Below are 72089 nucleotides of genomic sequence, written 5' to 3'. Positions count from 1 at the left end.
CATGTTAGTACATTATATGAGATAATAACCTAAGCTAATATGGAAGAAAAAATTATATATACAAGGCAATAGGAAAGAAAAAAAATGGTTAGGAAATTTAGAAAAAAAAATAGAATAAAGGAAAGATTAGAAAGACCTAGATCAAGGGCTGAGAATTTCTCCAGCCCCTATGCTTTATAAAAGGGAGGAAGGGCTCACGACTCCCCCCCCCCCCCACCCACCTATTTTGCCCCATTTGTTTTTATAGTTCTCTCTCTCCCTATTTTCTTGCCTCTTCTTTTTTCTTCCTATTCTTTTATCTTATTTTCTACTTCCATATGACTAAGAGGAGTACCCACACACGTTGGAGGGGGGTTGAGTATCAAGCTGCAGCCACCACACGAAGTGGAGGGGCCGATTCGATTGAAAAATCTAGTTTTTTTTATTAGAAGAGGCGTTCTCTCAAAAAAGGTAAGGGGTTCTATACTCTACACGTAAATCGGAACTCGTATACACAAGTTTATTATGATTTCTAATTAGATAAACCTTGTACCAAGCCTCCCATATGAGGATTCAGTGTCGAGCTCATCAAAATTAGAGTAGATACAATTTTTTGAAGGAAAAACTCTCTCAAAAATCGATTTTGCTTAATCGATTTTCTTGGATCTTAATTAAAATTGGGTTATGACATAAATATGCATGCATACACTCTGGATCAGAGGTGTACACACACATATACGTGCGAGGAAAGCTCTAGTTTTAAGCTTCAATGAGAAAAAAAATATTTAAGTCATACATTGGGTTCGAATACGAGCAAATCAGGCATAACCGATTAGCCCAGATTCAAAGTATTAAGGGTTTTTGAATGAAAGCCCTTTGCAAACCCTAAAATATATTAATGAAGAAGGGTTTGGTTTGATTTTCCCAGAGAAAAGTCAGTTTAATCACTAGAAAAAAATTTGTTTGAAATAAAAATGTAAGATTTGATGCAAGTAGTGTGTTATGGGTTTTTCAGAAATAAAAACCATTTTTGAATTACAATAGGGTAACATATATTGATTCTTTATAAAAAATTTAGTTAGATTGCTTGATTTAATATTCTTATTCATGTTGTATGATATTAATTGAAATTTTGTCTTTTGTTGCTATGATAAAATTATAATTCTATGCATGAATCTGAGAAAAACACCAAAAACATTTCTAAGGAAATAGTTTTCGGAAAGATAGTTTGATTTCCTAGCCTAAAAACTATGGCAATAGGATTTGTCTATAGGAAAATATGTAATATCATGATTTAATATTTTTTAATTACTAATTAAAGTGTTGTTGAAAAATTTCAGAAATATCAATCCAGGTGGCCTATTTCTGCTCACCTGAATGCATATTTTCACTATTCTATACTTCTAGCGTGATACATGATCGATAAATCATTTATATCTCCCTAGTCCGAAAGAGTTTTTATGAATGATTTATTGGGTTGAAAAGCTAACAAAATTTTACACAATCTGTGAAATATTATACACTGTTCTCGAAATGAGTACAAAAGTATGACAATCAGAACAAAAAAGTATAAGTGTGCACTAAACCAATTATATCTCCCTCATACAGAGGAGTTTTTATGAACGGTTTGTGGCATCATAAAGTTGACAAAATTTTTTATAACTTTTCAAAATTTCATCTCTATTTGCAAAATGTATACATTTTTGTGGTAGTCATAATAGTCAGACAGATCAAGGGTCCGACAGATCCTGAACCAGCTAAGGGCCCTGTTAGCATTACATGCAAAATTTTATAAGGCATGCAAACATACTTTTATGCGAATTGTATAATGCTGCATATGTACTGTTAAAATAATTTTTATGCTGGGATTGAATGTCTAATATGAAGCACGAACTGAATAAATCACTTATGCACTAATTGGTGATCTTTGTTGCCATTTATTATTGAACTTGACAAAATGAGCCCGAATTGTGATTGAATATGGATGCTTAATTGTTTATGAACACTGATATTAAAATGAATAAAGTATGCATGGTAATGAGAATGTTTGGATGCATCTAATTGTTATGATCATTGTCTAATGATGAATGTGTACTTAAACAAAAAAATAAAAGAAAAGAATTATACAATAATACATAAAGTATGCATTTTTAAGAATGTGCATTCATGGGCCCAGAAGAAACCAAATCCTTAAATCAGATTCATAAGTGCGTGTTGCATAAAATTTATGAATTTAAAAAGTTTAACCATGTGATACTAAAACATGATGCTTAGGCAAACAACATTTTCGGCTTTATAGATACTGCTTTTGAGCACGGAAGGTTACTCCTTCCCAACCACGGAGAGAGGAGAACCCTCCATATTAGACTGTAGCATGGAGGATATAAACTCATGTGTGAAAAATTGATGCATCAGGATGATGGTGTTAAGAGCACCCTCTCGATACGCTCGCCCCTCACCTGTAGGACTGGCGAAAGGTATCCGGCCAAGCTAAAGCAATAATTATATGAAAACACTCTTGTGCTGCAGTCCTGGTCGAGGTTTAAGCCTGTGTTAGTACCCATAGAGCTAAGAACTAAAACTTAAATTGAGGGTGCATTTACTCAAGCATGGCATAAATTATCTTAAAAGAAAATCTAATTAAAGATAAAAAGTCACTCAATCATACAATTTGAATTCGACAATAGTAAGTGCATTTATTATTAAATGCTCATGCATGTTTAAAGGTTTACAAATATGTGTTTTTTTTTTATTGAAAGAGTTATGCAAGTGTGAATGATTAAAAATCCTGTAAAGCATTGCATCATATGTATTCTTAACGTGTTAATAATTGATATTTGTACGTGTGAGTATTGGAATATGCTTTTGCATGCTTGTTTTAATTTATGTGTATTGAATAACGCTTTTTTACTGAAGACTTATTAAGTTTGACTCTATTATTAAAATGTCTTTCAGGTAGCGAATAAAGGACCATGCGATGGCAGAAGGTTGTGGCAGGAACTGAGAAAATTCTTTTTTTTTTGCTAGTGTTTTGAATTACGAACATTCATAATTATTGAAGGACTCTGATATTATTTATTTAAAAGTTTGTAATGGACATTTATTAATTGTCGATGTTAGATTTTAAATTTTATATGTGAATGATAGGATGAATATGTAATACGCTAAAACTTTTATCCCGTTTTGAATTTCCGCTATGATTTCTAAAACCATTTAAAAAAAAGAAAAAAATTTACACAATTTTTGGGGTGGGAGGCCTTAGGTGGGGCCCACACCGAAGCCAAGGTGGGATGCCCCACCTTGCTTCTCTATAAAATTAATTAATTTGAGTAAAGTAAGTTAGCTAAGGAACCTAGCTAAATTAAAAATAATATATATATATATATATATATATATATATATATATATATCCTAACTAAGTTGGAAAGCTTTAAGGTTTTCTCTCTCCCTCTCTAACATTTTTGGAGAAGAGTTAGAGAAGGAAATTACTTCTCTCCCTCTCTCTAACATTGTTAGAGAAAGAATGAAAATAAAATGGGTTTGCCAAGGTAGAAGGCCCAAGGTATTAGGGAAGTTTTTATTTTCCCTTGGGTGTAGGTTCAACTCCGCTACATGGAGTGCCCTTATATGCCCATACCACTCCGTCTCAATTTCCAATTTCTTTTTCTCTCCTTTTTTTCTCCTCTTCTTCTCCTCTTTCTTCCTCTTACATTCTCCTTGGAAGAACCCCAACAAAAGAATTGTTGTACCTGCTGGTGCAACCACAACTTAAATGAGAACCAATCCAGTGATCCCAATTTGCAACAGAACCATTGCACTGTTCTAGATTTTGATATTTCTATGATTATTGAGGTAGGTACTCGAAGGCTTTTGTATGTACATCGTGCCTAGTGGCACATGAGTATCGTCCGTGTTCAATGCCAATATTTTACAATCACACCTTCAGGTTGTAGTTTTTGCCAAATACCAATCTTTTTCAAGGATCCAACCTTCGGGTTGAATCAGTTTTCAAACTATCCCAATATATCAAACAATTTTCTCTTACGAAGGACTATTTTTCTAGGAAGAGTTTGAGGGAGCTCGTTCCTTTCGCATGCAATCAGTTCTTCATTCGCAAGAACCCTTTTTTCAAGGAGAGTTTGAAGGGACTCGTTTCTTTGCAGACTGTTTGCAAAACAACAACAAATCTTACACAAGGAACCCTTTTTCCAAGGAGAGTTTCGCCGGAAGCACGTTTTCTTTGTGGCTCCTTTGTTAGCTTATTTTGGCCTCCCCTTTTCATAGAGGATCCATTTTTTCAGGGAAGAGTGTGATGGAGTCGCTCCTCTATGATATTTATTGACCTTACCCACCGGTCGCCTTTCCATAAGAGTAGCCTAAGATTAGAGTGTTTTGACGAAAACTTAATTTCTTTTCGAAAGTTCTATTTTGCAAACACCTCCTCTTTAGGGAAGATATGAGTATTTTCTACCCGTTCAGGTCATGGGTCAAGTCTGAGTCTCTCTTTTGGGGAAAAAATACATGTTCTAGATTAGGTATAGATCATGATTGGATGGAATCGATGAACCATTCTTGGAATCGTGTACCATACCACAAGGAGCTATCTTAGTGATATTCATTGAGGAGAATTAAAAAAAAACATGATTAGTTTTCTGAAATAAGTTTCTGATTTTGAAAACTAGCTAGTGGTCGTGGATCTAGTGTTTACGAGCATTACATGTATGTTAAGTAACCCCTTATTTTGGATCACCATTTTAATGGAAGACATAAATGTTAAGAAAACCACAAGCAAGAAACAACCAAAAGAAAACAAAACACAAGAAGAACACATATTTACGTGGAAAAACCTCTCCTCAAATCCGAGAGAGAGTAAAAAACCACGGCCGCTCAGAGAGAAATCTTATTACTCTTTTCCAACAGTTACAAGGTGGGGAAAGAAAAGCGAGAATATAAACAAGGAAAGGGCGACAACCCTAACCCTAACCAAATCGGGTCTGATCAATTGGAAACTGGGTCCCAAACATAAGTCCCCCAAAAAAAAATTCTTCTGGGGGGGGGGCGCTTCCCCCGTATAACCCCCCGCTAGGGGGAAGCCCCTGGACCCCCCTTCCTGCAAGGGCAAAAACAATGAATCAGTCTCCACAACTCATCAAGAAAGTGGGCTATCAAGATGTGTCCATTGGTAAACATGTGATCATGGGTTGTGACATTTTTATGAGCTTGGAGTCAATCATGTTAAGTCTAAGCCAAAATCAATTGAGTTTGCATTTTCTAATTCCCTCATGGATTATGTACCAAAAAAAAGAGTGTTAGAGCCCTTGAATGCTTATTTTTTATGAAAAAAACAAATTTATTCCTATTGAGACCTGAGTCTAGTACCATAGATTATTTGCATATGTTGGCTGCTTGATCTAATGCTTGTTCAATGGTGTAGTATTATTGTAAAGTTTATTTTAGATTTCATTTTCTACTGAAGATAGAGATGCATGTTGTGAAGGTGTGGGGATATACTTGTTCGAATACAACGATGAGTTGGAAAATAATAATAATAATAACAACAAATAAGATATAGAATAGGGATCTGCCTAATCCCCATTCAAATATCAAGGACATGACCCTTTGGTGCAGAGACGTTGCACACCCAACACATTAACTGGTTGGGATCTGCCAATTCACTGATTTGATGTTCATACTATACATATATACATGCTTTGGTATATACATACATACATATATATATATGAGTATACATATATTTATATATCCCTGTGAACTTATATATATATATATATATATATATATATATATATATATATATATATATATATATATATATATATATATATATATATATATATATATATATATATATATATATATATAACCAGGCTTGTTAAATCGTCGTCTCAAGGAGGGACGCTACAGGTTCAGAATTTTAACAAGGGTCGGCCTAACCCTGTCATATGTTTCAAATATGTGTATATATATATACACAAAACAATGTATATATATATATATATATATATATACATTGTTTTGTGTATATATATATATATATATATATATATATATATACTTTTGTAGCAGATTGAGGTCGGCAATCCCAGCTTGTCTTTTAAACTAGCAGATGCGCGTCACTTAGTGCTGGGACATTTCGGTTAGGAACTCATTTGTAAACAGAAAAAAAAAAAGATAATGAGCATGTCACCTCATGGAGGGACGTTGCTGGTGCATATTTGATAACATGTTGGGGTCAGCGAGTTAGGCTATGAAAAAAATTATTAATGGCAAAGTTACCTCTTTTCTTGGCTATTCAATTTGAGTTATCGGTGACCCAATTGATGGTAAAGTGTTTGAAAATTTTGAAACAATGAAGTTTGATGTGTGTTGTAACAAAATCATGTTCACCAAAGTACATATGCATACATTACGACAAATAAATAAGTAGCCTAAGTAACTAGGCAAGCATGATATTATAGTTGCATATGATATACACATAAATGTATTATGCTTGAGATTTTGATGATTAATGAAATGAATTGAGCACCCTAGTCAATGATTAGGTGCAGTGTGCTATATATCAATTGTGACACACAACCTGTATAATATGAAATTGCTTGTTGAAATATGCATGTTGTTATTACATGCATGCATGCACAGGTGTTCGGCTCATGTATGAGCCTACAATTATGAGAAACTGTGTTGCTGCCATATGTGCACTGGGTTTGATTTGTATGTGACATGATAGACAAATATGTTATAAGACATCAAAAGGTATACATGCACACAAATTGCTCTTGCCCTGGGTTTGAGCTTGGGTTTGTGATAATCCCTTGAGGTGCTATAACTAAAAGATGGTATATGTTACCACACCAAGAAATAAATAAAGTATTACATGTACACACCAAGTTTTTGGATTTTAGGTATACCTAAAAGATGGTATATGTTACTAGTTTTCTTGGGTTATGGGTATATCTGAAAGATGGTATATGTTACCGATTTTTTTGGGTTCTCGGTATACCTGAAAGACAATGTATGTTACCAGACACATGATCTACCTTGAAAATGGTATATGGTATATGGTATAAACTCTGCGGGACATTTTTTTTTTTTGTGAGAGCAAGGAGTCTCACCTGGTCTTGAGTCCTCGAAGTTAGGGGGTCAAAACTACCAATGTGTCCTAGGTGGTAGATTCATGTCTTCTGCGAAAGTTTCGAGATGCATCATATTCTAGTTTGTGCCTTTGAAGAGTACTCACTTGGTCATGGGCCATCCCCTCAAGTTATCCATATGGCTAGTCATACGGGTTACATAAAAGAGAAAAATAATCACATAATGAAACTCGTGTGGTGTTGGTTTGCTATGATGTCTCATCCTGTGCGTACCCATAGGAAAGGTTAATCAGGGAAAACTAAACAATTATTTTTGTCAAATTAGATGTGTGTTTGGTTAATATGGGTGATGTACTTTATTTTTGTAATGTATCATCTATAAATTCATAAATTTTTTGCCAAGCGAATAAATAGTTCTTATTGCTTGTCTTGTATATGAATTTGCATGTCTTGTATATGAATTGTATGTATCCATGAATGAAAATATTTATTGCATACTAGAAAGATGAACGTGTATTGTATAACCTTGACATGATGCACATACATATTGCTTGCATGTTACTTACTCAGACTGGTTATAGTCTGATCCCTTCTAAATTATCATTTTGTGGGTAGCAAATAAAAATCACGAAGCAATTGTGGGTATCACTGCGGGTGGCACCATGAGACCATATAATTCTAATGATGTCCTATGGAACTCTATTTTAAATTATTCTTCTTATTGTTTATGATTTTACCTGACATGTAATTATTCAAGACAATGTTTTGGTTATTTTGCTTTATGGTATGGAAGCTTTTATCAATCGCCTATAACTCACCCAAGATATTTAACCAAATTTTTAGTAAGAACATTCTGTTGTGATTTACAAAAATAAAAATTCTTATAAATTTTTTACTTAAATATTTTGGGGCGTTACAGTGGAATCCTCTAAAACCCATAATCTCTAAATGAAGGGAATGACTCCATCACTGCTGCATGAATAATGAGAATCAGCCTTACTGACCTCTGCCACGAACTTGCTATACTTGGGACTCGCTTTCTGAGCAAGAGCGATCTTATCCAAAATCTTTGGCCTTGTGATCAGATTCGAGCATAAAACATGGCATGAACTCCCTATGGAGGGCTGCCAATCGATGAGACTCTGCAATAAATCCCAATCTTGATTGAACAAATAAGAAATTGAAGCCTTCTTGCTCAACGTGTTTGAGACTACATTGGCCTTTCCTGAATAGTACGATATAAATAAATTATAATCCTTTAGGAACTCTAGCCACCTTCTCTATTGCAAATTCAGCTCCTTCTGCGAAAAGTTGTACTTGAGACTCTTATAGTCATAGAAGACCTCAAAAGTCTCATCGTACAGGTAATGCCTCCACATTTTTAAAGAAAAAACAATTGTAGCTAACTCTAAATCATGTGTCGGATAATTATGCTCATGAACCCTCAACTATCTCGATGCATAAGCTATTAGTGGCATCAATACACAACCTAAGCTAATATCTGCGGCATCGCTATAAACAATGAAACTTCTAGAACCATAGGGTAAGGGTAACACTAGGCCTAAAGTCAGCTTCTCTTTGTGAATCCTGAAGCTCTTATCACATTGTGGCATCCACACGTACTTCACGCTCTTACGCAACAACTTCATTATCAGGGCTACAATGCTCGCAAAGTCCTGAATGGATCGCCTATAGTAGCCTGTTAATCCCTAGAAGTTACAAACTTTAGTAACGCTTTTCGGTGGTTCCCATGCCATAACTGCTTCCACCTTTGTTGTGTCTACCTCGATACCATTATCAGAAATAACGTGACCCCAAAACATCATGTGTTCTAACCAAAACTCACACTTTGAGAACTTAAAATAAAGCCTATGTTCTCGCAGTGTCTCTACCACAATACGAAGATGAACTCGGTGTTGCTATGGATCATCAGAATACACCAATATATCATCAATAAAGATGATCACGAGCTGATCCAGATACTGATGAAACACACAGCTTATTAGATCCATGAAAATGGCGGGAGCATTCGTCAGCCCGATCAGCATCACCAAGAACTCTTAATGCTCATATCGAGTACGAAATGTTGTCTTCGACACATCTTCTTCTTTAATCCTAAGCTGGTGATAACCAGTCTTCAAATCTACTTTGGAAAACACCTTAGTTGTCATGAGTTGATCGAAAAAATTTCAATCCTTGGCAACAAATACTTGTTCTTAATCGTTACTTGATTAAGCATCCAATAATCTATGCAAAATCTCAAAAAATCATCATTCTTCTTGATGAATAAGACAAGAGCTTCCCACGATGAAACACTTAGTCGGATAAAACCTTGCTCTAGCAACTCTTCTAGTTACTTCTTTAGCTCACACTATATGATATGGTGCTTTGGGCACTAGTATTGTACCATGTACCAAATCAATCGAAAACTTTACATATTTGAGCAATGGTAAACCGGGCAAAACCTTGGAAAACAATTCATGAATTCATGGACAACCTCCATTTCGAAGATCGATACATCCTTATGGTTCAGAGCAACCACGCTAGCTAGAAAAAACTGACCTTTGCAATACACGAACCTCGAGGCCTTTAACGATAAAATCACCTTTCCATTATTGGAAGGTCTAACACCATAAAACTCGACTATTGGTTGATCAAGTCTCTCTAACAAGAACCTATTCCCATAATACTTCAAATTGGCAAAGTGTTCGATAAGCCAATCCATCTCGAGAATGATGTCAAAGCTCATCATCTTAAGAAGGATAAGGTTAGCTGGAAACACTAGCCCTTCGATCGAAATGGCAACTCTTGAAAGATGTAACACGCAATATATCTTTGATCCTAAAAGTGTGGTTATCGCCACACATCTATCCATCTCGATTGCTGAAACCTTTAACAGTTGAGCAAACTTCTTTGACACAAAAAGAATATGTCTAGTTGGAATCACACAAAACACGTGGAGAGAAATTGGCAATATCTACAGTACCTTTCATAACCTAATGGCTGGTACCTGCCTTATCAACCGTAGCTGCGTACACTGAGTCTGTTGTTATCTTCTGCTATTGTTGTACTGGCTGGGGTTGATGCAACTGTTGAATATATGACATCATCAACCTCTGCTACAATGGTTGAGGTTAAGCCAACCTCTGTGGACCGAATCTGATAAAGTGACCCTTCTGGCCATACTAAATACATGCTTCAGTCTTACAGGGACAAGGTTGACCCCATGATCTCTCTGACATCTCCTACATTAGCCAACAAACATACTCTACTATTGAGGTCGTTGTCATCTGCCCCTAGATTTATGTTGCTTCTGGTATGGGGCTAGCCTCTGATCTTGCTTCTGCTAGTTCTTCCTATGAAATGGCTTTTTGAAGGATTTTTGAGAATCCTTCTTAGATCCTGATAAAGACGGTTGATCTCTCTTGGTCTGAGCCTTCTTAGAGGACCTCCAGTCCTTATCCAAGATGCTCGCTGACTCGATTGCCTCTAGCAATGTTTGTGGCTATTCTCCTCGAACCTGTCTGCGAAGCCCATCTATGAGTCGTTTGGCAAATTTCAATGTTTGTGCCCTCTCGATCATGAAGGTATTCGGGGAATAGCTCTCTAGGTGCTGAAATCTACTCAAATACTCCATCACAACCAGACTTCCTTGTTTTAAATCAAAAAATTCTTGAGCCTTCTTATCCCTGACAAACTCAGGTAAATACTGGTCCAAGAATGTCGATATAAACTCTCATAACGGGATCACGGCGATGACTCCAAACCTGATCTGCTTGGTGACCTTCCACCATTTGGTTGCATCCTTTATCAATCTGTAAGTCCCAAACAGTCTTCTTGTTATCAGGCACTCTGATAATCTCGAACACATTCTCTATCTACTCAATCTAGCTCTCAGCTTTCTCTAAGACTGACTTTCCTATAAATGTTAGGGGATTTAGATTCATGAATCTCTTATACAATACTCCTTGCAGAGTCTACATCTGCAAGATCTGAGCCAAGGTAGCGAGGGTTTTCATAACGAAGTTCCTCTGGCTCATCCAGTTACCAGGGTACCTCAACATCTAAAAATGCAACAACAAGGTGTAATCACTAAGAGACGATAATGTTACACATCAAGCATAAGTAAGCACAATCCATAAATAAACAAGCAATCATAGTCTATAAAGCATCCCTACTCAAACTACTACCCAAGTCCATAGAGTAAAATAGTTGGCAGGATGTGGATCTCAGACTTCTAGATCTAATTTGGGACTATTCTGGGAACTCTGCTATGATACTAAAAATTGTAATGCTCTAAAAAAACTGAACCAAAAATTTTTTTCTTGTTTTTTTTATATAAATATTTGGCTATTTCAAAACACATCTGATGGAACACTATTCAAAAGGAGTTTCTTTTTTTAAACCAAAAATATGGAAAGGAAAATAAGAGAATCCTTTCCACAACATAAAATATAAAATAATTTCATTCATTGAATATTTCAAAAAGTTCAATCAAGTAAAAGGCTATATATAAAATCCATCTTTTCAAAATGCAATGTTCGCCTAAACAAAACTTAGTGAAAAAACAATACTGTTTACAAAAAGAATATACCCGACATGGGATAACAATACAAAAAGAAATAAGGGTCGCCAATACATAATCAACCCAAAGTACAAAACTGTACACAAAGCAACTATGGTCCCACAAATAGAAGTGTCCAAAATCAACTCTAGGGGTGACCGAGTCCTCAGCATCCATCATCTTCTATGCGTGTTTTCTCCCAAGTACTTAAAAAGGAGAAAAGAAGCAAGGGTGAAACTAACCACATGTTTCAACAAGAATAAGACCACCTGTCCCACAATAGCGGACACAGATAGGTCACTAGCCCAACCAAACTCCAACTAAGTCAGTGGCTTAACACGAATCCAAATTCATAATTCTCTGCATGAAAGACTCGACTTAACCTCTAACTAATAGATTGAAACCACACATGCATGCCCTAAATGTATGAACATGTTTTATTGATCTTTCATTTATCTTATTTTTTTGCTCTCTATATGATATATTAAATTAACTATTCTCTTTCTTATAATCTTCTCCTCGAGGGCACTAATAATGCATGAAATATATTATAAAATTAACATAATATGCATATCATTATCCATATTTTTAGAATTAAAACCCATATTTATGTTGATTCTAGTCATAGAAAGCTACGTTTTAAATTTCGTCCAATTCTGAGTTAAATTGGTGAAGTTATGAGCATTTTCGCGAAATGGAGCGAATTTCGGTGAGATCCAAATCCAGACCCATATGAGCATAACAATTTTTGGATCATGGATTAGGTTTGAATCACACTGAACCAACCCAAGAACCATTTACGTTTTCTAGAAGGGGAACCCAACATTTTCTAAGAAGTTTTGAGTGTTTTCAAAATTACTCTTTCATAAGAGTGTTTTTGAATTTATGAAAAATATTAGACAAAAGGGGGGGACGCCCCATTCTGATTTTTTTGTCCAGAATTTGAGAGCTCTCCATCACAGCCCAGCCACCTCCATCTCCTACCATCCATCTGCGTTTTATCACACCATGGAGTTTTTCGGGTGTTGCGCCACCGAGGAGCTTTTCAGGCATCTTCTCTTCTCTTCCTTTCCATTTCTTTTTGTACGTTTTTTTTTTTGTGTGTCAAGTTTGTTCTCAAACTCTGATTTTTGTGTGCAGCAGCAAGGCAGCCATTGATTGAGCTTAATCTTTGCACCAAGGAGCTTTTCGAGTGCTATTCGGTGGAGGAGATTTTTGGGACCTCATGCGAGCAAAGAAATTTCTGGGCTAGCGCTTTGTTCCCACCTACCGTCTTTCGACCTCCCGTCATTGTTCGGTCATCATGCTGCTGGAGGTTGCAGACACTAACAGAGGTTAGAACAAACCGTGGGAGGCCTCAGCTCGTGGACCAAGCATGGATCGACCGGTAAGATTCATTGCTTTTCTTTTTATTTTGCATTTTTTTTGTTATTTTGCACAAATCGTCTAGACAATGTCTAGCCAGTTTTGATGTTTTAATTTTTCTTTTAAGTTTTGATTTTTACAGCAACTTAAAATATCTGAAACTCACTATTTTTTATAGTCTAAGATCGAGTCTAATTAATAATTTAGTATAAATAAAATTCAGTATTTGATTTGCTTTAATATTTTAATTAAAAATCGATTTTTGGAGTCATTTGTGAAAACGTCTTTCAAAGGCTGTCATCTTCTCTAAGAGGATGACAACCATTGTTGGTTCAGCAAGGTTTGAGTATTTTTAAAAAGTCTAATTAGGTTTAGGAAGTTAATGTTAGTAGTCTAGGTTCATTGCATTTTGATTAGTAGGTTAGTCAATAGTTGGTTAATTTAGAATTTAGGTTTTTAATTATAGCCATTGATGATTTTTTTTTGACATTTCAATTCTGCCCATACCTTAGTTAATGTAGATACTCTATAGATTAGATCAAGTGTAGTTAGTTTAGTATAATTTTATAATTTTTGAATTTTGATTGAAGAGCATTTTTGGAAATTCAAGGTAATAGGCGATTTTGGCAAAAGTGAGAGGTTTCTAATTTTTGTGAGATGTTGTTTTGGAAAGTCTGACTCCTCTTGAAGGACCCGGCCTAGGATTATCCTTTTCCTATCTAATTAAGTAAGGTGATTCAAGAAATTGAATCACCTTCCTTAGAAATTTAAATTCTTAAGTAATGGAAGGGATTTCCTCTTAATTACAGGATTCTATGCAAAATCGTGTGGGATCTCTAAGGCTGGCGATTTTGACTTTGAGATGTCAATTTTGTATTAAGGCAAGAGTGCATGGGCCCCACTTTAATTCCATTCAGCCTAATGATGTGATTAATTGCCTTGCTCTTAGGTTAGTATAGTATAGTTGTTTTACATTTCATATTGCATTAATTTAAGAAAGTTGACCTAGACGGTTGTGTTACTCTTGCATATCTTTGACTAATCAATATTGCATATTAATTAGGCTATCATCCTGTCCTTATACTTTGCTTTCTTAATTTTTTTTTTTATTAATTAGTAGTAGGTCCCACATAGGGGACGATTCATCTTAAAGCTTGTGTTACTTAGGTAAGTCTTATAATCTTGTATTTTCAATTCATATGCATATTACTTTGTTGTCTTAAAGAATGTTTGAGTAGAACTTATGTGGGGACATCAACTCTGGTAGGCAATTATATCAAAAATTATTTCTATTAGTTAGGGTTATCTCTTTAAGTCTAAGTTGTTAATTACTTTTGTATGAGAGTGAAATTAATTCCTTCATGATAGTGTAGGTTTTATCTTTGAATTTAAATTTATTTGTATCATAATTAAATTATGTTTAGGGTACTTTTGTAGAGAGTAGGACTAATACGTCTGTTATTGCAAAAGCCAAAAATCAGTAATGCATGAATTGAATGATTTTTAATTGAATCTCTAATCCAGATTTTGCAGTTTGTTAAACTCATCATTTTATGTGCAAATTTTCAGAGTTTTGAAGTGAAACCAGTTCTATTCTATTCATTCATGTGTTTTTTGTCTATAAACCAAATTTCAACTCAATTGGAGTTGATTTGGTCAGACTTTTAAGCATTTTTTAAAAACTGCTTTTTTAGAAGTTTGAATTTTGGTACATGCAAATTTCCAAAATTTATGTGTTCTTGAAACGCTTATATCTGGAGCTTCCAGATAAATTTTTGATATTTGTAAAAAGGGTCTGATTTCTCCACGTGTCAGAAATACAACAAAATAATTTTTATAATTTTTGGATTCCATTTGCCCTTCAAACTGTCATTTTTCGAAAGACTATCAGAAATTCATTCATGCACTATAATGAGGGCAAAATAGATATTTCACTAGCTAATTGATTTTCTATCATTTTCATAGTTTTTTACAGAATTTGTAGTTAAATTATAGAGTTTAGCATAATTAGTGAATGCTTTGAACCTCACTGAGGACATGGCATTGGATAGAAATGATTGGAGGAGAAGGATTCATGTGGAAGACCCAGACTGATTTTCTTTGTTGGTTCATATCGCTGACCCCAATTGTTTTGGAATGAAGGCGCAGTTGTTGTTGTTGTTGTAGTTTAATTCAAATTACAAAGTAGTAGTAGTTGTTATTTTTAGAACTAGTTTTAGTTGCAATTTTAAATTAATTTTAGTAATTTTATTTGTTGACTTTTTATTTTTATTTTCTATAGGTTGACAAGCATACTGCATGTCAAAAGGCGTATTTATGCTGAGGGTGTGAATGCTATAGCTTGTGAAAAGATGAAAATGCCCTTTGGACTTGGAGGAGGCTCGAGCAGCATAGTTTAGAATTATAATTTTTCTTAGTTAATTTCTATTTACATTAGTGTGTGAATTAACTTATATTGTTATTGTAGATATTTTTGAATATTAATAAATTGAAATTTTAGAGTTAATATTGAATATTATCATGTTCCCTATGGATTCGACCCGTACTCACCACGATTGTGGAAGTTTGGTTTTTAATATTTGGTTGCCGATTTTCCAAAAGCTTTATTGAAAATATCTTTTTAAAAATACCTTTATAAAAGTACAATCAAGCACCACTGCCTGGCCGCTCTAGGCTCACCAGTTGACTTGGGGGTGTATTTTTACACAATTATATTTGTATCATATTTTATTATTATCCTCCAAGCAAAATCTAAAATCTCCAACACAAAGAGTCTAAAACACTTCGTCAAGGGGTTCTTTTTCTTGGAAAATTATAGTGCACTATTGCTAGCGTACGTAGCCGGGACCTCCAACTAAAAAGGAGTCCTTGTCCCATATGCCATTGTGGTTGAGAACCGGTCCACCCTCACTGACCAAGACGGGGCCTAACAGAAACCGCCATTGCCTCCAACACAACATCCATAGGGTTGGTGTTAACTTGCTCATTGAGCTGAGTCCATTCATAGATCACCCCTCTTTTAGAGCATGACTTTGAAATTTTGTATAACTTGTTTCATATTTAAATATGCATTATGAATTTAGTTCTCATAGTACCCCTTAGGTACATACGGCCTTGCTCCAACAAGTTACGTTAGTTCTTAACTTATGAGACAATTTATTTACTGTGCCAACTCGCAGTTGCACACTCGGGTTCACCATCGTGCCCCAAATAACATCACAATTTTCTTAGCCTTACTGTATTACAGTAGGCTCACACATGGGAACACTTCATCTCCCAAGGTTTAATCTATTTACAAGGGGTAAATTCATAAAATTAACTTTTTATGAAACCCCAAAACTAATATATAGTCTCCACAGACCTACGTATCTCTAATCATCTCATCAGGTGAACTTAATCGCACTAACTAGTGCTATAACATAATTTAGCACCAGTTCACTATTCTAGAAATATATACTACCTTGTAACTAAATGCATTCATAATGATCTAACTCAATTACATACATGTTCATGCATATATATATATATATATATATATATATTCTTTTTCATCGATCATGTTCACAATACAAGTTAATATCAGCTCATCCATACAAGAAAATATATAGCTTGCTTAAGCGAAATAAAAAAAATCACACGTTTAGGTATGAGCATCACATTTGTAGCTCAAGGTGAGTTGGGTCCCTCTTTGGACTACCGAACTCAAACTGATGCATATAACCCTTAACCTCATCACACATAGGTTTATACATATAAGAATATATGTATATTTAACTATAAAATCATGCTCGCATACACCTCAGTACATCATGCTTAAGTATACTGGAAGACTACACAGTATTCTATCTCATAAGATCACTCACATAATTCGCAAAATACATCCCAACTTAGTTCGGGTTACCGTACCCAACCTAAATGTATATATCCAATAAATATTTCAAACCCAAGCCTACCAGCCTATTTCAAGGTTGATCCAACTAGGAACTAGGCTAAACAACCTTTATCTAGATTCAAAACACTGAAAATATGCATTCTATTGCAAAAGAGTCTACTCTGTCAACTCAAGAGTCGACTCTCCCTAATTAGAGGTTGACTTTTGAATCTCAAGGGTTGACTCCTAAAATAGAAACATATTTTTTTCAGAAGAGTCAACTCACACATCTCTAGGGTCAACTCCTTCTGAAATAGAAACCCATTATATTCAGAAGAGTTGACTCCTCCAACTCGGTTGTCGATATAGGTTAGCATTGTTCAGTAGTGTCGACTCTTTAAATTAGGGGTCGACTCTTTCTTAAACAATGGCTTATTTAGTTTATTAGGGATTGACCCTCGAATCGTAAGGAGTCGACTCCTAAACTGGGGGTCAAAGCCATACACCTTAAGCGTCGACTCCTAGAAAGCAGGGATCGACCCTCGGATCCGACCACCCACTTGTGAAGAAAACAGGGGTCGACCCAGAAATACACGAGTCGACTCTTGTGCTTCACAGTGTCAGAAACAACTCAAAACAAGATTTTATAGAAATATAGTATGTTTAATAGACTTTCTTTAACATGTAGGTATTCAAATAATCTTACAAAAACATTTATCTATGTATAAATACATACATTTTCAGAATGCATACCTCTGCAAAAACCCCAGATTTCAGAAAATTGTTTTAAAGAACAAGAAACTACAACAATTTTAGATTTCTAAAAACTTTTACAAAATGTGCTTAAACCTACAATTTTTTCAGATTTCAAAGCCTTTCCATTGGAGGTTTTAGAAAATTTTTGTAGAGAATATCAAATCTTAGATTTTTGGAACCCTCATGAAGAATACAAAATAAAATTTATCAGCTCTCAATAAACTTAAACATATTTGAAGAACCCCTCAAATTTGTAACTCTTCTCAAAATACCGAAATCATTTTAACTATCGAACCTCTCAGCAACACATTAAATCAAAACAGATATTTATCTGTGACTATCATTCAATACTTTAATACAAGGGCAAAATCTTTTCATAAGTGAAACTCTAAAAAAAAAAACCAAAAAAAAAACCATTACAACCATAAGAGTCGACCTCTCGAAAACCAAGAATCTGTTCACAAAGTGCAGTGTTTGATTCATGGTCAACAACAATCGATCCGAGCACTCAAAGCTCAACCCAAGACTCAACAATAGTCGACTCAAGCAACCTGGGGTCGACCCTTGTGTGTTTGGGTCAACACACATGCCTAACAAGAGTCGACCCTTGAAAGCCCAGCAGTCGACCATCTCGGGTTTGTCCAACAACCATATTCACAGAACAACAAGGTGTCAATTCCTCAAAAGCAGGAATCAACACTCGAGCCTCAAAACAGAAACAACACAACAAGGTGTAAACTCAAAAGGCAAGAGTCGACACTCAGCCCTAAAAAATAGCAAGGTGTCGACTCTTCAAAAGCAAGAGTTGACACTTGTTGACTCAGGGACATCCAACAAAATCTGAGGGTCGACTCTCCAAAACCTAGTGTTGACCCTCAGGTTGCCTTAAACCTCCATAACATATAAGGGTCGACTCCTTCAGTGTAGCTATCAACTCTTGTGTTCTCTTAAACTCCAAACCAAAAGCTCGCCTAGCAAGGGTTGACTTCTGAGTTCTCAAAAACCCTCAACAACACCTAGAAATCATCCAACATGATACACAATTCACAATTCCACATCAAATGCACACATCAAAACCTAGTTCGTGCCTATGCATGCCACTATCATGGAAAGGGGGATCAAGCTCCTACTTTGGAACACAATCCAACAGGTAAAGGATCCTCATGACAACTAATGGCACTTGTCCCTTGCAGCCATAGGGTGATGCAATACGTCCTCCACCTTGGTGAAACCCAAAATTGGGGAAAACAAGAATGAGTAAAGGGAAAAATGGGAAGATAAAGAAGAGAAGGAAATGGAAGATGTAAAAGAGAGGGTCAGCCTACCTTGATCGGTCCCTCCTTAGAGCTTCAACGTACAACAACACTCATCCCAAATAGTGGTTTCTTCACCGCTGCATGATCTTCGCAGTTCCACGAAGAAGATGGGCTCATGGAAAGAGTTGAGAGAGAGACGTTAAGTTTCTTAAAAAGAAAAGAAATTGGGTTTGGGTCAGGTTCTAGATTGGATCCTTTGAGATCCAATTCAATTCCTAACTAGCATGCCCCCCTTGGTCCCTAGTTAGCCTTCCATTAGGCTAACTAGGCTCCAAGCCTAGTTGTCCTAACCAGGTTCTCAAGGGGCTCAACCACTGCTGGTTAGACCTCGGAGGCAAAATTGGTAAAAAGGTATCCAAACTACCCTAGGTCAACCTAATAATTAACCAACATGCCATTCGGTCAAACCGAAAGTGGTTGACTATGACCCTCAAGTAGTTGACTGGCTTAATCAATTATGGATTGGACAACTATGTCTCTCAGTTCTAAAATGCCCTCAAAACTCTTGAAATAACCAAAATACCCTCAAAACATGTTGGGCTCGTTATTAATTCAATTTAACTATGTTTTCAATGAAACAAAGACCGTTCTCTTAGAATTTTTGATATGAACGCAACCACAAACTCAAAATTCATAAATAAATCTTCAAATTTTTTATTATCTTAAAATTACAAAAATTCAAAAAAACAACAAAAAATGTTGGATATTACAAAGATTCTAGTTTTGAGATGATAAAAATGAATGGCTCACAATTCATGAAAATATAGGTTATTTAAAAATGGTATAAAACATCAAGTTTGGGTCAACTTTAACATATGAAAATAATAAATATAACATGCTAAACATGATCCAATGGTTAGATTTTGCTGTTGTCACTTAAATCTATGTAAATCAAGTATGCACCACCATAATCTATGGTGATACTATATCACCATAGAAGTTCCATATATATAGAGTTAATATCTACTCCGTTCCATTTTTGGTACAATCGACCTAGCAAAAAGGCCAGAAAGACTCTTGTTTGGTTTTTTCTCACATGTCCAACAATCCAAAAATCAATGGTTATAAATCCATTGAGTTTTTCTAGCTCACAAAAACATGTGTTTTTGTCAAAAAAATGAATCAAGAAAGAATTTCTATTAAATCAATCATGATAAACACATCTATAAGATTAGATTATGTAAAAATAACTCACATCGTGAGATTCAAACTTGATTGTAGGTACAAGCAACTATATATATATATATATATATATATATATATATATATATATATATATATATATATATATATATATATATATGGGTTAACCTAATATTAAACTACGGCTTAACATTAGATGGATTGAACCTTATGAAAATGACTAAAATACTTTAAAAAAAATAATATTTTTTTAAATGATGATATTTTTTTAGCATTATATGTCTTTTGAACTTGAAGAGAATTGAAAAGTCAAACACCTTTTTCAAAAAGTAATTTTATGAAGCTATCAAAGTTACTTTTTTTACCTCATAATGTAACTTGGAATTTTAAAAAATACCATTATTTTTAAGGGTGTTTTTTGTTAGTTTATTAAGGTTGAATCCATCAAATGTTGAATACAACTAGTTTATATATATATATATATATATATATATATATATATATATATATATATATATATATATATATATATATATATCCATGCCCATCTTTTGGGCATGGGAATCTCTTTTAAAGACATATTCATAAGACTCTGGTTAAAGTTTTACTGCTGGTTGTCACGGACACCAACCCTCATCTTTTATTGAATGGCGATCAGGCAATGTGATTGAACACTTTAAGTATGATGCCACAGGGATTACCCACCATCTGTTGTTGGCCTTACAACTGACAGGCTGCATCCCAAAAATGGTAGGTGATCAGTTGCAGCAGCACACTAAAATTTTGCAATTACATTCCATCTGATCCTCCCCGTCTTTCCTAAGCTTGTTACTGACATTTAGTAGTATGGGAATCCCCTGATGGAAGGGTTGATGTGCATCTACCTGGACATGCCAAGCTATTCATTCCGACCCATACAAGGTGTATGAATCATGAAAAAGAAGCGTAGCTTTCGGTTGTTTGCTTGTTGCTTTCGAGCAGATTACTATCTCACCCACCCTCGCATATAGTTGAGAGAAATGACACCCATGTGCCGAAGCAAGTAATTTTTGGACCCTTCTCATTGTTTCTTGAATTTCTTATTTTGGGAGCAAAGGGACGACGCTACGCGAGTGCCATTTCCCAGCTCCAAGAAGAACCAATCGTATGCGACTTGTGACTCACTCCAGTCTGGCTATGTGACATCACATATTCCACTTTTTCAACATTTAATGCTCGATTGATCACGTTTCTGCTCTTCTTTGGTAGGGACGTATAGCTTTGTTACAGCCAATATTCTTTCTTTGCTGATTAACCAATTTTTATTGTTAATGGGTCAAGAAAATTTTGTCTTGGCACCACTTTGTACTTGAGCCGAACAGTAAAACCATCTTATTATCAGAACAAATAATCGTAAAAGGTCTTGTAGTTACTATCTTTTAAAGGAACATGTGAGATTCTGAAAAAACATGGAATGACGTCGCTACGTGATTAAGAGCAGCAGTGTGTTTTATTGCACAGACTTGTTTTTCACCTCTCTACATCTCGATTGGAGCAAAACTAGATTTTCCTTTTCCTCTGTTTGTTTTTTTTTTTTATGATTCTAGCTTCTCAAGTGTGAAAAATAGTTGATTCGATGGGATATTACTTCAAAAATATGCACAATACGATTACATAACCACTGTGGTGGTTATCTATGTGGTCAGGGAAGTCCTGCATCGTGCTGAAGGCTTAGGATCGAATCTCACTGGCACATGGAGACTGCTGTTGCTTTATCACGGTTGAGGCTGCGTGGTTGTGTCCTCAACCCCGAGTTTTACCTCGCAGGGAGGTGAACCAACTAAGTGACCCAGTTCTCAGTGGGGCGTTTTCCTTCATCATCAAAAAGAATTTACATGATTGTTGAGCTCCGTGGAAGCGTCATTTACATGTTTGGTCATTTTTCTTAAAGTGGATGTCGTTTGTGAATATGGTCGAACCAAAATTCCCAGACTGCCCGAAAGGCAAGTGTAAGGAACTCACATTGTCATCTTCCAAGATTTGCGAACTTGTAATCTAAGCCACCTATATTCTCTCTTGAATTATTGCAGAGATGTGATCATTCTAAAACTCGTGATTCATATGTTTATGTCCCCCCTCACTGTTTCTTATTATTCATTTTTTTTACGATGAGGAACCCTTGCCAAAGCAAGGAAAAACACGGAGCGGGGGCCTCCACGACCACTCTACCTTGAGTGGTCACCTCTGAAAGCTACAGACATACTCATGCGCCAGCAGGGTTTGATCTAGGGTTTTCAACTCAACACCTTTACAACCATCCTGCTGGCCATGCGGGCAAGCCCTGTAGTAGTTCTTTCTTATTATTGTTGTGGCGGGCAGGTTATATGTTCCCCCAGGAACATGCACTGTAGCTAGAGTGAATGTTCCTGGGTCCCCACTGAGCGCCACGTGATAATCAGTGGGGTGTACGCGGGAGCCGTACATCCTGCAAGCTGGTGTACGGCTTCCCCGTACACCCCACTGAGCACCACGCGACGCTCAGTGGAGACTCCGGAGTGCACACGCAACACCCTCTCATTGTTGTCATGTAACAACTTATTAGGGTTACCGATATCATAAATCTCTATACAGTGTCTTTTGTTTTTTATTTCCCCCATTGCTGAGTTTTCACCACATGGTCGCCTGCATGGCCATATGGGTGGTTGTGAAGGTGTTGAGTAGAAGATCATGGATCAAACCCTGCTGGCACACAGGTGTGTCTTTAGCTTTCAGAGGTAGGCCACGTAAGGCAGGCTGGTGGTGGGGCCCAACCTAGGGTTTTCCCTCGGTTCCGCGAGGGATGTTTGCTCAAAGACATGATAGTGCATGATACTGAATACATAAGAAGTTGCTTGAAGAACCAATTTCATAACCTGAGCATCTAAACAAATGAAAATGGGTGCAAGGATCCAGGCCATTTGCTCGTGTGATTATTGCATGAGGACTATGGGATCAAATCCATCATTCATTCCTTTCTCTGACAAGCATGTCGTCAGGTCGATGGAAGATCAGGTGCAATCACATTTTACACTTTAGTGTGCTGCCACACCTGATCCTCTCTCCATCTTCTGTTAAGCCCCCACAGCTAACAGGCCATGTCCTAGAAATGGAGGATGGTCAGGTGAAGCAGCACATTCAAAGTGTTCAATGAGATTGCACCTGATCTGCCCTACGTCAGGTCGGCACAAGTCGATTGCAAAACAAGCATCGATGCAATAAGATGACACCAAAAACGATATAATAGACTGCAATATCTCTGCTCCTGCTAAGCTTGCATGAGAAACAAGACGTGCGTCCAAATCTCACATGTTTGGTTGTGGGAATCCGTGGTACCAGCAATCATGTGGGCCAATCAACAAAAGCGAGTTCCTTTTATTCTCGCTTGTGGTTCCCAAAATTATTGTCAAGGGAGGGTATAATCACTGTTTATTAGTGACTAAAGTTTAGTTCATCTAGGCTTGTGATGAAAGGAAGCAATTTTTTTCATTCAAAAAACAAAAAAAGAAAAGAAAGGTAGAAAAAATTTAGTATTCTTTCCACCATGGTCTGTAACAATTGGTAAGATTTGATCTTTATAGTTTTTATCGGTCTACTTGTACAAGACATTGTCCATTTACGGCAACGCACTTAAAGTGTTCACTGCCGGGCATTTCATCTACCAAACTGGTTACCAGTAAATAAAAAATAGCAAGCGCGATTTCCACTTCAAGTGGTGGGACATGAGGAAGATTCTCTTACGTTGCATGGGCATTTTTCCTTATGTCCAAAAATACCTGGCCCTCCCAAGACCGTTCTCTCTCTCTGGTACCTCTGTCAATTGCTTTTATCACTGCTTATATAATTTCCTCAGTTTAGGGATAAACGTACATACCCTTTAGACTGAAATGATCGCCCCTCCCAAATGGAAATTTTGTTCTAGCATGAAGGAGAAATCTTAAAGTTCAAGCAAAATATGGTTGGGCACTGCACAACGTACATTGGGTACAAAGTAGGTCCAAAATAGAGCTACACTCGTTTCACAAAATGTTAGAGCTCTGCCACCCACAACTTGATCACAAAGTCACAAAGCCCAACTAGGGCGTACTTGCAATACCAATTTGTTCCTAAATCCACGTTTAACTGACATGGACCCCTATTTCAAGGGACAAATTTTCACTTATCTGTCTTGAACAAGCCATAAATCTGAGCTGGTTCCACCCAAGATTGACACTCATCAACTCGCCTTCAGTTGGGTTCGGGTCTATAGATGCACGTGTTCGCGTAGGTCCATCGAGTTGGTGTACATCAATATGGTTCGGCATCAAGTGGATGAGGTTAACAGTTGTGGTCTTTTCAAAATTACGACTTATGCAAATACTTTTTCTACTTTTCTTAACAAGAAAGTGTGGGGATCAGGTGCCTACCAAAGTTATGAACCTACAGCAAGCAAACGGGGGTTTTCAAGTGTTTTTTGCAAATATGAACCCATAGATGCATTCGGCAGGGGGCAGGTTATATGCCCCCTCCCACCCTGAAAATGCATTGTAGCTACAATGCGTGTTTTGGGGTCCCGACTGAGCGCCGCGTAGCGCTCAATTGGTGTACGGGTGTGCCGTACACTGTTGTACATCCTGCAAGCGAGTGTACGGCGGTGTACGGCGCACCCGTACACCCAACTTAGCACAACGTGGCGCTCAGTCGGGACCCCAAAACATGCACTGTAGCTACAATGCATTTTTCGGGGAGAACACGCAACACCCTCTCCATTCAGCATGGTTAATTTGCTAGAAAATGACACTTGAATCATGTTTTTCATGAAACATATAATTTTTTTAGCTTTAATATTAATAAAAATTGTAAACGGTTGATTTTCAAACCTTATAAAAACCTACCCATGTGTCAAAGCCCGATTATCCCAAAGTCAATTTCTATAAAATCAAACATGTAAAACACATTTATATGGTCAAATTTAAGAAAAACATGAAAAAAGCCCTTCTTAAGCTTGGTAGGCTAGTGGTAGGTATATATCAGAGTAGGCAGCTACCCGACAATTATGAGAAAATATTTGCTACTAATAAAGGTAAGGAACTAATGACCTAGAAATCATAGGGGCAAGTTGTATCGACTCAATCTAACCACATAGATGTATTCGCCATGGTTTGTTTGCTAAGGCTCAAGCCTTGGATTGTTATTTTCTATTGTAAAAATGTGATCTTTTGAGTTATGAAATTTTAGCAGATTATGTTGATTTTTAGACCACTTTAAAAACCTAATTACTTGTCATAATCACATGATTCAAAACAAGTTTCCTACTAAAACAAACAATGTAGATTACATATGTAACATTTGATCTACAAAAAACAAAAAAAATTGAAGAAAAAAGTGATTTTTACTCATTAGCTCCTTACCTTCATTAGTAGCTAATGTTTAACCGTGAATTATACCTACAATCTAGTTGTAATCTTATGATGCAAGTTGTTTTAACTCAATCCAACCTCATAGATGTGTTCAACACGATTGACTTAATGAGAATGTTGTTTGGACCCAAAAACATGCTTTTTGAGTTGGGAAAAATTGAGGGATTCATTGTTGTCAATTTTTTTATTTCTTGAAAAACTTGTACATACATCTAATTCTGACAAAACAAAATCTAATATGCACTAATAAAAACATGTAGATCACATCTATGGTGTTAAATGTGAGAAGGAACAAAAAAAAAGATTTCTTAAACTTCTTAATCGACTTCAAAGTGAGTTTTGAGCATGTTAATCTGAACCCATAAATGTATTTTTTATGGCTTATTGGAAAGTACGTATCATTTCATCCATCTTTCTCGAGACTACCTATGCTTCATTCTCCGAAATACAAATGAATATATGACTCATTCTCCTTTAGACTTTAAATTTTGTGGGTGGTTAGCTAGCAGTTAATTATGTCTCTCCTAAACGATGGTCATCTACTTCTCGTTTTGTTCTAGGATACTTTTTTTTTGTGGGTCACTTGTGGCATGCGGGAAGGGCCCGTGCAGCTCCAGTAGGTGAATTGAACGTGATTTTGAACCTGTTCTTTTCATGACTCTTCTTAATTGAGATGGGAAATAATATGCATCAAGTATGATTTTGATTTGATTGTACTATTGGAATTAAGTCATAAAAAAAAAAGCATTCTTTCTACACCCGTTCAACTCATTTAGATTTGTGGTTGTGGCTTGGTTAAGGGGATAGCCGAGCCATTCTCTTATGTCTGACTGGGCTAGCTAGGGAAAATAAAAAAAATACCAAGAGTAGTGCCTACTTTACTCCTCGATTGGGGATAGAAGGGCGTTGGATTAATCCCCAAAATCCAATCCAAAGAGTGAACCATCAATTATTAGGTATTTTGTGTTTAGATACATTTTTAGAGTGATAAAAAGTTGTCGGCTTATACTGCAGCAGAACTTGGTGGAGTAGAAATCATGGTTCCTCATCAAATTGATTTGATCTAAAGCATCACTTTTAGTGAATATGAAATAATCAATATATCTAAATTGTAATTAAGCAAAAACATGTGTAATTATATTTTTTTAGAGATGTCGAAGATGGTTTAATAGAAACTGTCTAAAAGCTACTCATCAATATATAGGCCCTCTTTTCTTGTTCTGCCCCATTAGTCCCTATAGTTTGAAGTTTTTATGATAGATCTGAACCATTAGATGTGTTAAGTATGCTCGGTTTAGTGAGAATCGGCTCTTGGATCATGTTTTCTCGACCTAAAAATGTATTTTTATGAGCCAAAAAAAAATGATGCCTTCATTGCCATTGATTTTGGATCACTGTAAAAAACTGTATACAGGTCAGATTTAGGTGATCCAAAAGCTGGTTCCACTAAACAAAACCTATAGATCACATCTATGGTGTTAGATGTGAGAAAAAAATACCAAAAACTATGATGTTTGAAGGAGCCTAACGGGCAGAACGAGTGCATTAATTATATATATATATATATATATATATATATATATATATATATATATATATATATATATATATATATATATATATATATAAGGCCCCATTTCTCGTTATGTCCTATAGGTTTTAAGTGTTTTATGATAGATCTGAACCATTAGATGTGTTTAGCATGATCGATTTAGTGAGAATCCACTCTTGGATCATGTTTTTTTGACAAAAAAAAACATGATTTTATGAACCAGGAAAACTTGTTCCTTCATAGCCATTGATTTTGGATCACTGAAAAAACCTGTATACAGGTCAGATTCCGGCAATCTAAAAGTTGGTTCTCACTAAACAAAACCTATAGATTACATTTGTGGTGTTAGACTTATGAAAAAATACTTAAAATTATGATTTTTGAAAGAGCCTAACCAGACCTAACAAAAAAGAGGGTCTAAGGATATATATATATATATATATATATATATATATATATATATATATATATATATATATATATATATATATATATATATATACTGTCCCAAAAGGTCTCTCCACATTTGAGAATCAATGAAGACCGAGGTCCCGTGATCAAGCTAGCCCATGATCCATCAAAAAATGACCTTTAAGTATTAGAATAATTCGAGTGCCGATCAAGTCAGAGTGACATCTCGCCTGAGCCTGAGATCACCTTGATGTCGTTCATTCATGCAATGAACATGGTTGGACTCAGTACCTCTTAAATGGGTCTCACATTTTTTTTCTTTCAAAACCGTTGATGCTTTAGATCAATGGCATCTAAGGTCTGCAAAATGAATTGCTAAAGGCACATATCAGCCATGGTATTTAAGATGCTTTTCATGAACGGCACCATGGTGACCTCTGCCGGCAGCGATCGCTCTGACCTGATACCTACCCAATCACGTTGTTGTACTTGGTTTTCTCACAGTATTTACCCTTCCCTTGGATGCCTCTCTGTCTGCCCTTAGACAACAAAATTCCAAAATACTTCGTGAACCGCACCTATCATGTCATGTTCCAAAAGCAATTCTGCATGAGAAGACTCCAAAAAGTGACGTAGGGATGTGTTGATAATAATTATTGTTTAGGACCTTTGAGTTTAATTCCTCGTGAATCAAATCTCAAATATCAGGTTATAGTAAGGAGAAAAAAAAGAAAAATGGCGTTTAAGGCATGTTACTATGTTGGATCCTGCACCATAATCCTCAACAGTGCTGGAAGCCATAGTGTTGCGATTCTCACAACCCCAAGACCTACACGCCGTGGCACACCACAAAATTTGTGCACAGTTAGGGATGGCAGTGGACTGCAAAACATGCACACAGGAGAAAGAATTGCAGTTAACGTGGCACGGAGAAAATGCAAAGGCAGATAGTTGATTATGCACTTGGCTTTAGTAGTTCAATTTGACGACAGTGAGCTACAGAAGCTCAGCAGTTCGTCGGATGTGAGGATACACTCAGGCGATGGCTTAACGCACACGTCACGTCCAATACGATCTGTGACGAATCTAGTTAATGCACTTATTTGTCTTGATCATTTTAAAGATGATCGAGAGCTAGAGTGTGATCAAGCGATACATCTGAAACTTTTCAGATTTTTCAGCGAATTGATCAGGCGATCTGTCAGCAGACAACGGCATTCAGAGGTTCAGGCGATGGACTGAACCAGAATTCACCGTCAGACGTTCCGCTTGTGATTGCTTCAGCAACTCAATCCAACTGCATAAGGTCTGGATTCTCTGGTCTGCAGCAGAATCAGGTGAGGCACAATCTGATCCAATGATCCGACACCTGAATCAGCTTAAATGGATCTACATAAATGATCAGGCAAGCTTGAATGGATGATCCACAACATGTAGTTTGTTCTGCAACACTTGCAACATCTTATTCATGCCTTGGAACAGATCAAGGGCTGTGCAATTGCGTGAACTCAGACCTGCAATGAGTTTGCTTCAAGAGGCCTACAAGGAGTTTCCGCTTGTGATCGAGCACGGCCTATGTTCCATATCTGATCCGAGATCCAGTAGGGTTTAACTCATTACTTGTGTAGCTACTTGACGAAAAGAAAAAGGAACTTGACTTATTATTTGGAAGGGATATGGCCATTAATTCAAACTTGCACGTGTCTCCAAAGCATAGCTGACCATGCTATAATGCGTTTGTAGCCCTACAGGGTGTCCAACGACTAAGTTTACATGTAGTTGGGTTTTTCCGATCCGAGTATGGAACAAACTTACATGGTGGGTGCCTTTCACTGGTGGGCTCCATGAGGGCTTGGGTGTAGGTGACCCAACCAGGAGATTACCTGCTTTGGCAGGGAACTTCGTCATAAAAAAGGAAAACATCTATGGCTCTAAATTATATAAACTCAACATCAAATTTAAGATCAGACCTTTATAATTCTTGCCATCAAATCCTATCCATCTTAGGATACCACGTTTACACACATTTACATAAGTAATTTTAGTGTAAATTGTTTCCTCTCTCTCTCTCTCTCTCTCTCTCTATATATATATATATATATATATATATATATATATATATATATATATATATATATACCTGAATACCAATGGGTTTGATCTGAATGTGGATTTCAATCCAGGATTCATACTGCTATGATCAACCCATTTGAAGAGCAGGCCGGAGTGGGTTGTTCATGATCAAAATTGGTATGTGGAGCCATATAGTCTTAACTAACTCGAACAACATCTCCATTTGAAGCAAAATCTTTTTTTCTTGCTTTTGTTAAGCCTGCATCCATTTTAGAATAGGCATCAGGAATTGGAATACATTACGGTCCACCCTGCGCCTACAGCACCTTGTCCAAAAAGATCAAAATAGAATCAATGAGCTTCTTGTGAGGCTTTCAAAGTTCTTAATAAAAGTATACTAGTAATGTGCTCGAGCGATAATGCACGAAAAACCAAAGGATTTAGCCAGACTATAAAATTATGATTGAATTAGTCACTTGATACAAATTGGTTAACTGGATCCAATCAAATCCAATATAGTTCAGTTGGGTCCATTAAGGAGTTTACTATGATTGACTAAATCTAATTTTGTTAGCTACACCCAATTTAGTGCAACCGAGTCCATTCAGGGTCCAATATGATTGACCGGATCCAATTTATGTATCATTCAAGTGATAAACATTGGTGCAGAAAGGTTGGTTGGTTACAATCTTGAAATTTGGTGGTGAAGAATTCCTGCTTTTTTCTTGGAGGGGTAACGGGTTCCTACTGTTAAATAACACTAGGAGATGCATATAGGTTTTTAAACGAACCCAGCTAGAGGCTCGGCTCAACTAGCCAGGATGCCTAAGCTCGAGCTGGGTTCAATACAAGTCTTGAAAACAAGTTGCGTTGGATTTCGATCCTGCTGTGAACACCACAAAAAAGTACAATACAGTTGCTGCAGGATCCAGCACAAAGGTGGCGATGCAAGAGCCACCATTCTCGTCCATCCCAAAGATGGACGTCCCCTGGCACGATGCACCAACAATGTTACCCGGTACAGCACAAGATGGCTTCTCCAATCAAGCAAACATCATGAAAGTAAGCTGTCAACTTCAGACGTCATCGCTATCTCATGGTCAAACCAAAAGTGTCAGTCAGCACACGCTTCAAACTCCTTCCCAGAGCGCATGGGCTCGCGATAGACACGGGCAGCATTCCAAGTCGTGCTCTAAAAGCAGTGGGAGCAACTCGTTACTCGCTATGAAGGACGATACCAAGAAAGAGCAGCTGCAGCAGCAGCAACCAAGAAGGGATCCGTCCCGTCCCTTGTTAGACGTTCGAAACGGTTGGTTGCTGTGTCAATTGTGCTGGCCCCCCTCGTCTTTATGCAAACCCCGTATCATTATCACCCCAAAGTGTGCTTAACTAATTCAAACACCCATTTATATCTCGCTCTTCTCCTTTTTCATAGCGTGATTAGTCATGGGGACAAGACAGCCTCCCAAAATGCACGTTTTTTTGGTCACAAGTTCCTTTCCTTACGCTCAGCACTGACCGATAAGCTAGGTTTTGGGACAGATGGACGGTTGGGATGGATGACTTTTGGGCCCCCCATCTTCGTTGGACTCGAGTGCGTGTTGTTAATGCTGATCGGTGAAAGAGAAGGGGCCGGGAGTGACGAGACACAAGGTGGGATTTAATTTCTAGGGTGGTGGTTATGGAAAAACGAGTTCCGGGCTACAAGATTCTTTTCCTTGGATGGTGGTTTCAGTTGGAGTTTTCTCGACGGGCTTTTTAAGGTCGGCAGTCTTAGTTTTGGATACTTGCTTGCCCCCGCACGTTCATGCAGCCAACTCCCACCTAGGGACCACACTTCTCTCTCTCTCTCTCTCTCTCGGCTGTTCATGAGTCCCTTCCCACATGACGCAGACGCTACTCCAACGTACACACGAATCACACCCATATTGTTCGATCTTTGTTTGTTATCCAGTCTCCTTTTCTTTATATATGGTTTCCCACCACACCCCTTCTCATATACTCATTGCACTGCCAGCATCCCATTCCAATCTGTCCCCGGTCGACCTATTACCACGTTCTTTGAATCTTGAAGGAGAAGCTCATTAGAGATGCATACCTTTTTCTGTGCTTTGGTTTTTGGTATGACTTTGAGTAGTGGGGGTGGTGTTGTGTAGAAGATTTCTGGTTGGGAGAGTTGGGACGAATCGTCTATATATTCTGGCTCTCTGAGATACGCTCCATGTTGAAGAGCAGAAGAGGAGGAGGAGAAGAAGAAATGAATCTACCGATGAATGGCCAGAATAGCGTCCCGCCCGGTTTTAGGTTTCATCCAACTGAAGAGGAGCTCCTGCATTATTACTTGAGGAAGAAGGTGGCCTACGAGAAGATAGACTTGGATGTCATCAAGGACGTCGATCTTAACAAGCTGGAGCCTTGGGATATACAAGGTATATTACCATTCTCTTCACTTCCTTTTTTCTTCCTCTAATTTCTGAGTTTTGAACATATCAACATTATTGGATATTTATCAAAGCCTTGATTAATTCTTTTGATATTTGTTTGCTGTCTCTGCTACTTGTTTATCTATAGAGAAGTGCAGGATCGGATCTACACCGCAGAACGATTGGTATTTCTTTAGTCACAAGGACAAGAAATACCCTACCGGAACTCGAACCAACCGAGCAACCGCAGCAGGGTTTTGGAAGGCAACAGGGAGGGACAAGGTCATATACACCAACTCCAAGCGTATTGGGATGAGGAAGACCCTCGTGTTTTACAGGGGAAGGGCGCCACAGGGGCAGAAGACAGACTGGATCATGCACGAGTACAGACTTGACGATGATCGCCTCGATTCCCCAACTCAAACCAATGTGAGTTCACTCTCGTGAGTCTCTCATTTGTTATTGAATAGGAACCACTGTGACCACCACCAAATTTGGCTTCTTTATAGGTGGGTGCGGGAACTGAGACAACACAGGAGGATGGGTGGGTGGTGTGCAGAGTTTTCAAGAAGAAGAATCATCACCAGAAGCGGGAATCAACTCCAGTCGAGGCGACAATGGTCGCGATGACAAAGCCCGTCGGCTTGAGTTCTGGCGACAATGGTGCATTGGACCAGGTCATGCAATTCATGAGCCGGACCTGCAAGCAAGAAACGGAGAATAAATTGGTGCAATTGCCTCAAATACAAATCAGACCCCAATTTCCGAACGATCACCAGCTATTCCAAAGGCATCTCGCGTACTTATCCGATATGGAAACGGCTTCTTCCACCACCATAACCAACACTCTTACCACCACCACCACAACAACAACAACAACTATTGACCAGGATTGCACCGGCCTAACGGCCACATATTCTGGAAGCCAGGAGCAGGGCCTCACAGACTGGGTTACCCTTGATAGACTGGTTGCGTCTCACCTCAATGGTCAGGAAGAGACCTCGAAGCAATTGGCTTGCTTCAATGGCCAACCGAGTTTCTTGTACCAAACGCCCGAAGTCGACCTCCAATTCCCACCTCTCCTTCAGCAGAACACCAGGTTGTTCAGCACCAACCCGAGCAACTCCGGTAATGACATGGATCTCTGGGGTTTCGCCAGATCGTCCACCGATTCAGGCTTCCATTTCACCACTTGCGACTGATTTCCGTCAAATCATTGAAGGGATATTATAAAATGAGTAGTACGCGGTTCGTGAAATATCACTGTTAAGCTTTCGTATGTCTAGTCCCGTTCTGAAGTAATGTATAATGGGGTGGTATTATCTGCATTCATTCTTTCTTCTGCTTTCTTTTTATCCATTCTTTCATTTTAACTTCTCTCATCACAATAATCTCGTCTGTAGCACATAAGATTCCCTGCAAAGTTTAACGAATTTTGAACTATTAACCTCATTGATTGAAGTTTCGTGCATCAAATAGCTGGGACCCTTCGTCTCAAATCTTTTAAGCCTTTCCAACACACTTTTTTTGGTTGGAAATGTTGAGACAAAAACTTTCCTGTTTTTCACGTCACATGGTTACAAAGAGGTCAGATCGTCATATTTTAACATCACATCTCACGGTTCCCAACTGACCTGTATATCACATTTCTGGCTTACCGCCAGCCTATGGGGCTTTTTTTTTTTTTAAGAAAAAATATTCATTAAAGAAGATCACATGGATGCACTCGATGATTACAGGCACCATAGGATGCGTTGGAAGCATCGCCAAAGCTAAAGTAAATTTTGGCCCCTGAAATTGAAGAAGTGATGCTATACGAATACCTCTCACGGTGGTTGGCGCATCCCATTGTGGTGTAAGGGAGTGCCAAACCAGTCTAAATCACTCTCTTGTCACAAAATAGGTGCAGCGACTATTCTTCCTCCCGTCTACAAAGAATGCAGTGTAAATACCCCTCGATTTGCGCACTTGTGAGTAAGCAATCTATTGTGAATGATCAGCCAAGCATTGATGGAGACACGCATGAAAAATGCTGTCTCACAATACATTGGTGGGCAGCCAATGTACGGATGGGTTGCAGAGCATTCCATAGCATGAGTGTATGGTAAATTCGCCATTGCAGGTATATTTTCAACACAAGATGTCCAATGAATCCTTAGTCCTTAGGCCTTAAGGGGACAAATCTCTCATTAGACAATCACTCGTTAAACATGGGCGAAAGATTTCGACGTAGTTGGATTTCTCAAGTGTGTTGGTGGTACCAAAAGCAAGAAATTGATTTTTCTTTGCCCAGGGCAGCCCAATAAAAGGCGGTTTTTATATCTTTCAAACACACATCTTAGTGTCAAGCATCTTTCCAAAATTCAGTTTTATTACCACAGCGACTCCCAGTTTGAAAATCTTGCGGCCCCCCAGTTCGAAGACCAATTGACGATTGAACATCATAGTGAAGAGCACCACCCAGACTCATTCGTTGATGCCTAGGCATTCAATCGCCTAGCCCTAAGTCACCGTACTCGGTTAGAATCACCTAAGGTGATTCCTGAGAGAATTAACCCTAACCCACATGCACTTCGCACCTCTGTGCATCCAACCGCTATGCGTGGGAAGGCCTTGCAAGCCGAGAGGTCTTTAATCAAATCTTCAAAGGCAATATCCTCTGATCCGCTGGCACTACTTAATCAAACAAAGCTTCATGTTTGTGCCACCACACAACAATACACTAACGATGATATGGTTGTTTATCACGTATCGTGCTATCACCACACATCACCGATCAAGCCAATGCATGCCGCACGTTCCTACACTCGATGTATTTTTCACTCAATAAAGCTTTAATTGCACTGCGCATGCCGCACGTTCTTGCACTTGATCCGATATATTCTCCCCCACCAAAACCATTGTTGTCCTCAACAATGCCAGTGCAGGTAAGAACATAGTCTCAACTGATATGTCAGTTTTCCTTTGTACTTATCTTTGGTCTACTTCTTTTCTTCACCCTACTCAACTTATTCTAGTTTTCATCCACCATCGCCGCAACCTTTAACATGTCAAGTCACATTCCTTAACGCGCCTCTGATAACTTAAACAATGGTTTTCTTCTCCATCAACATCAAACATCATTTGGTCATGGGATCCCAGTGCAGTCTCATACACAAGTAGGTCATCCTCGCCTGCATGACAAACTTATCATCTTGAAGCTCAAGGCTGGGGTGTCTTTCAACCCCAATAAAGGCAATTCCAAGCCCTTTGTAGTCCTCATAGAGAAAGACGACCACTAACATGTGTCGCAGGGATATCAACTCTCTTAAGCACCAACTTGCATTTTTTCAACTATCCAAACTAGTCCTCAAGTGAGGGATGCTTACTTGCGTATCACCCCAAAGTAGTTCTTTAAAACATCTTCCTAGGCACTCGTCCACATAAGGGGCAACACGGCCCAATGCTGCAACTCTCATCCGAAGCCAGCACGCTATAACTCTCTTCTAGATCCAGCAAAATGTTTCTCCAGGAACGAAACTGATGAACCATGAACAACAACTTTTTCTGCACACACAATTCACAGGAACTGCCAACTCAAGGAACCAAAATAATGAGCATTCTGCTCAACATGGGCACTCCGCTAACCCGCAATCTTAGGAAAGAATATAAAAGTTTAGTTGAGTCTCTCATAACCAAAGGTGCAAATCTATCCAGCCGAATTCAACGTGCATTCTCTACATGCACAAGGCAAACATCACACTCCACCTGCGAGCCTAATGCACAACTGGTAGAAATCTTTATCTTATCCACGTTTCCTTAGCCAACTGAATAATAACCTTACACTTTTGCTTATCATCGACAATATGACCCATACCAACCTACCAATATCTTGCTTCTGTGCTCGGTGAACCACACTTCAGCTGTGCAAAATTGCGTAACCAAGATAAACAATCATTGTCCTCTTCAGTATTGCATACAATAAACAACAAGGTCTCTATAAATCTTTTTGCTTTGATACCAATTTATCACAAGCATAGAATTTTTTGCAAACCCGCGATGCGCCAGACTGCCTAGTCTAGTCAACATAACGGCCAAAGGCCACGCACCAACACTTTTCTATGTCCTGAATCATTTCATTGGCCCTACGCACCACCTCATGTGTAGCTGCCTAGCGAAAGCTGATCAAGCGCATCTTCAAATGTGTATTTTATCTAGTCTATACCACTTAGTGCATATCCATCCCATACCAGCTATCACTTCTAAAAAATGCATAAACTTGCCTTAGCCTTGCATGCCATAGAGTGTATTATGACTTCATGCGCACGCCATAGCAAAACCTCGCCATTGAAGGAAAAATACCTTGCGGCCCTCAGTCTGAAGACCAGTTGATGATTGAACACTATAGCAAAGAGCACCACCCAGACTCATTTGTCGGTGCCTAGGCATTCACTTGCCTAGCTCTGAGTTACCATACTCGGTTGGAATCACCATAGGTGATTTTTGAAGGAATTAACCCTAACCCACACGCACCCTCATGCATCTAACCGCTATGCGTGAGGTCTTGCAAGCTGACAAGTCCTTAACCAAATCTCCAAAGGCAACATCCTCTGATCCGCTGACACTGCTTAATCAAACAATGCTCTACATCTGTGCTACCACACAGTGATGCACTAACGACGATATCGTTGCTTATTGTGTGTCGTGCTATCACCGCACATCACTAATCAAGCCAATGCATGCCGCGAGTTCTTGCAGTCGATGCATTTTCCACTCAGTAAAGCTCTATATTGTGCATGCCCCATTCTGAAAGCTCGGTCTGGGACAAGGATATTGGTTCACTTAATTCTAGCATTTAGAACATCATATTGAGAAGGAACCCCTCTGAGGTGATGTTTCAGCAGTGGTCTACACTTACATTGGATTTGGCTATGGTTTCTTTGTCGTATCTTGATGACAAAATCATGTGAAACCTTACCCAAGATGGTCAATTCTCGGTGGCTTTGTTTTACAGGGCATTAGGTGTCTTTTTCTCTATTTGTATGCCAAAAAATTCAATATGGAGGGAGGATTACCTTTGCTGAGATCATTGATGTCTTGGTTAGTCATTCATGGAAAAGTGCTCATGGATGGTAGGCTCAAACAAAATGGTTTTTACTTTAAGGCTCTCTTTGTTTTGTTCATGAGGAATCTACTCAATATCTTTTTTGGGAGTGCCCCTTTCTACATACCCTCATTAGGCTACTTTGTGAAAATATGGGTATAGCTTGAGACGTCATTTTGTTCCCTAGATAGGTCTTGACTGTTGATTTTCTCAAGTCTAGGTAAGAGATGGAGGTCCTTTTGGTGAGTTTGATTGCTCTCTGCATGGACCATCATCTGGTTTAAGCATAACTAACACATATTCAGGAACAAGGTGAAGAGGTCAGATCACCTACTACAATAGTTGAAATGGAAAACCACCCGCGAGGTATGCCGGAAGTGGCCTAGCCAGGATCTGCATTGGATTGATCATGCTAACAGGGCACAAATTTGACCTTGTTTGCTACATTATTTTATCATCTAGAAACACCTCTATTTAGGCTATGGTATTTACGATTATCTCTATTTTTTGCTTTGTGTTTTGTATTGGGTGGATACCTCATTAGTTTCGCTTTGATGTTGTTTGACTCTAATTGTTGCTGTAATTTGATTGGAATCTTAATGAATTATTTTTCTATCAAAATAAAAAGAAAACAAATATTTATTTATCTCTAGGATAAAATTAGCACAATAAAAACACTGGTGATGAGGTGTCACACAGCATAAAGAGGAAAACAAAAAACATAAACTGGTCTATGGAGAGGCTGATAAAGAGGTGATTCATTTGTGTTCAACACAAGTTAAGTCATCATCGGGCCACTTAGGTTTGACTTTTGACTCTGTAACACAGTTCCAATGGGATCTTTAATCGTCTAAAAACCATGAAATGTTGATCCCCTCTGAACAACCCATTGTTTCTCTCAAGCCACATAAACCTCCATGTTAACAGAAGCCAAAACCTCCATAAGAATACCCATTTCTTGCCCAACCTCTGAGCAATATGATATGTGACAATAAGATCTTTGAGTGAGGACATTGTATTCTAGCAAACCACGCTGATTGAAAAAGCCATTTCATTGTTGGTGTTTCAGACCGTCATGTTTTCACCTTTTTGTTTCTGATGTATATACCTCTTTGGCACTCTCAAGTGTCATCAAAATGCCTTATGGCTTAAGAACCTCAATTATCGGGCTCCTCTGTCCCCCTCTTTATGTACTTTGCTTTCAAGTATCTATAAAAGAAGCTTTATGCATCCTTGCCTCCTCGCTCTCTTTGTGATTATGCATGCACGTACTCTTGCTTTCACTCCTGCGCAGGTGTTGTGAGTTGATTGTGCACTTAAAATGCCTATTTTCGGTGTTTGCGATTACCCGAAGCTACATCGCGGGGGCCTTCACTTCTAAGCTCGTGACAAGTTGGTTCCAGATCCTTGTCAACATTGGGATTGACAATAGTGCCGGAGAAGAATGCCATGACTCCTTCAGGCAGTATAGTTTCTCCTGAAGAAGACTTCGTGTCCTATGATCGGGTGTCAGCCATCTCGCATGATGTTGCTGAGCTGATTGGGACACTGACCAATATGGAGAAGTTAGTCAATGGGACTTGTTCTGTTTTTATAGATCTCAACATGGAGATCAAGATGGCGGTAGAGGGGGTGGAAGACTCTATGAAAAATCTTGCCACTAGATTTGGAGAGTCGGTGGATGACCTTGCCACTAAGTATGATGATTCACTAGGTCGGTTCAACATCATGGCTGCTGAATTGGTTGTTATCCAACAGAAGAATGATCAATTGGAGTGACAGTTGAGCTCGCAAAGTATAAAGGCACTCTAGACTTGAGGGATCTTGAGAACTTTATTTATGAAATGGATCAATTTCTGTAAGCTATGAGAATAGATGGAGACGCAGATAGGCTACGCACCACAATAATATATATTATGGATGAAGTGACTCTTAAGTGGAGATGTAGCTTACGTGATGTTCAACGTGGGATAGTCGTCATAGTCTCATGGGAGGACCTCAAGAGAGAATTATGCAACTACTTTTTGCTTAAAAACCAAGAAAAAATGGCTTGTAAAAGGTTCATTGAAGCAAACATGGTGAGTTCATAACTATGTCAAGGTATTTTCTTTGATAATGTTGGACGTTGAAAGAATGTATGATCAAGATCAATTGTTCTATTTCAGTAACAGGTTGCAAGGATGGGCAAACATATAACTCATTCGGCATGATTTTGCAATGCTAGTTGAGGCGCTTGTGGTTGCAAAGAAGTTTGCCGAGCTTGATAGAAATAACGCAGCATTTCAAGGTAAACAACATAAAAATGATAGTAACAATCAAAGGAACGATCATGCGCAGAATGCTGGCTGTGGAAACTAGCAGAATAAGGGCCAACAAGATGGCCAAAATAACAATTAGAACAAGAATAACTTTCAGGGCAACAACTATCATCGTCGTGATTATCGTATTTGCCACGACGATCATTGGGCTGATACATGTCCCAATAGAAATCACAGTCAAGGGAATAAAGATAACCGTGCACCCCGAGTTGCGAATGCCATTAAGGGTGAAAAAGTTCATCAACCTGCAGAGGTGCCAACATTTAGGGCGATGCAGATGATGAATGCAGTGAAGGTGACAACCACCACAGAATCGATCGTATGCAAAGAACTAATGTACTTGGAACTTCTACTCAATGGAAGACTCACCAAGGCATTGGTAGACACAGGTGCCATGCATAATTTTATCTCGCATGAAGAGGAAGAACGATTACGATTATAGTTGAAAAAGAAGGAGAGCTGCATAAAAGCGGTTAACTCTAAAGCAAGGGCCATCTACCATGTTGTTTGTGATGTGCCAGTGCGGATCCATAACTGGTTAGAAAGGACCACGCTATCAGTCAAGCCTATAGATGATTTCAAAGTCATCCTCGGGATGAAATTCTTAAGAAGCAATAAGGCAGTGTCGATGCCTCACCTCAACGCTGTCAGTTTTAAGGGTGAGAATCAACTCTGCATGGTTAATGTGATACCGATGAAGACTTGCGAGAGCTTGGTGTCCGCACTCCAGTTAAAGAGAGGCATGAAAAGTGGGGATGAGACTTTTCTTGTCATAATCCGTGCCACATATGAAGCGAGAGAAGCCGCTGATATCCTAGGGGGCTTAGTGCCTGTATTGGAGGAGTTTAGTGATGTTATGTCTGCCGAACTGCGAAAGAAGCTACCTCCTAAGCGTGAGGTAGACCACCAGATTAAGCTAGTGTCGGGTGCATGGCCACCCGCAATGGCTCCCTATTGTATGGCAATTCCTAAGCTATAGGAATTACATAAGCAATTGAATTACATGCTCAAAGCAGGAATCATCCAACCATCCAAAGCTCCTTTTAGAGCGCCCGTGCTATTTCAGGCAAAGCACGATGGGTCGAAGCGTTTATGTATCGACTATAGGACACTAAATAAAATGACAGTGAAGAACAAGTATATGCTTCTTTTGATCGCAAACTTATTTGATCAGCAAGAAAAGGCAAAGGTCTTCTCTAAGTTGGATCTGGGATCAGGCTCTTGGCAAGTCAGAGTTGTTGAAGGAGACGAACCAAAAACTATGTGTGCAACGCAATATGAAGCGTTCAAATTCCTTATTATGCCATTTGGCTTGACGAACGCGCCCGCCACCTTCTTAACCCGGTTAAACAAGATTTTCTACCTGCACCTTGATAGGTTTGTCGTTGTGTACTTGGACGATATATATAGTGGTGTACAACGATTCTATCGAGCAACATATTTAACACCTTTAGATTGTGCTTTAGACTCTAAAGAACCACGAGCTATATGTCAAGCGAGGGAAGTGCCTATTTGGTCAGAAAAAAGTTCACTTTCTTGGCCATATTTTGGGAGGCACATTTAAAATGGACCACAAGAAAATTGAGGCTATTCAAGCTTTAGAGTTGCCTGCTAAGGTTCCTAAATTACGTTCTTTCTTGGGACTTGCCAATTATGATCGACGATTCATCAAGGGATATTTGTAGATCGTTGTGACGCTTACAAATCTGCTGAAGAAAGACCGACCATGGCTATGGTTTGATGCATGCCAAAAATCTTTTGATGGGTTAAAGTGCGCCTTGACAGAAGAACCAGTGCTAAGGTTGTCCGACTGTCAGCAGTTGTTTGAAGTGCAGACTGATGTATCTGACTTCGTAATCGGAGGGGTATTGATCCAGGAAGGACATCCTGTTGCATTTGAGAGCCGAAAGCTAAATGACACTGAGTGTCGATACACTGTGCATGAGCATCGTGCATTGTCTCCGCACATGGATGCACTATCTTTTGGGGTCACAATTCATTGTGTGTACTGACAATGTTGCAACAAGCTACTTTCAGACTCAGAAGAAGCTGAGTTCAAGATAAGCTCGTTGGCAAGATTTTCTGGCAGAATTTGATATGGTCATTGAGTATAAGCCTAGCAGGACCAATGTTGTTGTTGATGCCTTGAGTCGTAAGGCAAAACTTGCAGCTTTGCTTGCTTGGGACGACAATGTTAGCCAACCAACGAACGATCTTCTCAAACAGGTTCGAGTAGCTTTAAAGAGTGATCCAATGGCCCAACAGTTGATCGCGTTGGTAAAGGAAAAACATGAAGATTTTGGCTAGAGGACGATTTGCTCCGCTCAATGGGAGATCATCTATATATCCTGCGACATGATACTCTACAGAGGTGCTTGATGCAGGAGTGCAATGATACCACTTGGGCGGGTCACCCAGGACAACAAAGAATATTGGTGTTGTTGGAACGCGCATTCTATTGACCGCAGATGTGCGACAATGTGAATGCTTATGTGTGGACTTGCTTGATCTATTAGCAAGACAAACCCATCAACCAAAGACTTGATAGACTACTAGAGCCCTACCAGTGCCAAGCCATCCGTGGGAGTGCATAACCATGGACTTTATCGTGAGCTTACCAAAAGCTCAAGGTTGCAGTTCTATCTACATGGTTGTGGATAGGTTTTTAAAGTATGCTATCTTCATGCCTGCCCCTGCCTCTGCCACCTGCTCAGCTACCAATACCACTAAGTTGTTTGTGCAGAATGTAATCAAGTATTGGGGAATCCTCGAGAGCATCATTAGTGATAGTGATGCCTGCTTCACTAACAAATTTTGGCGAGAAGTATTTCTTTTGATTAGGATAAACTTACATTTCAGCATGAGTTTTCACCCTCAAACCGATGAGTAGACAGAGAGAATCAATGGCATGCTGAAGGAATATCTGTGGCACTTTGTTAGTGTCAATCAAAAAAATTGGGTTGATTTACTTGATGCTGCTCAATTCTGCTATGACCTCCAAAAAATGAGTCATCCGACCATAGTCCATTCGAAGTTACAACCAAACAATGGTCATAGACTTCGCACTCACTTGCCGTGTGAGGACGTGGCAAAGTGCCTTATGCATAACATTTCGTCAACAACTGACAAGATCAGACAGAGTTAGCAAAGGCATATTTGAACAAGGTGACCAAGCGCATGAAGAAATGGGCAGATGAGAAATATCGACCTTCATGTTAGAGACAAGGTATTGGCAAAGCTCTTTTCCGATCGCACAGTTATCTTTCGAGGCCACCACTGAGGCCTAATTCGCAAGAATGACAGTCCCTTCACCATCACCAAGCACGTTGGGAACTTGGCGTATCAGCTGAACTTACCATCAAACTTTCAAGTGCATCTGTTCTTTTACATATGCAACCTGAATTCAATCCACGAAGATGAAGGAGACCCTCAACAGAGCATGCCTCAACGTGCTCCTATTCTACAACGTACACCATCAACAGTCACCATCTCAGGCAAAGAACCAAAAGTCATCCTCAACCACTACAACAACTATTTTGGTAATGTAAAAAAGTACTTAGTGTAGTAGAAAGGTCTACCAAAATGTGAAGCCACCTGGGAGAAAGCTACTCATATGTTTCAGCATCGTCAGCTTGTAGAGGACTACCATGAACAATTGAAATCGAGGACGGTGACAACTTAGGCGGAGGAGCGTGTTTTGGACCGCCATGTTTTCACCTTTTATTTTTTATGTATATATCTCTTTGGCACTCTCGAGTGTCCCCAAAAGGCCTTACGACTTAAGAACCTCGTATATCGGGCCCTTCTCTCTCTTTATATACTTTGCTTTCAAGTATCTATAAAAAAAGTTTTATGCATCCTTGCCTCCTCGTTCTCTTTGTGATTGTGCATGCACGTAGTCTTGCTTTTGCTCCTACGCTTGTATTGTGAGTTGATTGTGCGCTTAAAAGGCTTGCTTTTGGTGTTTGCGATTACCCGAAGCTACATCGCGGTGGCCTTCACTTCTAAGCCCGTGACAACTGGGCACTCTTAGAAAAGGTGGAATAGTATTCTCTGAATTCCTGGGGCACATAAGACATTGACTTGCCATATGGATGCCACGCCGTTGGAGGTTTTTCTGAGGCAGGTAGGATTTCTAAACTCTAAACTTCAATGCCTGCATGCAAAACACTGACTTTATGATGCAAAATATATCCACAATATATTTATTACTAATTAACACGCCTATACAAGAAGAGGGCAACCAAACACTTGTTCATGCTTGCATTACTGAGCCCATATAAGACTTCACGAGCACCAATGGGGCTCAGCTTGTTTGGGAAGAGCAGTTAGTGCACGTCACCTTGTGTTGGGACGTTGCATTCTAACCCCAAATGGTATGGTTGTATAACTGGTAGGGGTATCTCTAACCCCAGCTTTCTCTATCAAAGAAGAAACAAGTATGAACAAGCTTCTTACGAGCCGAACATGAGCTTGAGCTGCTCGTCTCATTTACCAACCCTTTGTGTTTGTGTGTGTGTGTGTGTGTGTGTGAGAGAGAGAGAGAGAGAGAGAGAGAGAGAGAGAGAGAGAGAGAGAGAGAGAGATTATCTCATAATTAAAAAAAGAGAAAAACATAAAACTAATGATTACCACTTGGACAACCCAGAGGGTGTGAGGGTCCATACAAAGAATATAAAATATAACACAAAACATAAATGTAACATATAACTAATATAGACGATGCTAAACAATCCGTTTTAATGGGATCACATTATAAATACATTGTTTTTAAAAGAGGTTTTTCCCACAATCGTTCCTCCCTTTATGAACTACTCCCGGAAACAAGACTAATTTGATTTTTCACAATCATCCTTGGTAAGTGTTTTTATCGGCAAATCGTGATTAATCGGCAAAAGAATCGGACAACCTGAGCACTTGAATTAATTGAAAAATCATAATTAATTGATAAAAGGAAAATCATGATTAATTGGCATAAAAATTGTAGTTCACATTTTGACAATAAAAAAACTAGAATTGAAAAAAATAAGTCTCAAAATAATATTTAAATAATCTTAAAATTGATGTCATATACTAGGGGTGTCAACGGGTTAGGTTTGGTTTGGACCCAAGTGAAATCAGACCTGGCCTCGATTTTCTGGTATGGTATCGGGTCCAGATCTGAGTCTAATCGTAACCACCATAAGAAAAACTATACTCGAACCCAATAAAAATTACATGAACGTACCAGACCTGGGCCATACCCGGTAAAATAATATTTTTTATTATTTTTACATTAAAAATTTGTGAATCTTAATCGAAACTCGTGTCGGGCTTGGGTCGATTTCACAAACTATACCCAACTCCATATATTAATCGGACCTTTGGGTCTAGACCCAAATCTTAATTTGGTCTTCTTATTTATCACCATACCCAGATCCTATAGGGTTTGGTATGGGTCGGGTCTGAGTAAACCAGACCCATTGACACCCCCACATTATATACTCATGAAATCCTAAAATTGCACCTAAGACTTTCAATTTTTCATCAAATTGTGATTAATTGGCAAAGGATCATAAATCATAATTAATCAATTCAATCACTTTTCTTATATCAACTTTAATATATATTTTGATAACTGGTTTTCTCCAAACCATAATTTCAAAAATTCAACAAAATAATATGAAGACATTCAAATCATTTATTCATGAGTGCACACATGAAAAAGTTAATATTAACTACAAATAAAAACCTAGCAAAAAATAAAAATTAACAAACCATTAAACATCACAAAGGTGGCCACGTAGGACAACCTGTACCATTTTCGTTATCATCATGAATATTTTGTCTTTTAGGTAAAAAAAAAGAAAAAGAAAGAATAGCAATCGTTTCTTTTATGGCTATACCACGAGCGGCTGTTTAACGGCGAGGAAACAATGTAGTGATTTTCACGAAAATTGTGAACGACTCCTCATCACAACGGGCACTCGCAATTCATCGCCAATTTAAACCGATGAGTCGCTAATTCCCTGTTTGGATTACAGGGAGCAAAAACTGGTTTTTTGCAAACCAGGTTTTGCCTAAAACTAAACCAACCAAATGTGTTGATTGGGTACCCAAAATCTAGAAAAAAAAAAGCCGGCAATTTCCACGCCGGAATGTCAAAAAAAAAGAGGAAAAAACAAGAAATAGAGACTGGCTGTTTTCCGGCACGTGGATGTCCGGACAACCTAAAAAGCAAAAAAGAAAAAACAAGAAATAGAGATCTGGCTGTTTTCCAGCCCGTGGATGGCCGGACGACCTAAAAAGCAAAAAAAAAAAAAAAACGTTTCCAGCCAGTGGCCGGCCGGAAATGGCGAGACTATGGCCAGATTAGAACAGCCCTTGGCATTAAGAGCTGTTTAGGGAGGGTGGAGAAACCTCCCCGATAAACCATGTTTAAAACATGGGGGTTTGTGGTTTTTTCACACAAAAACTTGGTTTTGCAACCAGGTTTTGGTATCACCCAAAAGGCACCAAAATCTGGTTTTACTTTCAAACCTGGGTTTGACACCCAAAACCAGGTTTTCGACGTGGTTTTCACAATGATATCTAAGTCTGGCTACTATGAGCTTGAGATAACCAAGGTTCGAAATCCAAAAAGGCTCTCTTGCTGCATGGTTCAAGCTGCTTGTACTAGAGGGTTTTATCAACTGAAGTTCCTTCCAATGTGCAGACAGAGATAGATGAGTTTTTCCTTGGCCTAGCCTAAGAAAAAAGTTTTTTTAATTTTATTATGGAACTGGTTTCTATAATCATCTTTCATTTTATTGCATTTGGGTAAAAGAGTTTTTCGTTGTTGGGTTTCTAAGTTTTAACCTTCTAGAAGTTTCCAGTCACTACTTAAACGCATAAGGAAAAGAGGGACTAGCTTTAGAGAAGTAAGAAATATGATAAAGTGGGAATTTCATGCTTTTGTAGAACTGAAAAAGATTGATGGCGTTTGGTAGCTTCAAAAAAGGATTCGTGGTCAAACCGGCGAACTTAAGTGGTGGTTGTGTTTGGTACAAAGAATTAAAGAAAAGATTATTAGGGGCACTTAAATATGCGGATGAAGTTTACCGGTATTAGGTAGCCGGAAAGGGATCCGGCCTGGAGTCCACTTTAATGGTTTAAATGATCCCACAACCACCCATGTGAAAACTAGACTTTATTTATACATAGATCTTCTTCTTGATCCAAATCCGAATCACCTTGGTTATGCTAATTTGGTTATTCCAAATTCAGCTATGACACTGGGTTGTGTTCAGATTAATCCGTCAATAGAATAGAATTTTATCAGACAATTTCAGGTCATACTCGCAAGCAACACATTTTTTTTTTGCTTAACATTTTTATTTTGTGCATTAAATCTTGGATTGTCACACATCTGAATCACTTTTGAATATGTTATTGTTGTGTTGATTGTTTATTTGAATGATTTATGTTGAAATTTTATTAGCAAAACTGTTTAGGACAGGAATCCCAATTTGTTGTGCGTGTTCATCTTATTCTCTGCACGTAGCGTTTAGAATCATTTGAGCGTGTTCATTGACTGTTATTTCTTTGTTAAATCTGATTTTATCTTAGAAGGTATTGCTAGGACAAGTTGATATTGATTGTTTATGGATTCCGTTTTAAACCAACACCAAAAGACATCAAACCGGGGTCCATTCGGGGATGCACACCAACTGTTTGGTGAAACGTCCCAACGACCCGATGAACCTCAATTGAATCTGATTTTTTGGGCATTCATTCCTGGCTTCTCTACAATTGTTTTGTTGTCATTTGCGCATCGATTGCACGGAGAAAAACTTGAATTTGAAAATTTCAAATTTAATTCCCACAACCCAATTGTTAGGACGAACCGAGCTATGTGGACTTCGAAATGATGCAAGCTAACTTGAGGAGAGGTGGCACTCATCCTCTTCATCATATCTATGTGTTTGCTCAACCTCTAATGCAGCTAACCTTTGAGCCATGGCGACCAACTGACGTCGAAGTTCGCTGTTTTGCCTATGCAATTCCCAGCTCACATCGTCCTCTTATGGTTCTATGTGCATGCCACATCCATGCCTTCCTCTTGGCATTGAAATTTCATACTTCACGGAATTAAGAAACTCGACAACCTGAGCTCTGATACCAACCGATGGCGATAGAGTACGAGAACGTTCTCGAGAGCCAAGTGTCTAAACTATGTGCGTAACAGATGAATAGACAAGGATGAGGATTCTATGAGACACAACAGCCCAAGGCCAATACTTGGTCAATCTAATTTTAGAGATAACCAGCTATTAAAAATGAGTATATTCAGCCCTATTTGAACAACACATATCTGACATCCATCAAGGGCCCGAGTACAGTTAAAAACTAGCAGCATGAAGGAGTTCATTGATTGGCTCAACAATGTAAATAAAATTATGAACTTCAAGGAAGTCACAAACTACAAATGGATGGTCTAGTCATCATTCGCCTCAAGGGCAAGGCAGCAGCTTGGTGGCACCACGTTAGGCAAACCCGGTACAACCACGGAAAGGCTCCTATCATGTTGTGGGCACATATGAAACGCAAGCTCCGCACTCAATTCCTTCTGCATAACTTTCACCGCGTGTTGTACTAAAGATACCACAATCTCAAACAGGATACACACAATATAGATCAGTACAATGAAGAGTTCTATAAACTGGTAGCTTGCAACAATCTCATGGAAAATGAAGAGCAACTTGTTTCAAAGTATATTGATGGTTTGAATTTCCAAATTTAGGATATGTTGAATTTTGTCGATTATTGGGCCATTTTTTAGGCACACCAATGTGCCAAACATTGAGAAAAGTTATTTCAAAGAAGGTCAGTCAGTAGGGCAGCCCCTGTGGCTAAGGTTCCTAGCAGTGCACCTCCTGCACAATCTAGCAAACCCGCCCCTCCTAGCCGACTAACACAAGGTACTACATTGGGTAAGCATCAAGCGCCTCATAACATATTACAAGCACAAATACAAATGTTATGCTATTCTTGTGGTGGTATGGGACACCCTGCATCGAAATGTTGGTCAAAGGCATTGTTTGTGGAAGAGGTTCGGCGGAACCATTGCCGAAAATAGAAGGTGCACCCATATATGATGAGGGAGTGGAAGAAGATCCTACAGGAGAAATTCTGTATGCAGACCAAGGAGAAGCATTATGATACATGTTCAAATAGGGTTGAATATACTCATTTTTAATACCTGGTTATCTCTCAAATTAGATTGACCAACTATTGGCCTTGGGTTGATATCATCTCATAGAATCACTGGTCTTGACTTTAGTGCCTATTTCATGTACCCCATCACCATCAGCATCTATACAGTGGCGCAACTTGGACAACTTGGGTTCTTGGGTGATCATTGTTGCTGAAAGGATAAACCTCTTGACTGGTTTCCCTTTGATTGTTGCATGTGACCTATGTTATTGATGTACCTGGTCGGTGTCTACCTAACCCATCATATCAATCCAAAAAAAGGGTTGTTGAATTTCATTTGAGGTTCGAATCTTGCACGGGGCCAATGGGTGCAATTCTTTTATGGTGGGATTGCCAGTGTTGCACATGAAATCTCGGAGAGCCTTGCAACGTGTCATAGGTATGGGACTTGGTGTGGTGCATGGGGTTGAAGAGACGTATGCATGCCACTGATAGTGTTGTGTGTCTGAGCTTGGCACTGAGCTGTGCAAAGGGGTGTGGCATGTGCAAAGGGTTGGTGCAACGCAGGTGCTGAAAAGGTGTGTGCATGTCACGATTGCGTCATGTGCCTGAGCTTAGCACTGGACAGTGGAAGGAGTGTGTGACATGTGCACTGGCAGGGTGTAGTGCACATTCATAAGAGGTGTGTGCATGCCACAGATAGTGTCCTGTGCTGGAGTAGGGCACATGGTTGTGCAAGGAGTGTGGCATGTGCACAGGTGTGGTGCAGTGCAGATGCGACAACAGATGCACGGATGTGTGTGACGTACGGTGAAAGTGCTCTAGGAGTGATAGATTGATTGGCTGCAGCGTGCACGAGGCAGTTGAATCATCCCCGTAGCAAACATGCCATGCCCATGTGTGCAGAGTTTGGTGTACATGCATAACAGTGGTGTCGCATGTTGCACAGACCATTGTCGTGCGTGATGCATGTGGCGTGCGAAGCACAACATGCGGTGGGCACGTGGTTGCGGTGAGCTTGGTAAGGGCTTGGCATGTGCAGCAATGTGCGTAGTGTGGGCACAGTTGCGTGCATAATCTTTGAGGCAATAATCCAATGAGCATTTGAAGTTGTTTGGGGCCAATATCGAAGATTCACCGTGTAAATAAATTATGGAGAACGCGTGGGTGAAGGCGGATTTGAAGAATTCCGAAGTTGAGAAATTTATGGTTCCCCAAGTGTTATTCGGGTTCCTCTTGCTGGCAGGGGCCTGACTCCTAAAACACCTATATAGGGGACCTCCTGTTTGAGCTGTTTGGCACATGTTGCAGCAGTTTGGCATAGGCACCCCCTATATCGCACGGGCAGCACTGGGAGTGCATGGGGATGTCCGTGTGTAGTTCAAATCCCCCATGGGGCGTAGGCAAAGGCCTTGGGTGCGGCGATGCAGTCTCAACCATGCCAAGTGGCATGGGCTTGTGCAAGTAAGTGCACAACACCGGCGAACGAGTTTGGGTGGTGTTGTTCGCTATGGCAGAAAATCATCAACTGGTCTGCGGACTGGGGGTCGAAAGACCTTGTCCCTTCTGTGGTGAGGTTATGGTATGGGTGTGCCCATGGGATCGTGATCTGCTCCGTGGCATGCGAGGCTAAGCCATCTGTGCGTTGTTGACGTGGATGGCTGGAATTCAGGAAGGTTGACTCGCAATGATAGTTGGAGGCATGGCATACATCGATAAAAGCTTTGGGATGTGCCATGCTCCCCATGACCCGTGTTGGATGTTGGTTAAGTCGGTAATGCCGTGAAGACTTGTTTCAGCTATTGCCAACATGGGCTTGCTTGTGGGAGTAGTAAGGCATGGTTGGCTTGGCGGTTGAAGGTGCTAGCCGGTATGGGACGGTTGTGCACAAAAGTGGCGATCAGATACGCAATGGACCATGTTCGAAAGGACTTATTAGAAAGAAGGGTTGCTAAGTTGACATTCCGCTGGGTAAGAAGTTTATGTGTGGAAAACACGTGCTGTGAGGCTGACTAGGCCGTGAGGCCTAGTGCCGCACGGGCCTTCTTTGGCTTGAAAGGCGAAAATTTTGGCCTTGGAAAATTAGCCCATGACAACTGGTATTAGAGCAGGAGCATACGAGTGCCTAAGTGGTGGATGTGTTGGAGAGCCTTTGGCCGGGTTTCTCTTCATGTTGCCAAAGCATGTTCGGAGCACCGAAGTCGGAGTGTGATGCTTCATGGTGGAGTTAACATGAAGGCTGGTTTGTTGGAGTGGGATTGGCTATGTGGAAGGCCAACTATATAGTCAGCTCAGAACAACAATGTGAAATTTCTGTATGGGCGAGAAAGATCATTGTTTTCCTTCATGCCTCGAAAGCTTTGCGAGGCACAGTGACATACAAAATGTGTGTTTAAAAGGTATGAAGTTTTAGGGTCAAGGCGGCACTGACAAGGGCAGTGTTTGTTTGTTATGAGCTCAACAACCACCAAGAAGGTGCCCTATAAATCAGGGCTTATGCGCGGCAGAAGGTCGCTGTGGAATGCGGTGGACCGTTGTTGGAGTTGCTAGAGACATGCTAAGGTATGGGACTTAGTGTGTTCGAAAGTTGCAGTAACTGCGGGTTGAAACCAAAGTGTAGGCACGCCTTTGGATTTGAGGGTGCCTTGTGTGGTGAGGGCAGCGCGAGGAGAAGCTCGACTGTCACTCTATGTTGAAGGCAACACGATAAGTTGTGCCTTGGTTGTTGCTCGTGTGTGCCGGCACACTCTCCACGGACCATAGTCAGGATGACTGGTGGTGTGCAGACCAGGTATGGCCAAAGAGGCATAACCTGGAGTGACCAAGTCATGGAATGGGCAACGAGGGCACACGTGTAAGGTGTTGAGACAGCAAGATGTTGTGCGGGCATGGAGATCCGCTTGAGATTGGGGACTACGCTGGGGTCCTGTGATTCTGAAAAGGGAAAGGAACTGAATGGAAAGGTGCACATCATCTGGATGGATTGCGTTGTCGAAGGGAACTCCTTAGGTGTTAAGCGAAGAGATCGTCGAAGACGATGATGGCTTGAGTGGGGGAGAATGTTGCACATGAAATCTCGAAGAGCCTTGCAACGTGTCATAGGTATGGAACTTGGTGCGGTGCATGGAGTTGAAGAGACGTATGCATGCCACTGATAGTACCGTGTGCCTGAGCTTGGCACTGAGCTGTGCAAAGGGGTGTGGCATGTGCACGGGTTGGTGCAACGCAGGTGCTAAAAAGGTGTGTGCATGTCACTGATTGCGTCATGTGCCTGAGCTTGGCACTGGACAGTGGAAGGAGTGTGTGACATGTGCACTGGCAAGGTGCAGTGCACATTCATAAGAGGTGTGTGCATGCCACAGATAGTGTCCTGTGCTGGAGTAGGGCACAGGGTTGTGCAAGGAGTGTGGCATGTGCACAGGTGTGGTGCAGTGCAGATGCGACAACAGATGCACGAATGTGTGTGACGTACGGTGAAAGTGCTCCAGGAGTGATGGATTGATTGGCTGCAGCGTGCACGAGACAGTTGGATCATCCCTGTAGCAAACATGCCATGCCCATGTGTGCAGAGTTTGGTGCACATGCATAACAGTGGTGTCGTGTGTTGCACAGACCATTGTCGTGCGTGATGCATGTGGCGTGTGAAGCACAACATGCGGTGGGCACGTGGTTGCGGTGAGCTTGGTAAGGGCTTGGCATGTGCAACAATGTGCATAGTGTGGGCACAGTTGCGTGCATAATCTTTGAGGCAATAATCCAATGAGCATTTGAAGTTGTTTGGGGCCAAGATCGAAGATTCACCGTATAAATGGATTATGGGGAACACGTGGGTGAAGGCGGATTTGAAGAATTCCGAAGTTGAGAAATTTATGGTTCCCCAAGTGTTATTTGGGTTCCTCTTGCTGGAAGGGGCCTGGCTCCTAAAACACCTATATAGGGGACCTCCTGTTTGAGCTGTTTGGCACATGTTGCAGCAGTTTGGCATACCCTATATCGCACAGGCAGCACTGGGAGTGCATGGGGGTGTCCGTGTGTAGTTCAAATCCCCCATGGGGCGTAGGCAAAGGCCTTGGGTGCGCAGGTAGGCGGCTCTTGGTGCGGTGATGCGGTCCCAACCATGCCAAGTGGCATGGGGTTGTGCAAGTACGTAAGTGCACAACGTCGGCGAACGAGTTTGGGTGGTGTTGTTCGCTATGGCAGAAAATCATCAACTGGTCTACGGACTGGGGGTCGAAAGACCTTGTCCCTTCTGTGGTGAGGTTATGGTATGGGTGTGCCCATGGGATCGTGATCTGCTCCATGGCACGTGAGGCTAAGCCATCTGTGCGTTGTTGGCGTGGATGGCTGGAATTCAGGAAGGTTGGCTCACAATGATAGTTGGAGGCATGGCATACATCGATAAAAGCTTTGGGATGTGCCATGCTTCCCATGACCCGTGTTGGATGTTGGTTAAGTCGGTAATGCCGTGAAGACTTGTTTCAGCTATTGCCAACATGGGCTTGCTTGTGGGAGTAGTAAGGCATGGTTGGCTTGGCGGTTGAAGGTGCTAGCCGGTATGGGACGGCTGTGCACAAAAGTGGCGATCGGATACGCAATGGACCATGTTCGAAAGGACTTATTAGAAAGAAGGGTTGCTAAGTTGACATTTCGCTGGGTAAGAAGTTTACGTGTGGGAAACACGTGCTGTGAGGCTGACTAGGCCGTGAGGCCTAGTGCCGCACGGGCCTTCCTTGGCTGGAAAGGCAAAAAATTTGGCCTTGGAAAATTAGCCCGTGACAGCCAGAGACCCTAGAATGCATAAACACGGAGAGCAAGTTGGGCTTGACATAGATTGGAAGTTGGCATGGGCACGAGCTGTCAATATTTAGGGTTTATGAACCCCACAGACTTGTAGGATTGGAGAGCATGGATAGTGGCATAAACTACCTAAATCGTGAAGCTTACTGAAAAGTCCAAGCTTAGCTTGGTTGTTCTTGTGGGTATGACTAATATTCTCAATTCAGAGAAAGGTCAGATTAGGTGCAAGCGCGTTCTTCATAAACATTCACCATTCTACTCGGGTAAACATAAAAAAACAAGCATCAACTTAAAACACACCTACTCAAGAATTGGTGTTAATACAATAGCATCCTCTAAAAACAAACAATGTCCTACAAGTTGGAACTTCACATCATTTTTGGCAGTGTAAGATTCAAGAACTTAAATAATGAGATGTAGCAAACTTCATATCAATACTTATGCGACGTCAACTCAACCATACTGTCATCTTTATTTCTAGCGGGAAAGTTCAAAATGTTCACACTACAAAAAATTTCAACTTTACTAGCACGATTTTCATGCCAATAAAGATAGGACTAGCACCAGTAAAAGGCTTTATTGGCATTGTTGATCAGCAAGTACAACATAATATATACATGTTCATATATTCATTCATTTATTCATTTATAAACTTTCATATACATTCATTTATTCATTCATTGATAACATGTTCATACATGCATTCAATAATACAAAAAATGCTTTCATTTATAAACAAAATCATTCATTGACTACAAAATTTGCTTATACATTCATTCATTTATTCAATCATTCAACATTCATACACACACTACTATATCTTTTCATTTAGCCTTCCATAATTCCAATATTCACAATTGAAACCCTGTAAGAAACATATGTAAAGCATTCATACACACATTATTATATTTTTTCCTTCAGCACTCCATAACTTCAACATTCACAATTAAAACCCTGCAAGAAATACATGCAAAGCATTCATGCATATATTATTATACATCCTCTATAACTCCAATATTCATAATGAAAACCCTGTAAGAAACATAACATGCAAAACATTTATATACACACTACTATATTTCTTCTTTCAACCCTCTATAACCCAAACATTCATAATTGAAGCTATAAAAAAAGCACAACATGCAAAGCATTTATACACACACCACTATATTTATTTCTTCAACCCTCCATAACTACATGCTTCATAACTCTAACATTTATAACTACAACATTCACATAACATTTAAAGCATGCTAGATGAGGAGAGTCTTAAAGGTTAAACCAGTATGAAAAGATTCATACATATAAACAATATCAAATAACAAAAAAAAAATTGTCTCAAATATATACAAACAATTTTAAAGTTCATAAATTGCATGAAGGAGAGACAGTCTAAGAACCTAAGGTACACCACACTTGTATATAAGGCTTGAAAATAACATAGATAAAAGAATTACACACATATAGACAGTTTAAATAATTTTATAGTTCACAAATTAAGAAAGGGTGTCATCGTATAACCTGAAGTTTTATGAATCCAAATAATGCACCAATATCCACTATTGATGATAAGGGATATAAGGTGAACATGCTGCCATGCGCTCTTCGAATGTACTATATTGCTTAAAGATCTTCTTATGCTGGTACTTGACATTTCTCCAAGTTGCGTATTGCATCCAAACCCAAGCTTTTAAATTTTTAAAAATATCAAACTTTTTCTTTAATAACAATATATATTTTACCTATAATTTAATAAATAAATACTAAATTTAAATAAAAATATATTATATATAAAGAATATACATACCAACATTAAAGTCCAAGCATGATCCTTATAAGAATCTAGTAATGCGTGCCAAGAAGTAAAATATAAAAGTGTGTGGTCAGGATCTCATGCCATCATTTCTATTAAACAACTTATAAACAATGTCTCTTCCCTTATGGGTTGGCCATTTATATCAATTGCAACATCTATACTTAGCGAAAGCCTATAGTAGGTAAAGCATTGATAAGACATGCATTAATAATTTGTTATGTATCATCAATAATATTGCATTGTCATTATAAGAACAAATACCTGATGAGTCAGTGGATATATTTGATTCATGTATCGATGTTGTTAAAATTTTAACAATGAGTTAACAACATTTATGACAAAATTAATATTCAAAATATACTTGCATTAACTAAATATATTATAAGATTAAGGATTACAATGAAAACACACACACACACACACACACACACACACACACACACACACACATATATATATATATATATATTATAAGTATAGATATCACAATAAAGCATAAATATATCACCAAAAAAATGAAAACCTACCACTATCATGTAAACATTCTTCTATTGGTGTGTCGATTGGGCTTTCAATGTTTGTTTCAGGGATATTTGTCCTGACCTAATCTACATCAATATAGTCATTTATACTTTGTACAACTTCAATAACATATGGTTCACTAGCCCAGTATGGTTTTGGCTCATCATCATCCATGTCATGTAATTTGCCTACCTGTTATCAAATAAATCTTGAAGTTTTGTTCTAATGACAACCTTCTAATCTATAGTAGTAGAATCTTGCACATAAAAGACTTGTTGTATGTAATATGCAAACATATATTGTTCATCCTCTATACAATGCAAGTTCATGTTGATAAGTGTAAGCCAAATTAATCTTTTTTATCTTCTTTTTTAAGGGACTGAAGATATTATACCATTTACACTTAAATAGAACAAATCTCATGTTTTCACGATATTCAACTTCAATGATATTAGTATTGTATCCATAATAAATGATGTCACCAATTGTCTGGCTTCTATCTCTTGCACTTGAATAATTTAAAGTTTGGGCACTGACAATGACACCACTATTTTGGGACTTTTTTCTATCTTCGCATCATTTTTGTATAAAACCATAACCCATTTATAACAAAACCCATGTATCTCCTTGCAACCTTTCGAGGATACTACACAAGCCATACTAACTCTTGCTGAAGTTAATTGTTGGTACCTCCTTCATGTAGTTGACAAATCTATTACATTACGAAAGTGATTAAACGTATTTTTTCATGAACGTAATAACAAAAAATGTGCTAGAGGACAAGGTAGTAGTTACTTACATGGTCTCAAAATCATGTTTAAAAGTTGGCCTTATGAATGAGCTCAAGTTCACGCTGACACCTTGAGTGTTGACTCTGATGTGATATTAAGTGTTGCCTACACATCTAAAATTTTGTCAAAACGTTAGAAACCTATTTAAAAAAATTATAAAAAAAATGGATATAAAAACACTCATAATCCTACTAAAGATATGATAGTATAAAGTTATGATTGAATAGAATGTAAGTATGGATTTGTTGTCATGTTAAGGAAGAGAGATCAAACAATTTACATGTGCCCAATATATGACCCCTCTATAATATTTAATTACTGTCAGCTGCAACACCAACATCTTCACCATTTTTTTTTCTGGCATATTGAACTATGTCTTCACACCCTGAAAATACCTAGAGCAAAATGTTAAGCTCTCTTCAGCCAAGTATCTCTCAATGATTTAACCTTTAGACTGACTTTCGTTCTGCACATATGCTTTTAACTTACATAAGTACCTGAAATATATATACATTGATTGTAATCATTGATAATGCACGATTAATTAATCAATCACAGTATTGTTGTATTTTATAAAGTATTGTTTTTTATACTTTTCGATGTGATATATCTATCAGTATTGAACTGACCATCTAACATAACCTCTCACGCTAGATGCAATGATAAATGCACCATGATATCAAAAAAATGAGTGAAGAAGGAATCTTCTCTAAATTACACAATATCAAAACAATATGATCTAATTGTTATAGATCATCCTCATTCACAACCTTCGAGCATAATTCATTAAAAACTCATAATATTCAATATGCATTACACTAACCTTCTTTGGTAATGTCCTTAGTGCCAAAGGAAGAAATTGATACAATAATACATGGAAGCCATTACTCTCTAGGCCTGAAATATTCTGAAATCTTACTCTTTCATGTGTATGCATCGAGACATGCTTGCTAAATAGCTATCTGAAACTTTTATATTCTTCAGCACTTTGTAGAATGTAATTTTCTCCCTCTTTCTCATAGAAAAACATGCAACAAATATGAAAACTCTAATAAAATTAGCATGCCTTCGTGGATGGAGTGCATGCCTTATATTCATTGCCTGTAAATCGAGTTTAACATTGAGATGATATTTTGACTTCTTATTCATGTTTAATAACATTCTAATGATGATATCATATATATTCCTATTGATGTGCATGACATCCAATTTATAACAAAGAAAATTATGCTCCTAATAAGGCAGCTAAAAAAAATATTCTTCTTCTAGTTACAAGGGAGAGTAAGTTTAGTAGCAGTAGAGATATATGTGTCTACCAGTTCGTGCATTACGTTTGTGCCTAAAAGAAGAGTTAGAGTTGTATTTATTTCAATTATGCCAACGAATGTGTTTTTATCTTGCTGATATCCATGGGAAAGAACTTGTGATACCCCATATAGCACATTTTTATTATTTTTTAGCTACATAGAACATGTGTCCTTATAACATACTATTTAAAGCATCATAAGTGCACACACCATCAACCCACAATATCTTCAACTCCTCAATAAGGGGTTGCAAAAACAAATCAATGATATTCTTAGAGGAATTTGGCTCAGGAATAAGCAAAGACAACATCATTTAAGATTGTTTCATACACATCCATGGAGGCAAGTTGTATGCAATGACAATGGTTGGCCATATGTTGTCACTGATACTCAAAGTTCTATAGGGATTGCAACCATCACTTGCCAATCTCAATCTAACATTACACCTGTGTCAACTGCAAATGATGGATAAACAAGATCAAAAAATTTTCATATATATGAGTTTTTTGGATGCCATAAACTGCCATCTTTAACATGGCCTTCGTCATGCCACCTCATTTAGGAAGCAATCTTCATTGACATAAACAACCTTTGCAGCCTTGGAATTAAAGGAAAATACAACAAAGTCTTTGCATGCACATTGGTAATTTTCTTGCAACTTGTCTCATCATCTTCACTCTCTTTCTATCTCGAAGTTCGATAGTGTGCACATTCATCCTTTTCTTTGTTCTCTTTCCAATATAACATCCAATGTCTAGGACATGCATCTATTTTGTTGTAACTCAATTATAGTTTTTCAATATTTTTCTTTATCTCATAATAATTCTTAGGTAATTGTACACAAGCAAAAAAACTTTAAGTAATAAATCCAGCAACATATCAAAGGACTTATTACTTCATCCATTTATACATTTTAGATGGAACAAACATATAATAAGGATAGTTTTATAAATTTTGATAATCCATGGTATAATTCTTGTGTGTTATCATCTAGCAACCTAAAATATGCATCGCTCTTTGAACTTTCAATGGCAGCTACATCATCTATATGATCAACGACTGTCAAATTTGGATGTACTCTAAATATATCAACTATCAACTCTTCATATCATCTGACATTTCAGCTGGTGAATCTCCTGCTCTTGGTTGGTTGTACTTTTGTAATGATATCTTTTTTAAAACATATTTTTAGTAAAAACTTTGGAAAATCGCCAACCAAATACATAAAAACTGACTTTCCACTTTCATGGCGAGTACGGGTCAAATCCACAGGGAAAGGGACAATATTTGCCTGTATTTCTAAAAATTTTAATTTATTAATATCTCAAATGTCTACAATAATGCAACTATAATTAAGTTGAATAATAAAATAAAATTAATTAAGAAAAGTCTAAGCTAGGTTGTTCCAGCTTCCTCCAAGTCAAGAGCATTTTTGTCATTTTACCATATATGCATTCACACTCTCAACATGAATACACCTTTTGACCTATAGTGAGCTTATCAACCTAAACAAAATAAAATCAAAAGTCAGTAGTGAAATAACTATAATTAATGCAAAATTACCACTAATTCTAAAAAATATAACTCATAAAACAAAATTATAATTTAAATAAAAATAATCTAAAATGTAAGTTTTGATTAGACTAACTAATTTACACTAACTAAAATTTGAAACTACACTAACTATTCTGTAGAAAAATTAGGAAAAGTACCGAACACTAGTTAATTAGGAAAATGTCTATTTTGCCCTTGTTATGATGCCTGAATTAATTTCTGACAGACTTTCAAAAACTAGCAGTTTAAAGGGTCAATTGTAATTCAAAAATGATGAAAATTGTTTTGTTGGTTTTTTGAAACATGCAGAAATCTGCCAGTTTTTATAGAATTTAAAAACTCATCTGGAAACTCTAGATATAAGTGTTTCAAAATCAGTCAAAATCTAGAATTTTACCTATTTCGAGATTAGAACTTCTGAAAATCCGGTTTTTGAAAAACATTTAAAAATCCAACCAAGTCAACTCCAATTGAGCTGAATTTTAGTCCGCAGACAATTAACATGTGGATGTAGAGAATAGAACTGGTTTTTCTGAAAAACTTTAAAATTTTACACATAAAATAATAATTGTCAAAAGCGGTAAATTAGGGTTTCAAAGTTCAATTCACTTTTAAGCAACTGACAATTAATTCATGCACTATTGGCTTTATGAAGCTGTAAATAACAGACATAACAGACAAGACACTCAGCTAAAATTCAGTAAACAACATTTAACTATGCTAAATACAACTTTAGCTCTACAATAGAAAAACTAAATTAACTTGAAGAAATTAATCTTAACTCTAACAAATAAGTAAACAAACAATTAGGTGGAAGGAACAAACTTGAGTTAATATGGAGATTAACTAAAAGTCTAAAAGCACACTAATGTTAATCGTCCCATATATGGGACCTACCTAAGATTTAAGTAACACAAATAAAAAAAATTACAAATGGAAAATCTAATTAACTAAAGACTAATGAACCTAAGCACATCACTTAACTAATGTGAATGCTATCTAAAGTGAGTTGTCCCCTAGGTGGGACCTACTTACTAACAAAATACACTGAGTTATTAATCACAATTGCCTAACTAACTTAAACCATATGCAAGGCTAAGTATGAAATGAAACACAATAAAAATTTTAAGTCAACACTGTCCTAAATGATTAATGCAACAAGTGAGCACTATACTAAGCTAAGTTGTCAAATAAAAGGTGGTAATAATGCAAATTTAGACTAGGCTGGACTTAGGTGGGGCCCATGACATCTTGCCTTAGAAGGAAATTGGCTATTCAATATAAAAAATGTCAGCCTTGTAAGACCCACACGTTTTGACTAGAATCTAGTCATTAAGAATGAATCCTTCCCTAAATTATATTGATTTTAAAAACTAAGGCAAGAGGTTTGAAAATCAAACTCACTTGCCTAAAATGTAGAGAGGGAAATCTCTTTTAGGATGGGTCTTCAAGGAAGACCCAGACTTTCTAAAAATTGAATGCAACAAAATTAGAAACTCCCCCTGAATGCCAAAATTGCCATTTGCTATGAAGTTACAAAATTACCCCTCTTTTGAAATTTGAAATATTAAAATTAAACTAACCTAAGCTACTTACCTATATACTAACCTAGCTAATCACTAACTACATGCATGTACTAACTTGGAATGGAATAAAAAAATCATGAAACCTGACTAAAAAAATTAAATTGTAACAACTAAATTAATTAACAATGGACCAACTTACCAAAACTTATGTTCAATGCATCTAGACTCTAGGGATTACGAATCAGACTTTTCTAACCTATCATATAGCTCTAAGCTTCAGCCATGGCTGCCAGACCTGTGAGGAAGATGACAGCCACAACCCATAAAAAATGAATTTCCTAATACACATACAAAAATAATTTTTACCAAACGAAAAATTTGAATTACACTAAATCCAAAGTTTAACCTACACTAATCACTGATTAAAACCAGACCTTACTACTGATAGAAAACAACTACAACTGCTGGAATCAGAATATAATTTATATATAAAAAAAAGCACAAGAATCGGCTAGACAAGATCTAGCCGATTTTTGTAATTTGACACAAACAATGACTCAGACCCAAACCGAATATGAAACCATGCTAGACTCAATCTTAAAACTACAAAAAATGGTGAATTGCAGACATGACCATGGCTGTAAAAAGAACCAGAAAATAAACAAATGAATTTGGGTATGACTTGACTCAACAAGGGTGGACTCGATCTAGTCTAGAAGAAAGAGATGAGGAAGACAAACCTCGAGGGCTGTTCGGCGATGGAGGGGGAAGGAAGAGCGGTTAATGGAGCTTAAAATTGTGCCCAACACGTACTTTAATGGGCTGCAATACCCCTTTACACTGCTGCACCCACTTGAAAGTCGAATCAAGAGAGGGAAGGTTGAAGAGAAGAAGAAAGTTGTATGGAGAGAAGGTACGACCAATCCGCATTGGTGTATACGGCACACCATCGAGGTAAGCTTCCACATGGTCTGCAACACCTACAAAAGAACAAACATAGCACATAAAAGAATAACAAACACATGAAATAAAATAAAGGAGAGAGGAAGAACAACACGCATAAGGGGCGTGTGAGAAATGGAAGGAGTGAGAAGATAGTGAAATTCCAAAGCATCCAAAAATGTTAGCCTAGGGTTTTTGAGAACTATTTAAACCTCTAATATAATTCCTAATTCTAAAAACTACCTAAAACTAAAGCTAATTCTAATTAAGTGCTAAAATTCTATGTTATTTGCAACTAACTACCTAAATGCATTAGAAAGAAGGGGTTTTCAGAAAATATTCAAAGGTTCAACACTAGGGAACGTGGGTTTATAGATCTTTAGGTTTTGGATCCAGTTCATGATCCAAATTTGAGCACTTGGGTTGGATTTGGATCCGCTCTGCCTCGAAAACTGATCTAAAACCCTAAAAATGCTTTATTTTTTTATTTTAACTCTGATTCGAGTGAAATTTGAACCGTAGCCTCTTTATACCTAAATACATCAATACATGAGTTCTAAACTTTGAAATCATACAAAAATACATGAATAATATATAAAATTGATGTGTATTTCATGCATCATCATTGGTCTTATAGGTTCACCATGAAAACACTAATTCATATAGCTTTCTAAAAATTTATTGCACATTATATGATCAAACACATCCGGCACTGGCTGCCATAAGAGATCGACACACGTTTGACATGACACTTGATCTTTTCATGCCACACTATATTATTGCACTGGGCAACTTCTAAGGAATTCTTAACTCCTTTCAAATAGTGATCAAGGTCTCTCCTTTGAAATGAAAGATCTTGAGAAGATGTCATCATCAACCATTACATCCAAAATCAATCTTAACTTGCAGATATTCAAACAAAAATAAAATAAAATTACCTTCCAATTTGGATCCAACTTCTATCATCCATAACGTCTTCACACTTCAAATATTCATAAGTTGAAAGATTATTGCTTAACTGGATATTGCATACGAAATATTAAACTACTATATAAATGTATTCACTAAATTTGGATCTAACTTCTGTCATCTATAACATGATTCACTAAATTAATTACAACATTAACAATTAAATTATAAAATACCTAAAATCTTAATCAATTTAAAAAAAAATAATAATTAAGCATTAAACACAAAACCTCTAAAACCTAAAACATATATGATAAAATAAATATATTTAGCATGCATTAAATCACTAAATAGGCAATTAAAATGTAAAACCTATAAAATCTAAATCATATATGAGAAAAAACATATTTAGCATGTATTTAATAACAAATTACAAAATAGGCAATTAAAATATAAAATCCCTAAAAAGCACATTTAACATGCATTCAAAAAATAAATCATAAAATAGATAATTAAAATGTAAAACCCTTAAAATTTAAATCATATATGAGAAAAAATAAATTTAATATACATTCAATAAATAAATCACAAAATAGACAAGTAAATATAAAACCCCCTAAAAGGCATATTTAACATGCATTCCAAAAATAAATGACAAAATAGGCAATTAAAATGTAGAACTTCTAAAATCCAAATCATATATAAGAAAAAATTATATTTAACATGCATTCAATAAATAAAATAATTAAGAATTAAAATATAAAGCCCCTAAAATTTGCATCATATATAAAAAAGTATATTTAGTATGCATTCAATAAATAAATCACAAAATAAGAAATTAAAATATAAAACCTCTAAAATCTAAATCATATATGAGAAAAATATATTCAACATATATTCAATAAATAAATTACATAATTAAGAATTAAAATATAAAACCCTAAAATTTGCATCATATATAAAAAAGTATATTTAGCATGCATTTAATAAATAAATCACAAAATAAGCAATTAAAATATAAAACCCCTAAAATCTAAATCATATATGAGAAAAATATATTCAACATATATTCAATAAATAAATTACATAATTAAGAATTAAAATATAAAACCCTAAAAATTTACTCCATATATGAAGAAAAAACATATTTAACATGTATTCACTGAATAACCTTCTTTAAAATGAAAACCCCTTAAAATCTAAATCATATATGAGAAAAAAAATATTATGCATGCATTTTCTAAATAAAGTAAATATTAAGAAATTAAAATACACAAACGCTAAAATTAATAAATAAAATTTTTTACTTAGTTGGAGAACATAATGTGAGGGAGACAGAGGGGGTTGCCGGTGAGCACAACATGAGGGAGATAAGAGGGGGCAAGAGAGAGAGAGAGGGTTATAAAGAGGAAGAGAGAGAGGAGTGGGGGCGACAGAGAGGGGGGTGTGTGACAAATGGAGGGCGAGAGAGAAGGGAAGAGAGAGAGATATAGGGTTTGACAGAGGTAGAAAGGAGGTCACATATGTCAAACCTTCCTTTTTATTTTTGTTTAAACATAGCCTTTTACTGGCATAATGTTTTTCACACCAGTAATAATGTTTATTTCACTGGCGCATTTTTTTGTGCCAGTAATAGTGTTATACTGTCACAATGTATGTCGTGGTAGTACAACATACCTCTTTAATGGCATACAAGTTTTTTTATGTCAATAAACATGCTTCATTATTGGCACTACATGAGAGGCGGTGTGCCGGTAAAAGTGTTATTTCTTGTAGTTTCAAGCATCCATGTGATGTCATATTTTTACATTACTATGCTTTTTTTATCAGATATTGTTTTTCAACTTATGATGTGAAAACAGACTCAATCAGGCCTTTTGACTCATGCACATGCATAGCATGAAGTGGCAGGTTGAAAAAATAGCAAGTAGTTCATCGGTTCATTTGTCAACTCCTACTTGGTAGTCAAAAATGGCTTAGTTTACATGTAGGCACATAATGTATAGCAATTTTATGGTTAGCCACCCTCAGTTTTCAAGTATTTAGGATAAAAAAAGCTTACCTTCTAAGAAATTGCTCAGATGGCCGTCTATGCTACAATGATGCCTTTGATTTGTCCATTTGTTTAAATTATTGAATGTTACTTTTGTCGATCCTCATTCTTAGTCCTATAATTGAGGGCAAAAAAATTAATTTTAGAAGGTAAAAGTGCGGTCATATTGCAGTTGGTTAAAAAACCTAGGTGCTTATCTTAGAATATTTCAAAACTGAGGCAGCAAAATGTAATTACATATTAATGTGTTGTCCTATTTAGTTCTCATTATTTTCTATATTTTATTGTTTCATAAAACAATTCACAATTTATTTAGGAAAATATGGATTAAAATGATTAAGTTTAATAAGTAATGAGTCAATTTTAGTTGAAATATTTGAGCAATTGGTGGCATGTGTTGCACTAAAACATTATAACTAAATTATAAGGGTTTCCTATCAAAATATTTTGATGCAAAACATGTTTCTAGTAAACAAAAAAATGGAAGATATTTTCAGGGTCAAAATAAGCAAATAAAACCTGCAACGATGTGTGTGTGCGCGCGCTCAAGAGAGAGAGAGAGAGAGAGAGAGAGAGAGAGAGAGAGAGAGTTTTCTCCCACCTAGGGCTGGTAAGCAAACCAAGCAATTCGTGACTTGGCTTGTTACAAACTTGTTCGTCATCAGTTTGTACAATTGGAGAGCTGAGCCATGAGCAACTCATTTAGTAGCTTAAACAGGTCAAACTCGAACATAGGGTGTTCATCTTGACTCGACTCAAGAGGGCTCATACAAATAAAAACTATTTTTTTTATATAATATATATTTTAAATGTAATATATAAAATAAAGAATGTATAAAATATATGTACAAAGAGAAGAATGCATGAAAAATATATGAAAAGTGACTGTATTATCCTTGTAAAATGACACAATTTTGAAAATGCCTTACAATTTGTCTAAATTTCCAAAATTTTGATTCCTCACTTTTTAGGACATTTTAACCTCTCATACAAGCAAACCAACTAATATTTGTGCGATAAATACATACGCCCTCCGAAGGTCACGACATCTCAGTAAAAAGGAGATTCACATGAATATTTCACGGACATGGCTCATTTTAATCCCAACAAAGGAGATTCACATATCAAATGCATCCATCTTCTGAGGTTTGCAAGCCCAATGCGAACCTTCTAGAATTGAAAAGTTCTATCTCGACAGGTTTGCTCAATACATTTGCATCAGTCTTAACATTCGTGCAAACATCATGTGAACCTCCTTTAACTAAAAACTTGTTGAAAGTTAAGATATATGTTAATAAATATATGTCTGGCCTTTGCAAATCATTGTTGCAAATGTCCTTAACTTTGCATATTTTCTAATTCAAGCTTGGCAGGTTGACGTCACACATTTGTGGATGTTACAACCTTTGCCCAGATACCATGTGAACCTCTTTTAAATGAACTCGCATAAAGTCTGGGTATACATATGCAAATATGTGTCCTAACTTTTGAAAACATGTATTGTAAACATCCTTTCTTACCTTCACATATTTTTTCATTTGAGCTCGACTGGTGCGTATCATGCATTTATAGACATCCCGACCTTCGTGCATATAATATGTGAACCTCTTTTAAAAATCACATAAAGTCAGGATTTCACAAATGTATGGTGTGAATGATGCAAATACTATATGCAAAACTTATATTAATGCAATTTTATTTTGTAAATGTTTTTACCTTTGCATGCTTTCTTATTCATATATAAAGTCATTGGCAATTTTTTTTTTGTTTTTTATTTTTCATTAAAACCGTAATCCTTTTCCTTCTTCTCTTGTGGAAATTCCTATGCAATTCATCTTGCAACATTTTGGCAAGGTTACAGTAGCTTTTTGGTCAACCAGCGAGGTTGTGATAGCCTTTGATCAACTTTCTCATCTTTCGGTTCTCAAAAACTTATGACAAAAAATGAGTTTCATATATTTTCTTGCATTTTAAGGTTTATATATATATATATATATATATATATATATATATATATATATATATATATATATATATATATATATATATATTATTGGCCTTATAGTATTTATATTTGGTTGTTGCAATTGATTATTTATATTTGTTTGCTTGTATTTTATTCATTATTTGGTACTGGATTGTACATTTATACATACATACATACATACATACATACATACATACATATATATATATATATATATATATATATATATATATATATATATATATATATATATATATATATATATATTTGTTGGCCTTGTAGTATTTATGCTTGGTTGTTGTCGTAGATGATTTATGTTTGTTTACTTATCTTTTATTTAATATTTTGTTATTTTGTTTTGGGGTAATCAGTTTAGAGTTGACTGTGTACAATCATTCAATTGTGGTAATGGGGTCATGCTTGAAGTGAATGGTTTTCAATTTGAGACAACAATCATGGTTGGTGTAGGAAGTTGTATTAAATGAATATATGAAGGCTAAATAGATGGTCTTTTCTTGCATGTTATTTTCATTTGATACATGATATATTATGTGGTTGGTATACACAATTAATGATGGCCATAGAAAAGATTAAAATACACTTGTTTCATTGAAGATCTATAATAGTATCCAAAAATAATAGCTTTAAGAAATTTATGACTTTGATGTCTTATAAAACCAGATATGGCAAGAGGATGTGTGTAGATTATGTGCAACTACATCAGCAAACCAATGCTATTGATGTTAACTATGGATAAAACCCAGCCTTCTAAGATAGATGACATAACTAGGTATAAGTTGTTGGATTGTGTAATTTATGCTTGCGATATAGGTATTATGTTTGTGTTTAATCATAAAATTTGAAAATGCAAGAATGATGTATACATTCAAGCAAATAAAGAGATAAATATGATGTCTTGTAATTTAGTTTATGCATCCAAATAGTCAATTAGCAGTAACAACAATCATGTAAACATGGTGAATAGGATGATGATGATGACTATACCGTGTCGGATAAAGATGACTCTGAAATGATAGGAGAGAACCAAAGCACCAATAACATAGAATAATTAATGATGCACAAATGTCAATTGAAAAGTCAAACCCTTGATATGTTATATAAACTATATGAGCATTTATTGGATAGTAGAATTAAATTTTTTCTACTAATGAGACATAGCTGAATAGGTTCTCGTTTAGTTGATTCGCATTCAATGAAGAGTAATTAAAGATCATTAAAGTAAGGGCATCTAAATCTTGTTCAATTGATTCTCATACAATAAAGAGTAATTAAAAATCATTAAAGTAAAGGCATCTAAATTGATTGACGAGATGCAAAACAAAATAATTAATAATCAAGAATTTTTTCAATGGCTAACAACATGATCAAATGTTGAAAACATTATTGTTGGCCAAAGGTTTAATGATTTAAAGCATTGCCATGAAATTTTAAAAGATCATATGTTCAAACATTGTATGCACGAAGAACTTATAGACTGTGGTTGATTGCCCCTAGAAGATTCATTGTATAAAGGTATACAAAGCAATGTTCTTTCAAGTGAAAAGCTATGAAAGAGAGCATATATGTCAGTGGTCCATTAAAAAACTTTTGAATGAAAAAAGTCTCTTCCACTTCAATTACATGTGTTATTTGCAAACAAATGCATGATAACCCGAAGATGACTTCAAGAGAAATCATTAATAACATTAGTAGCAAAGAAGGTGTGGAGATTATTTACAAACAAGCATAGTGTAGAGAAGAATGTACAAAAGAAGTATTATATAGTATATATGAAGAGTCTTTTAAGATACTTCTTGCTTATTTTGATCATTTGATGAAAACAAACCCATAAACTCTAGGAGCTATTAAGGCTGATATGAAATATCAATTTAAGTATATTTTCTTATCCTTTCATTCATGCATCAATAACTTTTTAAAATGGTGCCCTCTAGTTATTTTGGTAGATGACATACTTTAAGCTAAACACACATGTGGGAAGTATGGTTTAGTGTCTATCCTCATGAAAAATTGAAGGAATTCATGCCCATAAATTTTATTTTACGTGTAGAGTATAGGACCCCCTTCTTTTTTGGAAAAAATCGATTCTTACACTCGTAGATCACTCATCTAGCATGAACCAGCCATCCAATATAAATAACAACCTCAACCACAACCTTCTTTCGCTCCTCACATGAACATGGATGTCTCCCTTGTTGAGCCAAGGGTGAAAACACCAAGGTTTTGGTGTGGGGAAAGGAGAAAAGAAGAGAGGGATTTTGGAAAAGGAAAAAAAAACTTTAAAAAAACTAAGAGGAGCAAATAGGGGGGGGGGGGGGGGGCGTGAGGTCCCTCTTCTATTTTTATAGAGTTTGAGTTGAGGTCAAGAGCTAGAGTAAATCCCAACCCTTGATCTCAATAAAGGGGTACTTTCTAAATCTCAAAATTTTACTTTCTTTCTTTTCTTTTCTTTTCTTTTCTTTTCTTGTTTTTTTTCTTTTTTTTTATATTACCCTTTTTATCTGCTTAGGCATATATATATATATATATATATATATATATATATATATATATATAGAAAGGGAAGGGTTGGTAGACCCCCATGGGGTTGACCCCTTTTCCATATTGCAAACAAGTTCGCTTGCTTGGCAAGCAAGTTGACTAAGAATTTTTTCTTCTTTTCTTCCTTGGTCCAGCCACCCCCTCTCATTTGAAATAGACGTCCTTCTCTAAGGGGGTCTGAAGTTAAGAAAAAGGCAATTTTGACTTTTAAGAGTATTCCTTGTATTTTAGCAAGTTTTATTATAACTTAATTTTAAAGCTCTATTTTTTCTTTTTACAAGATAAAATGGAGTGCCACATAGAATGGGATGGCTCACCTATGGACTCCTACAAGTTTATAAATTTTGGTTAAATTACAAGTTTCATTCCACTAAATAAATTCCTAATTAATTCACTTAAAATTTAAATTCAATTCTTTAAAAATTTAAATATGGAATTAAATAAAATTTGAATTAGGCTTAAATGTAAATGAATTTAATCTATTGAAATTCAAATTTTCATGTATTTAAATTATTTATTTTATATATTCTTCCTATGGATAATTCACATTCTTCAGAAATAATTTCTGAATAAATGGAATTCAATAGGGTCGATAGAACCCTTGGGGCGTGTGGGTGTATTTCATATATTCATTTTTTCTATGGTTTTAGCAGTATATAGTATAATACTCAATATATATCAGAAATATTAATTTATCTAAATTATTTAATCTCTTTTCTAAAAATTTCATTTTCTAAAAAATGCATTTCGAAAATGATTTCTCCCAAGGTTGGTAGGACCTATTGTCATTTTGATATATATATATATATATATATATATATATATATATATATATATATATATATATATATATATATATATATATATATATATATATATATATATATATATAGAGAGAGAGAGAGAGAGAGAGAGAGAGAGAGAGAGAGAGAGAGAGAGATTAAATTTTAAACTCATGCACTAAATTCAAATTTACATTATATACATATTAATTGATCATAAATTCGTCTGAAATCCTATCCGACTTTATTTCAATAAAATTGACCAGTTAAATTCGATTCTGAATGCAAATTTCACTTAAATCAACTAAAGTCAACTTTAATTTTTCGTACAAGATTTCTTATAATTCTTTTTAGGCTAAATTAGAGTTTTATACTTCTTCCTTGTAAAATTTATTATTTTATTTATTAGAAATTTTTTAAAGAATCACATGTACTACTTCTAAATTAAATTTAAAATTCTAGATTCAATTTTAATAAAAATATAATTTATTATATTTTTTCAAACTTGAATTAACATTAAATTAATTCTTGATTTAGATTCAAATCAACTCAAATTTAATTATAATATTGGAGACATATTTATTAAATCTGAATTCAAATTCAAATCCGATTGAAAATCAAAACCCTGATTCAGAATAAATTCTCCACTAAAAATTTATTTTGAATCCTAATAAATGTTCAAATTATAAATTAATTCTTATCTAAATCTTAAATAATATTTTACCCTTAATTTAATGTTATTTCTCATATAATATCGAAAATTTGGGAGTTTTATAATTACATGTACATTAATAGATTTAGAAAGTACCTACTCATGAGCATTGCACCTTGTAAACAATTGTGACCTCTTAATGAGAGTATATACTTCCTCCTCCACGAGATGATCTTTTCCCTCCCTCTTATCACTGTCATCTTCTAACTCAATTTGGTTATCCTCCTTCTCCTCCACCTCATCCTCCTCTCTTTGCTTAGGATCCTCCTTTGCTCTCTCACCACCCACACTCTTAACTTCACCTCAGCCTTCACTAGGTTTTGCCTTTGCCTTCTCACAAACCATAACATTTCACTTCTCCACCTCCTCCTTTACCTTAACCATGGCCTCCTCTCTTTGTTGAGGGTTTTTTTCTGCCCTTTTAACCCTCACGATGTCTATCCTCTCCCTTTGTGTCTCATCATTGCCACTGCAAGTGGCTATGTCTCTTGCTTGCTTCAGTCTAGCCTACAAGTTAGCAATGACTGGGGAATCACAAATCATGGGCTCCTTACACTTCTTACCTACTGACTGCTCACTAACATCCTCCTCTCCCTTTTTAGATGCTCCGTAAATGCGAGACATGAATGCGAACACAAACTTATCAATTTTTTTTCTACAAGAACTTTTCTTATAGAAGCCTACATTTTTATTGTGAACTGAAGCATCTTATTTGATCACATTGATCTCAATCTCATTTTACTAATGCTGCATTTTTTATGAATTATATTAGAAACTCATGCTCTTGGTCAAGGAGCAAGTTTGTTGTCTATCCACTTATCAAGCTTTTTTCGTACATCATACTTTGACCTATTAGTCAGTGGATACTATTTCTGAAAAAAAAATATTCAAGATAAAGCAACTTTGGTATATTATATAAGGTTTATAGTAGAGAGATCAATTTCAATTGGCCTATTTGTAACATGTACATATCCTACCTATTTTGGTGAATGACTAGTAGGTCTTGGTGCCTCCATGACACTTCACTCATTATCTTTATAATACAAGTTGAACACTTTTCTACATAACCAAATTTGATGATAGAAATAAATGAGTAGAATAGGCTATTGAAGTGCAAAAATAACTTGAGAAAAATGTCATTGTTCTCTCATCATCTTTATAATACAAGATAAACAATCAAATTCAAAGATAGAAACATACCAAATTAAAAAAAAAATAGGCAAACGAGACTCACATGAAATTGAATTAAACAAAAAAATATAATAGGCTATTAAATAT

General features: G+C 37.1%; 1 pseudogene; it reads left to right on the top strand.

Moving 5' to 3' along the window:
* The first annotated feature begins 31813 nt into the window (after nucleotides 1–31813).
* LOC149828350 (NAC domain-containing protein 43 pseudogene) lies at nucleotides 31814–33181 on the top strand (annotated as a pseudogene).
* Nucleotides 33182–72089: the final 38908 nt, after the last annotated feature.

Source organism: Nuphar pumila, chromosome 9, assembly GCF_984573655.1.
Source record: "Nuphar pumila chromosome 9, dmNupPumi1.hap1.1, whole genome shotgun sequence".
Lineage (NCBI taxonomy): Eukaryota > Viridiplantae > Streptophyta > Magnoliopsida > Nymphaeales > Nymphaeaceae > Nuphar > Nuphar pumila.
The sequence above is the reverse complement of the archived record's forward strand: the minus strand, read 5'-3'. Positions and strand labels throughout refer to the sequence as shown.